This window comes from Aotus nancymaae, unplaced genomic scaffold (assembly GCF_030222135.1).
Source record: "Aotus nancymaae isolate 86718 unplaced genomic scaffold, 86718_ANA_hifiasm-v0.15.2.pri h1tg000001l, whole genome shotgun sequence".
Classification (NCBI taxonomy): domain Eukaryota; kingdom Metazoa; phylum Chordata; class Mammalia; order Primates; family Aotidae; genus Aotus; species Aotus nancymaae.
The window spans coordinates 7,874,418-7,936,317 of NW_026988412.1; the positions used below are offsets into that span (position 1 = coordinate 7,874,418).

Genomic DNA, 61,900 nt, shown 5'->3' on the forward strand with positions numbered 1-61,900 from the left:
AGCTCCATGTGCCTTCCAAGGGTCTCCCTGGAACCTTCAATGTTTGCAATCAACTCGGAGCGAAGAGCTCTGGTTGAGTACTCAAGGCCTGCCCACTTCGAGGACCTCTTGCTCTCCCACCCCTACAATTTGATAAACTGCCCATCATGGTGCCCCACCCCTTCACCACTACTGAGCCTGTCCTTACTCTCCCCTGGACTTTAAATACTGGAACAGGGGCAGGCCCTCTGTTTCTGGGAGGCTTCAGGGCTGGTGGCACCATGTTCCTTGCACTATGGAAGTGGCAGTCTGCAGCCACAGAGCACAAAAGCTGATGAGCAGAGGACAGACATGAGAAGTAAAGAGAGTAGTGGCTGAGTTGGATTGCAGATTCCAGCTGCCTGAGACCCAGGCTTGCTCCCGTCCTTCCCACACTGACTTAACATATCTCGGAAATGACTCTTTCTGACAAATTCCCTCTCTGGACCAGGCAAGCTCCAACTGGATTTCTGTGATATGCACACCAAGAATTCCAATTCTATCCACCAAATCCAAATATTTATGGTGTATCTACTATGTGCAATACAATGGGGTCAGCTTTTATGACTTTGAGAGGGGCTGTGGGAAAGGATGCCCAAGGAAGATATTGAAGGGATAACTGACAACTGAGCTAGGAGACTCTGTTTACCATCAGAAAATGGGGAATGACATAGAGAGAGAGAGAATAAATCTTATTCACAGGCTTCTGCTTAAGGACACCAGAAAGTCTTCCTGCTCCTTCTTCTCTCTCTCACCATCCTCACTAACCTAAGGGTGATTTAGACTCACAATCATCTCCTGAACCCTAAGGCAAAATGTCCTGACTGTGGCAGCCTCACTGGAAGAAGACGAGAGGCTACAAATGTGAAGGCTTGTAGGATACATGTCTATTAGAATTGTACATGTTGTTTTCCTTTACAAAAACAAAGCTCAGAAATGAACAGACCTTTAATCAAAGAGGATATAGAGATGGTAAATGAACACATGAAAAAAATGCTCAATATATTTAGCTATTAGACAAATGCAAATTAAAGGCATGAGAAAGTATCATTACACACCTATCAGAAAGGCTAAAACAGAAATCAGTGACAAACACCAGATGCTGGTGAAGATGCAAGAAACTGGATCACTCATTCATGCTTAGTGGTCTTTACAATGGTACAGCCACTCTGGAAAATAATTTGGCAGTTTCTTTATAACACCAAACATGCAACTACCATATGACTCAGCAACTGCACTCCTAGGTATTTATTCCAGAGCAATGAAAACTTAAGCTAACACAAAAACCTGGACACTAATGTTCATAGTAGCTTTATTTATAGTGCCCAAAAGCTGAAATCAGCCCAGGGGCCTTCATCCGGTGAATAAACTGTGGCACATCCACACCATGAAATAAAGGAAAGAATCATTGATACACACAACTTTAATGAATCTCCGGGAAATCATGATAAGAAAAAAGCAACAAAATTTCCCCAAAAGATTACATACTGTATGATTCCATTTATATAACATTTTTGAAATAATAAAATTTTAGAAATGGATAACAGATTAGTGGTTACAAGAAGTTAAAGGAAGTGTAACGTGCAAGGAAAGTGGGTGTGGCTGTATGAGGAAAGTGGGTGTGTCTGTATAAGGAAAGTGGGTGTGGCTGTATGAGGAAAGTGGGTGTGGCTGTATGAGGAAAGTGGGTGTGGCTGTATGAGGAAAGTGGGTGTGGCTGTATGAGGAAAGTGGGTGTGTCTGTATGAGGAAAGTGGGTGTGGCTGTATGAGGAAAGTGGGTGTGTCTGTATAAGGAAAGTGGGTGTGTCTGTATGAGGAAAGTGGGTGTGTCTGTATAAGGAAAGTGGGTGTGGCTGTATAAGGAAAGTGGGTGTGACTGAATGAGGAAAGTGGGTGTGGCTGTATGGGGGCAGCCTGAGGGGTCCATGTGGAGATGAAAGCGTTCTGTATCTTAACTGTGTCAGTGTCAATATCCTGTGGTGATGTTGTGTTATAGTTTGACAAGGTGTTACCACGGGACAAGACTGAGTAAAGAGCACAGGGGCTATCTCTGCATTATTTCTTACAATTACATGTGATTATGTAATTAATTACCTCAAAACAAAAATAACAACTGCCCAAAGGCATTACAGAGTGAAGAAAAGCAGGCAGAAACAGGAGGAGGCTCTGCATTTGGAGGAAAGGAATGGCATAGAAAGAGGTTGCTGGTTTTGACTTTATGACTTTTAGCCTAAAAGTGGTTCTATATTGGTTAAAATTCCAAAAGAAGACCTGTTGTCTGCCTGGCACAGTGGCTCACTTCTATAATCCCAGCACGTTGGGATGCTGAGGCTGGCAGATCACTTGAGGTCAGGAGTTCAAGACCAGCCTGGCCAACATGGCGAAACCCCATCTCTACTAAAAATACAAAAATTGCCAGATGTGGTGGTGGGCACTGTAATCCCAGCTACTTGGGAGGCTGAGGCAGGAGAATAGCTTGAACCCAGGAGGCGGAGATTGCAGTGAGCTGAGACCGCATCATTGCACTCCAACCTGAGCAACAAGAACAAAACTTCGTCTCAAAAAAAGAAAGGAAAGAAAAGAAGAAAGAACACCTGCCGTCTTTTGACTTGGAAAGCCAAAAGTTAGAGTCTGGGAAACCACAGCTGCTAGAAAGTGACAGGGGAGCCCCGGAAAGGTGAGGGCCAGTGAGGGAAAGCCCTGAATTCTGTGCGTTTCCCCTGTCCAAATCTCTGGCTGATCCCTCAACTGTGTATGTGTGTGGAAGACTTCCAACAGTCCAGCCAGGGCTAAGAGAACTGAGCTGAGATTCAACTTGCTGCCTGAGGCAGAGTTGGCAGCTGGAGTGGAGAAAGCCGAGTTTATGGCTTTATAAAACAAGTAAGCAGAAAAACAAGCATCAGTGCTCTTCAGAAATATAACAGAATCCAGAATACTGAAAAATAGCATCACAATGCTTAGAATACAACCCAAAATTATTAGACACAGGAAAACCTAGGACCTGTTCTTGATTCTTCTCCATCTCTTGCTTTCTACAGTCAGTCCATTAATGAGAGCTGTTAGCTCCACCTCAACACACGGCGTCACTTCATCTTCTTCCTGTCTCTACTATGATCTTGTCCCAGCCACCACTGTCTGTGACCTGGATTGCTACATGAGGCTCCTCACCAGTGTTCCTGCTTCCACCCTGACTCATCCCCTACACATCAGCCAGGGCCATCTCTTTAAAGTACAGGCCTCCTTGCCTGGCCCACAGGCCCTGCAGGGTATCCCGCCTACTTCTCTGGCTTTGTTTCATTCCACTCGGGTCCTTCCTCACCACTCTCCACTTTCCCCAACTGCTCTCTGCTCCTCCAGCATCCTTAGCACCTTTGTTCTTGCTGTTCTGTCTGATCCTCCTGCTCTCGTTCCGTTTTCAGCCCAAATATCACCTCCTAAGATAGATCTTCCTTGATTCTACCATTCCTCAAGTTTGTTCAACAGTCACTATCATGGTCGCTGGCTTTATTTTTCTAAAGCATTGAGTCACTGCTTCAGTGCTTATTTTCATTATCTGTCTTCCCAGGGAGAGTGTTAGCCGCACACAGGGAGAATGTGCTACCTTGCTTATTGCTCATCTGCAGGGCCTGGAGTAGCGTCTAATGACTGTAGGTTCTTATTTCAGCCATCTTTATGCATAACGGCCTTTTCAAACTTAGAGACCTAAAACAACAAGCATTTTATTAGGCCTGCAGATTCGCGCAGGGCGCAGGAGGAATAGCTGTTTCATGATGTCTGAGACCTCATGAAAACCGGACTGGCTGGAGGTGACTTGAAGAGCTGGGATGGGAGGGTCTACTACCAAGAGGTCTACCTCCCTTTCATGGCTGGGGCTGGGCTCAAATGGTTAAGACACCGGTCTCAGCTGGGAATGTGAACTGGAACCTGCAGGTGGCCCCAACCTGGCAACCTCAGGCTGGTGAGATGGCTTCCATGGTAGCATAACCTCTCAGGGAACTAGGCTAAAGCTGGGTAGCCCTGGGAACAAAGCGGAACTTCCGCCACCCTCTGTTGGCTGCAGTAGTTACTAGGGAATCTATACCTCAATTATTGATGGGAAGACTGTCACATAATTTGTAGCCACTGAAAAAAGTCTGCAGTAGATCTCAACAAAGATTTGTTGGCTGAATGAATGAATCTGTATCAAGCTATCCCTAGATAACTGATTTCAAGTATCAGCCACTGAAGAACTGACAACTATCCCAAAAGGATGGACTTAGATAAATTCACTTTCCCCTTATACCGGCCGGATTAGAGGGTCCCGCCTGTCGTTGGCTCTACTTCTTGTTTTTCCTGCATGCATGAACAAAGCAGCCAATGACAAGAGTCGCTGCATTACATTTTCTAATACCTTAGCTTCCTCCTCAAGCCAATGACAGCAGCTGCTAGGTCGGGCATGAGCAGCGCAGCAGGTGGCGGCCTCTCCCAGGCCGGATGCGGAGGTGTCCTGTTGGTCTTGTGACAGTCTTCGATGGAGGATGGCAGGCCTCCATGACTTGATGATCCCTGCACATGTGCCACTCTAGATTACTTACCTGAAGGGAGAAGCAGAAAGATATGGGTCCTCCCCACTCCTCTCACCTCTAATGAAGGTTTAAAATCATCTAAGGACTCAAAGGGATCAAGAGCGGACACTCACTTCCTGAGCAGCTGTAAGCACTTTCCAAGAGGGTAGGAAAAGAAGGAGAGAAGGTGTTCTCCCAAAACTTAGCCAAGCAGGGAAGTTGCTGACACACAGACACATTTTCTTTTCCTTCCTTCCTTCCTTCCTTCTTTCTTTCTTTCCTTCTTTCTTCCTTTTTACCTGCTGGAATTAGAAAGCAGAAACACACATGTTTCTAAATACTCATTGCACATGTGGCATTGCACAAGTGAACTGAAGGCTGAACAGCCTCTCACCTCGGAGCCTGCCTAGGTCCCTCCCTGGGTGAGGTGGCTCACCATCTCCATCTCCCACCCCACCTCCTGTTCACTCCTTAGCCTACCCCAGTCTGTCTCTGTCCCTGCTGAATAACCCTTGCTGAGGTCACCAATGGCATCCTTGTTGCCAGATCTTGTGGACACTTTCAGCCATTTTCTTACTTGACTTCAGAAGAATTTGATGCTTCCTTTCGGGAACTCCCCTCTTTCAGTGGCTCATAGAACTGCTCTCTTCTGGTCCCCCTCTGCTTCTCTGGCTGTTACTTCCTGGTGTTCTTTGTGCATTTTTCTACACCCTTTCACCCTGAAACCTTACAGCTCCCCAGCATTCTGTTTCAGTGACTTTCCGCTTCCCACTTCTTTCGATGGAAACATCACCCATAGCCATGTCTTCTGCCTGTATCCTAATGACTCCAAGTCTCTTCCTGCCTTCCAGACCCAAAGAACCACCTGCTTACAGAACGTTGACCCTTAGATGCTGCTCGATGGGTCCAAAATAGAACATATTAGCGTCCCCTACACCTGAATCTCTCTCCTTGATTTCATGCCCCAACACTGACTTAGCTGAGACCCCACCATTTCTGACCTTGATTCATGCAATCGCCCCCCGCCCACTTCTGCCTCCCGCCCTCTGTCTTCCCCCTGCTGTGGTCATAGTGACATTACCCTCCCTGCTTACGTTCTCCAGAGTCTCCTCACCATCGTTGGAATAAAATGTAAAGATCTGAGAGTAACATGTGAGGTGTTGAATGATCTGGCCCCATTCCACCTAAGCATAAGAAGGCTCTGACCCAGCCCAGGTTCCTCCATTGACTGACTGTGTGACCATGAGCAAATAACCTCTCTATGCCTCAGTTTCTCCATATGTAAAGTGAACAATCGTAATTCCAACTGCTGTTAGGAAGATGCAGTGAAAAATGCACATAAGTGCTGAATACCATGCCTGGCATCTAGTGGACTGTGACTCATGTGTCATCCTTCTGGACAATCCACAGTCTCTCTCCCCATCCCCCAGAGCTCCGAACCCCTTTTTTATTCTCTTCTCTGCCTGATGTTCCCTTCCTGCTCTTTCCCATCTTCTTCCCCTAGCTGTCTCCTTCTAAAGACCCCACTCAAAAATCGCGCCTTTCAGGAAGCTTCCCCTACTCTCTGGCTGGGCAAGGCTGGGTTGGAGTCACATGACCCCTCTAGACATCTCTATCGAGCTCACCGGGGGCAGCGAATTTATGATCTGCATGGCAGATTATAGCTGCTGATGTGCTTTGTTAGCCTGTATGGCAGTTAAAATTTTTTGAATTTATTATGACATTAAAAAGTTGGGAGACATCACATGAAAATCTGGATGCAACTCTTGAAAAACTGGAGGAGATGGCAACCTGGCCACCACCAGCCAGGAGCTGGGTGCCAACTGCTGCATTTCAGGGAGCACGGAAGCGCCTCACAGTCCGCGCCACTCACTATTGTATGACACCAAGCTGCTTCACACCGCCTTAGCGTGAATTCCTCCCCAACCAGACCCTGAGATGAGAACTTGGGCGTAAGTAGTTTGGGAGGTGAATCCAGGAAGCACATGGGAGGGGTTGGAGAAGTGAGACAGGGAGGAGAGAAAGCCCGTAAACGGGGTGCTAATGGAGCAGTTATCCCATAGCCAAGTGGGGTTCAATGTACTGGGCACCTCTGAGAAACATCATAGAACATGCCTCAGGGCGGTCCAGGGGTGGGGCGGCTGGGGTGTTTATCACCAGCTGCCATCTCTTGTTGGCTGCAGGCCACCCCTGGGGTGATCCATCCCTGATAATCTCAGCCATTTGTGCAAGCACGGCAAGCCCTTAGAGAAGCGGAGAGCTGCAGTGCGTCTGAGGGTGTCCACTGCATCGCTGCCGAGCCCCGAGGTGGGCGAGGGGACACGGCACCTGCCTGACCTCCGCAGACACTCAGTTTGCAACCTCTGAACCCAGTAGCATCTCACTCGTCTGGTTATTTTCTTTCCTAACCCTAAAGTGTGAGCGTCTTCAGGACAGGGATTGTGAACTTTTTGTCTTTAACTCTGGTACCTAGCGCTGTGCCTGGCACACATAATGACTCAAGTCTCATTAAATGTCTCAATTTTTTAAAAAAGTGTGTGTGCCCCAGTAAAAAAAGTGTGTGTGCTTATATCAACCACCGAGGCAGTTCCAGCTCCGCGACAGACCCAGACGCACTCTGCAGGAGTGGAGCAGCTCCTCGCAATTTGCTGCCCAAATATGTGAGCAGGGATAGCTCACCTTCCTGGTACTGCTATAGCTGAGGTAGGAAAAGCCACGCACGCACGTGGTGGCCTGTGAGCCATGGATTCAGCCACAGGTTGCTGGAACCAGAGAAAAAAGGACGAGGCCCATAGGATCAGCCCTTGCTGCTACTGGAAGCATGTTAGAATTCACCGAGCAAATACCTATGGGTTTCTTGCAGAATGCTGGCCACACTTACAGGTGCTGGGGATATACCACCTTACATTCTGGAGATGGGGAGACAGACTTTAGAAGCAAATCGAGATCTTTTTAGAGGGTGATAAACAAGAAGAAAATAATGAGGGTAATATGACAGAGTAACCAGAGGACGAGATGACAGGAGCCTGAGTGGTCAGGAAATGCCTTTTTGAAGAGGCGACATTTGAACTTTATGCAGATGCCAGTGGAAAAGTCCTTGCAGGTAGAGAGAACAGAAGGAGCAAAGACCCCGAGGCAGGAACTAACTGGTCTACCTCAAGGATCAGAAAGATGTCTTGATGAAGACCAGGGGAGAGACGTACAAGACAAGGTCTGAGAAAGAGACAGGCGCAGGTCACACGGGACCCGGGGAAGCCCCAGAGAGGCTGGATTTTACTCCAAGTACAATGAAAGGGCATTGCAGTTTTAAAGATGTGACTGCATCATCTAATTCGGTTTTTTAAGAATCCTTCTGGCTGCTGGGCAGTGGATCAAAGGTCTGGGGCAGGGAGGGATCTAGAAGGGAAGGCGCGGCAACAGGGTGGTGGAGAAGCAGGTGTCATCTTCCAGCTAGGAGAAGTAGGGTGTGGCATGAGCTAAGGAAGCGGGAAGATGGTCTGTGCCTTCTGGAGTTGGAGTGGATAGGACTAACGTTGAACAGGACATGGGTGGGAGAGGAGGGGAGACTACACCTTTATGGTTGACAAACATGATCACTTCTGGGCTGAGCCATTGGCAATTCCCCGAAAAGGGGCTGTCAGCTGTCACCCCTCACCCTCCATGGCCTGCCTGGGATGTTAGGACAGTGTCTTGAGACCCTCCTGAGGGAGGCAGCTCCCTCGCATCAGACAGACTTTCTGGACCAGGGGCCAAGCTTCCCTCTACCGGCACTGCAGATTCTTGAGGTTGAGGGAGAGCTAGGGAGTGTGAGAGGCTATTTCTAGGGATTCTGAGTGCCTGCATGAGCACAGTACTCCATGGTCCTTCCCAGCCCCCAGGCCCTGGAGAAGCACTTGCATTCTGCGCCCCAAGTGTCTGCAAATCCTGGGAAAGGGAACTTCAACATACCTCAGAATTGTCCTTTCCTTGTAAGTCTCTGAACGTCCCCTGGATGGTTAGAAGTTTTGAAGCAAACCTAGATGGTATAGGACTGATACATTAGTGGTGATATCATATCTTTTGCTCCCAGGTGAGTGGACCCCTTGGGCACTTACCACCATAGTGCTGCCCCGATTCCAGGTACTGTGGCTGTCTTCAGAGCCCCATTACAAACCTGACATCATAAGCAAGTACCCCCATTTTTATAAGAGATTGCTGAAGTTTTTTTTTTCCTGTGTCTTCTTTCTCATTCCCCTGGTTCCCTATTTCCTACTTAGCCCTTTAGAAATGCAAATATGTCCTTTTTCCTCCCGTTCACCAGACTCCCTACAGGGCAAATTCATCTACAAGCTCCCAGACAGAACCCTTGAGAGTTAACAATCAATTTACAAACCAAAGCATGCCCCTTAGGGAACTCTCACCCTTCAGGGGGTTGCCTCAAAGGACAGCAGCCTGCCCAGTAGGGCACCAGCAGTCACCAGCTCAACCACCTGGTACTACCACCACTTCAACCACCTAGACACCAAGCTAACACTCAGACCCCTCACCTTGCCTGCTCCCTCCTCTACCTTAAAGAATTTGTTTTTAATTATTATTTTTTGGAGACGGGTCTCAGTCTGTCACCCAGGCTGGAGTGCCGTGGTGCGATCTCCGCTTACTGCAGCCTCCACCTCCTAGGCTCAAGCAGTCTTCCAACCTCAGCCTTGCAAGTAGCTGAGACTGCATGTACGTGCCACCACACCTGGCTAATTTTTTGTAGAGATGGGGTTTCATCATGTTGCCCAGGCTGGTCTCAAACTCCTGAGCTCAAGCAATCCGCCTGCCTCAGCATCTGAAGTGCTAGGATTACAGGTGTGAGCCACCACGCTCAACCCCTCCCCTGCCTTTTCAGTGCCCACTTTCTGTTCCAAAAGTGAAGTGATAAATTCAAAGGCAAGGTGGACACCTGTGCTTCTTCCCGTAAGCTAGCTTTGAAAATAAATCAATTTCTTTATAGCAGAACTCCCTCTTGTTCCCTGGACTCTGCAAGCAGCAAGCGACTTAACCCACCAGTCGTATGGCTACAATGTGGGTGTCCCTTTCCTTCCTTTACAGCCACGTTAAGATTTTTACAATGAAGGCCATATTTCTAAATGCAAATCAAAACTCAAAAATGTAGGTGTGGTGGCACACACCTATAATCCCAGCTACTACGGGAGGCTGAGGCGGGAGGATCACTTGAGCCCAGGAGTTTGAAGCTGCAGTGAACCATGAATGCATCGTTGAACTTCAGCCTGGGTGACAGAGCAAGACTCTGTCTCTAAAAAAATTAAGTTGTAACTTTAAAAACCCTGAAAAATTTGATGCTACTCCACCTTGCTAAGAATTGATAAAACTAAAAAGACTGACCCATCAAGTGTCGGTAAGAATCTGGGGCAAGCAGACTTCTTGTACGTGACTGGCAGGAGTATAAATTGGTCCAACCATTTTGGGCAACTGTTTGGCGTGTCAAATAAAATTAACATACATATGCTTTGTTACCCAACAATTCCACTTTGACGTACGCCCAAGAGAAATGAGAGCATACGTTTACCAAAAGACACATATAAGAATATGCTTACAGCACTATCTGTCATAGCCAATAAGCAGTCTACTCATACAGTGGAATACTATACAGCCATGAGAAAGAATAAATTATGACTGCACACAGTATCCGGATGAATCACACCAACATAACAGTGAAAGGAGCCAGACACAGAAGGGCACATATTTTACACACCCATTTATATAAAGTTCAAAAATAGACTAAATGATCTCTGCTGCGAGATGTCAGCTGTGGGAAGGTGGACCTGTCTGAGAGGGGGCCCGAGGGGACTGCCAGTAACATCCTCTTCTTGACCTGGATGGTAGTGATGTGACTGTGTTCACTTCTGAAAATTCATCACACTGTTCACCGATAATTTGTGCACCTTGCTGTGGGTATATTACACTTCAACAGAGTTTTGTAAGAGACCACATTCCATAACTTAGTCACTCAAATGGATCTTCAGAAGATAGAGATTCACCGTGTTGAGAATAGTACAGAGAACAATTTGGGGCTCTAGTGGCCATTCCAAAGGAGGAATTCCAGAATGTTCTGAGCCAGGAGTGGGTAGCCTCAGCAGTGGCTGTGTCCCCCAGGGACCTGGGTGGACAATATCCTTATAGGGAATGGGAGGAAGGCTCTTTGGCTCTAAGGAGGGGCCTGATTGCTTGTGGGTGACCCAGAGCAGCTCTGAATTTGCTTCTTTTGCTGAGGACCCAACCCTGAGGCCATTAATTATGGGGCATTGTTTGTCCGTTGACTTATGGACACTTTAAAAACATGACTGTATTAGGTTTGGGAATTTTGACCCTGTGCCTGCCCTGGAAGCTCAGGGAGCCTGGCCGGAAGTGTTACACAATGGGGAGGTTCCCAAGAGTTCCCCTCGGCTTTGGTGGACTCAGCCAGCCAAGGGATTTCCCTGCTTCCCGTGGGTTCTTCCTCTCCCGCCCCGTTGCCTGGGTCACATTGTGGTTGTTCAGGAAACTGCCTGCTTTCAGGAGTACCAGGGGGCTGCTGTCCTTGTTTGGGCGTGGGACCTTGATCCCCGGCAGGTCCTGGTGAGGTCACAGCACCTGAGTCTGCCCCATGGGACAGTCAGGGTCCAGAAGCTGGGTGGGCCGCTGGGGGTCCCTGGGGGGCTCCGCTCTGTGTGAGCCCTGGGAAGCCTTGCACGCCTCCCGGAAACAAACCTTTGCTCTCCCCAGTCACACGCTGGTTTATCTGTCAGAGCCAACCTCTTCCAGGTTTCACCACAAGGCAGAACAAACAGCCCTTGAGGCAGCTGCCTTTCTGGTTCGCTCCAGAGCAGAGTCAAGAAACAACAGCTGACCAGGATTTGGTAGAAGACCAGAGCTCCCACTGACGGCCGGGGGAGAGGGTTGGATGGCCAGGCAGTAGAGGCCCCCGGCTCTCAGTGCTGGCCATTGGCTTCATCCAACCCTTACTTACTGCATGCCTACTCATACTAGGCATGGGGTCAGGCCCTAGTGATCAATTTGAATGGGTTGAAATAATAAAATAAGTAAAATTTTAAATTATGTTAGAAGATGATAAGGGCTACTATGGAGAGAAATAAAACATCAAGCCGGGAGAGGAGGAAGGGGTGGTGTTTTTAATGAGAAGGCCTCCTGAGAAAGTGTAAGCAGAGTCTTAAAGAGGTGAGTGGGTGGAGGCTGGGGAAGGCTGTTCCAGGCACAGGAGCAGCTGTGCAGAGGCTGGGAGGCCCCCCTGCCAACGAGCGGGTCTGGTGTATTTAAGGGGCCGGTATGGCTGGGGTGGAGAGGAGATGAGAGAAGGAATTGGGCCAGATTGTGCAGGGTCTTCTGGGCCATCTTAAGGAACTTGGTTTTACTCTGAGATGGTGTAAGATGTCACCAGACTACCATGAGGCCAGTCAACAGGTTGGGGTAAACTTTCTAAAAAACCAGCTGTAGTAAGATAAGAATCAAAAACCTTAAAAATGTCTCTGCTTTTTTATCCAGTGAAAGCCATTCTTAGGCATCTTCCTTAAAAGAAGAATGGGAAATATTGCAAAGGTTTCTATTTAAGGCTTCATTCATTCATTTTTAAAAAAACACATATATAGCTGCTCATAAAAGCTTTGATTATAATGATGAAAAAACTGAAAGCTTAAAAGTCAAAAACAGAAGGCACAAATCAACACATTATTGCACACAGATTTGATGGATTGTTATACATAGCTGTTAAAAACCATTTTTCAGGCTGGGTGCAGTGGCTCATGCCTGTAATCTCAGCACTTTGGGAGGCCGAGGAGGGCGGATCACCTGAGGGCAGGAGTTCGAGACCAGCCTGACTAACATGGTGAAACCCTGTCTCTACTAAAAAATATAAAAATAAGCCGGGTGTGGTGGTGCGTACCTGTCGTCACAGCTACTTTGGAGGCTGAGGCAGGAAACTTGAACCTGGGAGGTGGAAGTTGCAGTGAGCAGGAGATTGGGCCACTGCACTCCAGCCTGGATAACAGAACGAGACTCTGTCTTAAAAAAAAAAAAACAAAACCATTTTTCCAAAAATATTTAATGATGAGGGAAAATGTTTAAAACATACAAATGAGGCAAGATAACTTATGTTTGATATGATCATTTAAAAAATTTTTAATTTTCATTTATTTATTTATTTATGGGACATCTCTCTGTCCCCCAGGCTGGGGTGCAGTGGTACGATCTTGGCTCATCTCTGCCTCCTGGGTTCAAGTGATTCTCCTGCCTCAGCCTCCTAAGTAGCTGGGACTACAGGCAGACGCCACCATGCCTGGATAATTTTTTTGCATTTTTAGTAGAAACGGGGTTTCACCATGTCGGCCAGGCTAGTTTTGAACTCCCAGCCTCAAGTGATCCGCCTGCCTTGGCCTCCCAAAGTATTGAGATTACAGGCATGAGCTACCACGCCTGGCCTCTCAATTTGTTTTTGAAAATAGACAACATACATGTGACATTGATTTGCCTTGAAAACATGATGCTAAGTGAAAGAAGTCAGTCACAAAAGACTCCACAGTGTGTGATTCCATTTACATGAAAGGTCCAGAACAGGCAAATCCACAGGAACAGAAACAGGCCGTTTGTGATTGCCAGGGGATGGGCTGGGCTGGGCTGGGGGAGGGGAGCAACTGCTAGGGGGATATCTTTTGGGGTGATGAAAATATTCTGAAATTAAACAGTGATGAGGGTTGTACCAACTCTGTGAACATACTAAAAACCAGCAAGTTATACACTTTAAAAGGATAGATTTTATGGTATGCACATTTTACTGAAATAAACCTGTTATTTTAAAATCTATATGCTTGGGAGGCCGAGGCGGGTGGATCATGAGGTCAAGAGATCGAGACCATCCTGGTCAACAAGGTGAAACCCCGTCTCTACTAAAAATACAAAAAATTAGCTGGGCATGGTGGCGCATGCCTGTAATCCCAGCTACTCGGGAGGCTGAGGCAGGAGAATTGCCTGAACCCAGGAGGCAGAGGTTGCGGTGAGCCGAGATCGCGCCATTGCACTCCAGCCTGGATAACAAGAGCGAAACTCTGTCTCAAAAAAAAAAAAAAAAAAAAAATCTATATGCAATTGAAAAAAGACTGAAAAGAAATCCAATAAAATATTAGATGGTAGGGTTTTTTCCTAACTTATTCATTTTTTTTCTATACATTCCTCTATGTTTTCAAAAGTTTTCACAATGTAAATCCACTATTTTTTCATCATACCAACATACGTTGGTGAAGAAACTCAGTCATTGTTGTAAATGTATAAAAGACAAAAGGGGCAATCATTGCCTATAACAGAGCCTTCTCGGGGACTTCCTGTGACTCTCACCCCCACTGCCAAGATAGATTGGCATGCTAGTGATTTGTGATGTTCACCCCAGTTTTCCATTCTCTCCTCTCCCAGCAGACAGCACTACCTGGTCCCTTGGGGTTGGGTGGGGCCATGTAACTGGTGCTGACCAGTCATTTGTTAGTGGAAGTGACACGTCACTTCTGAGCCAGAGCATTTAAAGCATCCTGCATACATTCAAGATGCGGCTGCTGTGTCAGCTCAGGTCCTGGAGGCAGGACAACCCAGAGCTGCCCCAGGAGACCTGAGATGGGCACGGAATGGGCATGAGATAGAAAGCTTTGCTGTGCTAAGCCACTGAGCTCCTGCGGGTGGTTGTTCTTATCACAGCACAGCGTAGCCTGCACTGACTCACGCACGCAGGCAGTGAGGTCTGAGGAGCCGCCACCAACGTTAGTCATCTGTAGCTGCTGGTCAAAGTAAAATATATCAATAACTGTGTGTTCCATTGCTGCACCGCAGCTTGCTTACTTCTTTTCTTTTCTTTTTTTTGAGACAGAGTCTTGCTCTGTCACCCAGGCTGGAGTGCAGTGGTGTGATCTTGGCTCAGTGCAAACTCTGCCTCCTGGGTTCAAGCAATTCTCCTGCCTCAGCCTCCTGAATAGCTGGGATTGCAGGTGTGCACCACCACACCCAGGTAATTTTTGTATTTTTAGTAGAGATGGGATTTCACCATGTTGGCCAGGCTGGTTTTGAACTCCTAACCTTATGATCTGCCCACCTCAGCCTTCCAAAGTGCTGGAATTACAGGCGTGAGCCACCACACCCAGCCATCTCACCTCCTTTTCTATTTAAAATGCCTTCATGTCAGCCGGGCGTGGTGGCTCACGCCTGTAATTCCAGTACTTTGGGAGGCCGAGGCGGGCGGATCATGAGGTCAAGAGATCGAGACCATCCTGGCCAACATGGTGAAACCCTGTCTCTACTAAAAATACAAAAAATAGCCAGGCATGGTGGCATATGCCTGTGGTCCCAGCTACTCGGGAGGCTGAGACGGAAAAATCGCTTGAACCCAGAAGGCGGAGGTTGCAGTGAGCCGAGATTGCGCCACTGCACTCCAGCCTGGTGACAGAGCAAGACTCTGTCTCAAAAAAAAAAAAAAAAAAAAAAAAAAAAAGCCTTCATGTCTACTTTTGAGCTTTCTTCAAAACAAAGCTAGAAGGTAAGAAAATCAGATTTTTTTCTCATTTCACAGTCTAAGAAACAGCAACTCAGACAAATTAAGTGTTTTGTTAGTGATCCCACACCCACTTAGTGGCATTATCTGGCCCTCTTTCTGCCCAGTGGCCTGGCTACAGTGGCTTCTCAATCTGGTCCAAGAAGAATCAATCACCAGGCCAAGCACTAAAGCATCATAGTTTGTACAACTGAAGATTATCCTTAAAGTAAACCAGAGACTTTATGATCGAGGGGGCACCAATGCACAGCTATGAAGAATCTGCTAGAAACAGGCACGAAGAAATGAGTCAGGAAAGACAACGACCCTGCGTTTCTCCAAGGTTGACCTTGGCTTCGGGAAAGTAAGCAGAGAGTTAAAATTGGGATGTGTAAGGAGATCCAAAAGTCGCCAAGACAGAGAATTGTTGGAGGAGTTCTCTGCTTAGATGGAGAGCTCCGGATGCGGAACAGCGACACAGAGCGAGAAGGATGGGCGTGCGCCCACAGAAGACTGTCCCAGGGCCTTGTCCCCTTGCTCGCTACAGCTCTAATGCTTTGTGTTCCAAAATGGAAATGCCTCTCTTGCTTTTTTCTGATTTGCAAAAGTAATACTTATTGCAAAAATTTAAATGCTGGACTACCGTATAAAGTGGAGCGTGAAAGGGCCTTTTAATCACATCCCTCGAGGATAACCACTGCTGAGAGTTCAGCATCTCTCTTTCCACACTTTCTTCCATGCATGCATCATAGAACGGCCAGGATCTATGCTATGGATAATGGATATCTATCTATCCATCCGTCTATCATCCAATCCATCTGTATCTATCATTCATCTATCAATCAATCAATCAATCAATCTATCTATCTATCTACTTTGCTAATTTATATTGTTTATACTATATTGTTATAATATATATATGTCTATACGGTTATACTCTCTCTACAAAATGCATCCACCTTTTCCTTGTCCTAGACAACTGGCTCACACTTCTTTACCCCACATTCGCATTCATAGCCTGCCATCTCACTTCCTGTTGACTGAGGAAACAGAAGCCACCAGAAGAGAAATTCCTTAAACTCCCGCTACCACAACGCCGCCTTCTCTGCATCAGGGCTGCCTCTGCCTTCCCTCCTCTGGCCACTGTGGGTGCCCTCCTCGCCAAGGCCAGTCTTTCCTTTTGCGTCCTGAATCCCAAAACCTATTGTCTACTCAAGGACATGCTACAGCAGCTCTTCCCTCTCTCTCCTGCATCACCCTAGATTTCCCCCACCCCAGGATCTTTTGCTCAGCATGCAAAAACACCATCCTTTGTCAATTCCCAGTCCTCACCTCATCTGACCTATCAGCAGCATTTGACACAGTTGCTCACTCCCTCCTCCTGAAAACACCTTCTTCGCACGGCATTTAGAAGCCCGCGCTCCTCCTCGGTCATCTCTTTGCCTTCTACACATTGGCAAGTCCGGGGCTCAGGCCTTGACCTCTACTTGTTTCTTCCCACACGCACTCCAGGGGCTCTACCTTCAAAACAGTTGCAGAATCTCATCGCTTTCACGAGGGCATCACTCCCATCCAGGTCTGACCCACCATCACCTCTCCCCTGGGTTCATGCCATAGCCTCCTAAGCGGTCTCTCTTCTCATGCTTGCTCCTCCAGAGTGTTCTAAACACCATAGAGTTATCCTTCAAAAATGCATGTCTGATCTGTGGCCCTCCAGTGAATTTCGGTCTCAAATGGAATAAAAGCCAGTGTCTTGTCAATAACCCTTAAGGCCCCATGCAATGTGATCCCACCCATTTTCTCTCCGACTGGCTCGCTCCACTTCTTGGGCCCATCCTACCCCAGAGCCTTTGCGTGGGCTGTTCCCTCGGCCTGGAATGGTCTTCTCCCAGCTACCCGACTGCTCTCAGCCTCACTGCCTACCTGACTAACCTTTACAGTGAGGTCTTCTGTGACTGCCCTACTTAAAATCCCCACTCTCCTCAGCCTTCCCGACCTCCTTGCTTTGCTTTATTTTCCTCATAGCACCCATCATGAAACTAACACAGTATCATTTTGAACCATATGAAATTGCCTATATTCAGCTACTTTCAACCAAAAAAGTGACAATTTCATGATTTATATTAATATCTATTTTATTTAACCTTTCTTTTCTGCCTCATCCGTAGAATGTCAGCTCCTAAGGAATGGTGGTTTTGTCTGCCTTATTCTCTGTTGCCCCTAGAACTGTGCCAGGCACATGGTAGGTGCTCAGCAAACATGTGTGGAATGATGTTTAGTAAACTGCTTCCCCATTAATGCATCATGGTCCTCCTTCCACGAGCACTCCAACGAGTCTTTCTCCCTTGCGATGCTTGACTGTCCTTGGTCAGCGCTGCCTTTGAGATCCCGAGAGCATCTCAAAATCACCAGATCCGCTCCCGCAGAGGGGGCTCTGCAGACAGCAGGCACAGCTTTAATGCCAAGCAGTCCTAGAGTGAAATCACCAGCCAAATCATCGTGGCTGTGTTACTTAACCTCTTCAAGTTTCTCTGTCTTCGAGACAGAGAAAATACCCCTCATCTCAGCCCTGGGAGGCGTTGGGGTGTTAGTAAAGTGCTAGCACTCCCAAAACCTCCCAGGATTAAGGTGAATAAACCGTGGAGCTGAATAAAGCATTCACATTTCTGCTTGTAATCATGTAGAACACCAAACATTTAAAACTTATATATATATTTCCAGACACACTTGCTAAAGGTTTATCTCCATGAGTCAGCTTTCTTTCCAAGGTTTCCAGGAATAAATCACCCAGGCCACCCACAGCTGGTCACACCATCAATAACTCTTGTTTCACCCTCTGAGATTCAGTCACGGTTTTGTCCTACCTCCTTCTTCTCGGAGTTGCGCTTTTAAAAACTGACTCTGTTCAGTGCTTAGCTTCCATTGCTCCCCCAACTCCATGCTCACCACAGTTGCTTGGTTTCTGCATGTGAGTGGTGGTGATCCTTCTATTGTCACATACCTGGATACCACTCAGGGTGCTCTCTAAAATATAAAATAGGAGGTTCCCATTGGTTCCAGGAGATACACCACACTCTAAGGCTTCACATGGGACTTGTATCAGTTAGCTCTAGCTGCATAAAAAAACACCCCCAAAATGTAGTGGCTTAAAGCATTGGTTCATGTATATGAGGGTGTGGGTTAGTTAGATGATTTTTCTGATCTGTGCCAGGTATGGCTGATCTTGGCTGGGTTCTCTCATGGATCTGAGGTCAGCTGATGTGTTGGCTGTTCTAGAATGTCCTTGCTCACATATCTGGAGGTTGGCTAACTGCCGGCCTAGGCCATGGAAACAACTGGGCTACGTGTCCCCCATCCTCCAGCAAGGTGGCCTCGGCTTGATGGTGGTCACAGGGGTATAAGAGCACGAGCAGGAGCCCAGGCTGACACTGGCATAGCATCTCACCCACCATATTCTTTCTACTAAAATAAGTTGCAAGATTAGTCCAGATTCAATAATAGGGAGTTAGACTCCACTTGTTGGCTCGAGGAGCTGTATAGTTGGGTGAAGGGTGTGGATACAAGGAGAAGTGAAGGATCGTGGGTATTTTTAGGATCTGTTACTACAGGATCTTTCTCAGGCACAGGGGACATGTCTGCCATATTCTGGGTTGTCAGCACAGATGGAGTCCTGGTCCCCACTGACAGCTGCAGAACATGAACTTTTCCCAGGATGTCAATCCTGCAATGACTGGCTTCTCAGACTGGGGCAGCTACCAGCTCACTTGCCACTTCTGTCTGGGGGAAATGGGAGAAAGCCTTTTGGTCCTACAGGATTCAGCCCCAACCCTAACCTGCTCCTCGGTTCCCACAACTCACTCCCTCTAGGCCAATTGGATTTATCTTCCCTGTCACAGACCCTTCTCTGTCCTTTCTCCCCCTCTCTATTCTCCATCCTCAGCTTATTTAACCCTGACCTCCCCGTGCTATGTTGCCTAGGCTAGTCTTGCTATATTGCCTAGGCTGGTCTCAAACCCCTGGCCTTAAGCAATAACCCTGCCTTGGTCTCCCAAAGTGCTGGGATTACAGGCATGAGGCAGCACCCAGCCCCTGAACTCCCCTTTTAGCAGCAAGCTTAAATGTCATTTCCAACAAGGAGCCTCCCCTGACCACTCAGGTCTGCACCAAACTCTCTTTTCTTTAAGTAACAATCAGTGCCGCACATTTTTAAGGCCTTTTTTCTTATTGACACATAATAGACATACATATTTTCAGGGCATGTGTGATATTTTGATACATTCATATAATGTATAATAATCAAATCCCCTGGTTGATTATCCTTAATTGCAATATTCATCATCTTAAACATTTGTCTTTTTTTTTTTTTGAGAAAAAGTCTCGCTCTGTCGCCAGGCCGGAGTGCAGTGGCGCAATCTCGGCTCACTGCAACCTCCACCTCCTGGGTTTGAGCAATTCTGCTGTCTCAGCCTCCAGAATATCTGGGATTACAGGCATCTGCCACCACGCCTGGCTAAGTTTTGCATTTTTAGTAGAGACGGGGTTTCATCATGTTGGCCGGGATGGTCTCGATCTTCTGACCTTGTGATCCGCCCACCTTGGCCTCCCAATGTGAGGGGATTACAGGCGTGAGCCACCGCGCCCGGCCACATTTGTCTTTTTTTATTCTGGGAACATTTGAATTATTCACTACAAGCTACTTTGAAATATACAGCAGATTATTGTTTACTGCATTCACTCTACCAACTTAGGTCTCATTCCTTTTAACCGTATTTCAGTTCCCATGCATCAGCCTCTTTTCATCCCCACCATCCCCATCCCCTTCCCAGCCTCTGGTAACCATCGTTCTACCCCACCCCCACCTCCATGAGATCCGTGTTCTTAGCTCCCACATAGGAGTGAGAATGTGCAATATTTGTCATTCTGTGCTGGGTTTATTTTACTTAACGTAATGACCTGTGTTTCCATCCATGTTGCTGCAGTGACAGGATTTCATTTTTTTGATGGCTGAATAATATTTCATTGTGTATCTGCACCATGTTGTCCATATTCATCCATCCACTAGTGGGCATGAAGGTTGAGCCCATAAGCTGGCTATTGTGAATAGTAGTGCTGCACCTTTTAAAACGTAGGTTTTTAGAGATACTGTGCAAACAGCTTTTACTGGGTCAAGGATTTTAATCTTCATAACAATTGAGCAGATACTATAATCACCGTCCTACAGCTGGACAGCTAGGCCGACAGGGTGGCTTTCCAGAGGCCTTATAATGGGAGTGAAGGGGTGGATTCTGTTTTCAAAGCCAGGCCTGTCCTATTCCAAAGCCCACCTGTGGCAGGGGCTGGCAGTGCCTGCCCTGTCCCTCAGAGCCCCTTGCTACTTCAGGACAGGGGCCAGCCCACTTCCACAGCTAGGGCCTGCATTTCTTTGCCTGAGCACTTGCTCACAGGTTCATTTCCCGGGTGGCAGGCTCAGGAGCTGAGGAATGAACTTCCCGCAGGAGCAGCCTTCCACAAACAACCGATGAGAGTGGTGCTTAGACACCCGAGGCGGGGTAGCTTCAAATGCTGGTTCTACACTGGTTCCCAGGACGGCTGGCAGGACTGGGCGCCAGTTGCCTCCCGTGATGAGCGGTGACAGCACCTTTCTTGGCTGCCTTCCCCCTCTGCACGCTCCCCTGCCTGCCCTTTCCTAGGAGCACCTCCCAAATCAACCACCTTCACTCAGACCTTTGTCTCAGGGTCTGCTTCTGGGAGAGCCCAAAAGAAGACACACCTCTCAACACCTTTGCCATGTGGGCGTGCCTTCTCACAGTCAATCACCCCTGCAGGCCAGAGACTCGTACTTACTACCCCTCCCTCTCCCACAGCACCCATGGATCCTTACCCACTCCATAAATCCTAATCAAAATCATTTACTGATTCACGGATACCTCCAAACAAACTACAGGTATCAGGCCAGGAGGAGGCGTCCAACCCCTCTTCCTTGCAGACATTTCAACTGTAGTTTAAGAAGCTGGTCAAATCTGTGACAACCGAGAAATGTTCTCAGCACTAACCCTTTCCCAAATAATCAATGGCCCTGAGAAGCAGAAGAGGCACCAGCGGCAGAACTCGGGGTGTACGTGCCAGGCCATTCCTGTTGTGCACACTTCAAAATGTATTTGGGGATCAGTGAGCTAATGGGACCCTATGAGACCATAGTCAAATCTGAAATAACTTGATTTTCATCTGTTGTTCTTTCTTACCCACCCATTAAAGAGTGTGTAGTCTCTAAGTTACACAGTGTCCAGTACTCACATGGTGGGACAAAATTGGACTCGTTTGGATAAGTTGGTATCTGGGCTTCCTTTCAACTCCCAGCTATGAATTCTCTCCCAAGGGCCATGAGAGGACCAAGAGTGCAGGAGGCAAGGACTGGAAGGAGAGCTCTAAGAAAACAGCCATCAGTGGCCATTCATCATGCTCCTATTCACCGCATCCTTTACACGTAATTTTTTTTTTTTTTTTGAGACAGAGTCTCACTCCCAAAGTGCTAGGATTACAGATGTGAGCCACTGTGCCCGGCCTACATGTGCCTTTTCAATAATCCACCTTACCTTCTTGACCCATTTTACAGATGAGGAGACAGAGGCTCAGCAAGGTTGAAGTAGTATCACCTGGGATAAGGTAGGGGTTCACAGAGTTGGAATTCACACCCACGCCTGGCTGGCTCCAGAAGCAAAGTTTCTTACCCCACCCTAGGCTACTTCTCCATCTAAAGGTGGGGTGGACTTCAATGTGGCACACTTTGGCAGGGTAAGGACATTTTAGACTACAAAGAATGTATCAGTTACATAGTGCTGCATAGACAACTGTCCCAAACATCAGTGGCTTTAAATAGCAATTCTTTTTTCTGCATCACAAACCTATGAGTTGGCTGAGGGTTGGCTGATTTAGGCTGGACTCAGTGGGTCGGCTTTGCATCAAGCTGCAGGGTGGGCTGGCTTTGGGTCCTGGCAGCAGGTTGGCTCAGGCCAGTTTCACCTGGTTTCATTCTGGAGCCCAGGCTGAAGGGGCAGCAGTTCTACAAGGGAGTAGCTCTCCTCTTGGAGGCACAGGAGAGCAAGTAGAAATGAGTGATGGGGCTCAGAACTGACACACTTTCACTTTGGCCGTGTATCATTGGCCGAAGCAAATTAGGTAGCCAAGTCTAAGTCAAGGAGCTGGGAATTACACTCTGCCTCTAGTGGGAGGAACCACAAAGCCACATGACAAACTTGGGGAATGCAGGGAGAAGGGAAGAATCTAGGCCAATAAATTATCTACAAGGATGACAAAAATCAACACAAGGGAATGAATGACTGATGGGGAAAGTTCCTAGTGTCTTTGGGAAGATTTTTACACTAAATAGGGAACAGCTACTCCTGTCTTCAGTATCTGTGCTAGGGTCCCTCTTATAAAGGCTTTTCAGTCCTGGGGGCCCCATCTCTTCCAGGTTTCTCAGCTCCCTGGCCCTCCCACATGATCCTGGACATCAACCTGGCTAGAGGGATGAATTTCAGTAATGTTGGAGGCATGTGGAAATAGACTGAGAGATGAAGGAAACGTTCTCTTTCCTTCCCCTAGAACCATCCAGCTCCTGTCTTAGAAAAGTAGTGACCTCTAAGTATTATGACTATTTTAGTGAAAAATTAGTCCAAGGGTGGGCCATGCAAGAGGGAGCAAGGGAAAGCCTCTGGCTGGTGAGACCTGGAGCTCTCAGGAGATGGAGCTATTTAAATCTTTGGGCAAACACACTGGCTCTCCTGGAATTCTTGATTCTTTGGTTTCTCCTTGGAGAGAGCAAGAAAATCAGAGCTAGAAAGAGCTAACAGACTCCAGCAGAAATATTCCAATCACTTTATGAATTTAGGAAATATTCATCGCCTTAAACATAATACCTGCAAGGCTTTCAGGGGAAAATAATAAACTTTGATTGGTTTCTGTTTTTTTCAAGAAAACATTAGCAAGTAAAAAAGTAATAAACTCAATTGATTACAATGATCTTGATTAGTGCTGTCACTAAATGTTCCCACTTCTGTATTCAAGAGACCTTGCCCTTTGGAGTTAGGTGTGGCCATGTGATTTCCTTTGGCCAATGAAATACGAATGCAAATAGAATGTATCACTTCTAGACAGAGGCTTTTAGAGACAGTGTGTAATTCAGCATGGCTCCTTCCCACCACTGTGGGCATAATCATGGAAGTGTGTATTGAGAGGATATCTCCATTAACCAAAGTTTCAGAGTGACTATGACAGGCAGAGCTCCCTGATGACAAGTATTGGACATGTAGCATGACAGAGAAGTTAACCTGTGTTGGGTAAATCACCGAGATGTGGGGGGATGCTTGTTACAGCAGCAGAACCTGGCCTATTCTGACTGATAGATAGCTACACTGATGCAAGTCAGCCAACAAAGACATTATCAAAATAAATAATTTAGGAATGGCAAAGCTATGATCTTTAAAATAATGATACTAACAAGGATTGGTGATAAGCTCTTAGATATAACTAAGACTAAATAATTGTGGGAAGAATTTAAATGCCATAAACCTTGACAAATTAGAAGTAATAATAACGCCAATAAAAGTGGGAGGGAAGTAGAGAAGAAGCATGAATATCAATTTCTTTTTACTTTTATAGCAGGAATTCATACCATCTGTATTAATCAGTGTTCTCTAGAGTGACAGAACTAACAGGATATATATGACATATAATATATATGATCTATGTATATATGAGTTTATTAAGTATTAACTCATACCATCACAAGGTCCCAAAATAGGCCATCTGCAAGCTGAGGAGCAAGGAGAGCCAGTCAGAGTCCCAAATTTGAAGAACTTGGAGTCTGATGTTTGAGGGTAGGAAGCCAGTATGGGAGAACAATGTAGGCTGGGAGTCTAGGCCAGTCTAGTCTTTTCACATTTTTCTACCTGCTTTATATTCTGGTCATGCTGGCAGCTGATGAGATGGTGCTCACCCAGACTGAGGATGGGTCTGCCTCCCCAGCCCACTGACTCAACTGTTAATCTCATTTGGCAGCATCCCCACAGACACACCCAGGATCAATACTTTGCATCCTTCAATCCAATCATGTAGACACTCAGTATTATCCATCACACCATCTTGCACTGAAAACCCGAGTTTAAAATAAACCTAATGATATTAACCTCTTACTGTTTTCCTCTATATTATTCCTAACCTCAGAGGAAATTGATTGAATAATTTATGACTATATCCAGAGATGAAGAAAACATTCATCAAATTTCAGCAATTCTTTCAGTTTCAATTTTTTCTTTTATTAAGATAAAACTAAATTCCAACACTTTTGTCTTAGGTTGAAAAATTGAAGCCATAAGGCTGGAAAACAGATTCGTGGTTGCCAGGGGCTGGGAAGGGAGAAGTGATGACTACAGTGAGGTGCAAGGGACCTCCTTGGGGTGATGAAGGTATCTTACATCTTGATGGTGGTGAATTTGTCAAAATTTATAGAATGCACACCTGAACAAGTTAAGTTTTATTATATGTAAATCATGCCTCAAGAACCTGACTTATCTTTTAAAATATGTATGCATATTAGTTCTCCCAGAAGCAGAACCTGAATCTAAAATTTGAGTATTTTCTAGGGAGTAGGACTAAGGCATGATCCCAGGAAACACTGGTAGTGGAGTGGGGAAACAAGACAAGGAAGGGAAGAGGTGTGAGCTGTCCAAGAGCAGGTAACCACTGTGGCAACTGCGGCTCAGCACCACGGGGAGCTCAGACAGACTGTCTCAGAGTTCGTCTGATCTGCAGGGTAAGCAAGCTAGGGCGTTTATCCATCACTGTTCACCCATCACTGTGGGCTCTCCTGGGTGTTAACTGCTTGCCACTTTCCCTCCGCCCTGTGTGTGGGCTGACCCCGCTCTTGTAGCCTGAGAGACTTGCAGGCAGAGGACATGCAGGTGTTTGTTAGGGGAAGTCACTGGACTCTACTAGAACAGCAAATACAGAAAGGTTGTGGACTGGGCTCCGATAGTATCTAATAAACATTTTTTGAGTCTAAAAAGCCTGTATAATAGACTAATCTCAGATGAATTATGCTAAGTGAAAGAAGCCCACCGGAAATGGCTACATATTATACGATTCCACTTATATAGCTTTCTGGAAAAATCGAAGCCATAAGGATGGAAAACAGATTCGTGGTTGCCAGGGGCTGGGAAGGGAGAAGTGATGACTACAGAGAGGCACAAGGGACCTCCTTGGGGTGGTGAAAGTGTCTTACATCTTGAAGATGGTGGTGAATTTGTCAAAATTTATAGAATGCACACCTGAACAAGGTAAGTTTTATTATATGTAAATCATGCCTCAAGAACCTGACTGTGATCTTTTAAAATATGTATGCATATTATTTCAAGAATGTTTCATTATCGTCCCTTGAGGACTTAGTGACTTGCTTCTAACAAGTAGAATAAGGCAGAAGTGATATTGCATGTGTCAGAGAGGATTTCATAAAAGGCACATGGCTTCCTGCTTGCTCTCTCACTCTCTCTTGGGTCACCAGCTTTGGGGGAAGCCAGATGCCATGCCACAAGCAGCCCTATGGGAAGGCCCACATGGTGAGGAGCTGAGGTGTCTTGCCAGCAGCCATGTGAGGGAGTCATCTTGGAGGTGGGTCCTCCAGCCCCAGGCCAGCCTTCAGATGACTGCTGCTGGGCCAACAGTGAGTAACCTCATGAGAGAGCCTGAGACAGAATCAGCCCGCTAAACTGGTTCTCTTTGCTCCTCAGCAAGGAAAGCCAGTCAGAGTCCCAAATTTGAAGAACTTGGAGTGAGACAGCATCACTGTTTGTTTTGAGAAGCTGCTACATGTTGGGATTATTCGTTATGCAGCAGTAGATCACTAATACACTGACTTAAAATTCAATTCCTGTTTTTACATAGTTATCCATTCTTTCATATAAACTTTTTGCTAAGAGATATTTGACATGATCTTCCTCTAAGGGGAGTGACTGTAGTTTCTGGGTGGTGGGTTTGGGAGTCATTTTTCTTGTGTTTGTCCTTTTTCATGTTCTTCAACTACTGTGTATAATGGGTGTGTATCATTAAAATTAAAACCACAAATGAGGACTCAAAGCCTGGGCATAGGTGGAGAGGGTGTCATTTTCTCCTGAGGGTGGGGGACAGCGGCGAGGTTTGTGTCTACAGGAAGCAGGCACACCACTCCTTGAGGCAGTTAGAACTCTGCTGGGCCTCACACTCAGTGGCACCACAACAGCAAATGAGCCACCTCTGAAACTCGGCTTCATTCTTGTGCATCAGAAGGAATTGTCCCAACAGGATGTAAGCCTGGGGGGGAGATGAGGCAGGGAGGAAAGCAGGAAAGGTCATTATAAGCCAGCTCAGATGCGCTCTTCCTTCCCAATCACTGGGGCTCATATGACAATCAAAGGAGGGGGAACAGGGCAGATTCAGGGGAGACTGTCAGTCCCGGAAGCCCTGACATGTCCCTGGTGAGAGCTAAGGCCAAGTTAAATGCCCATCTCTCAGGGCTGGTTTGCAGGCCGTCCAGCATGGAATGAATCAGACCCTGCCCTCCTCGAACTTTAACAAGCACATGAATCACTTGGGAGCTTATTAATATGCAGGTTCTGAAAGTTTAAGTCCAGGGTGAGGTCTGCGTCTCTAACAGGCTCCCAGCTGCTGCTGATCCTGGGACAACATTTTGAGTAGCCAGGGCCTAGTACACTCCTGAAGCGCCCTTCAGACCTCCAATGAAGCCATTTCTCTTGAAAACATACACATAGCCCAGGATAAGAGATGTTCCCGCCCCACTACTTCTGCAATTGTTGTAGCATGGTTTTTTTTTGTTTTTTTTTTTTTTTGAGACGGAGTCTTGCTCTGTCTCTTAGGCTGGAGTGCAGTGGTGCCATCTCGGCTCACTGCAACCACTGCCTTCCGGGTTCAAGTGATTCTCCTGCCTCAGCCTCCCAGGTAGCTGGGATTACAGGTATCTGCCACCACACCCAGCTAATTTTTGTATTTTTAGTAGAGACAGGGTTTTGCCATGTTGACCAGGCTAGTCTTGAACTCCTGACCTCCAGTGATCCACCCGCCTCAGCCTCTCAACGTGCTGGGATTACAGGCGTGAGCCACTGTGCACATAGCACGCATGGGGTTTCTAAACCTCGGCACTATTGATATTTTGGACAATGCTCAAAATGTTCTGGGGGTCTGTCCTGTGCATTGCAGGATATTCAGCAGCACCCCGATCTCTACCCACGCCAGTGGCACCCTCCCTCCCCCACCCAAGCAGTAACAGTCATAACCATCTCCAAACATTGCCAAAGTGTTCACTTGGGGCAAAATCTCCCTGGGCTGAGAACCACTGCACGTGGGGCTGACAGGTGAATGGCATCTTAGCATCGATTTGTTTTTGCAAACCACCTGTGTGATCTCAGGCAACTCATGTAACCTGAAGTAAGAACCCGCAGAACCTGGATCTCAGTTTCTGCACCTTTCTAAGGCACATGGTGTGCTCTGCAAATTCAATTAAGTGAATTAAATGGGAAGGCATTCGAAAAATGTAAATTCCTCTCTCATACTGGGAGCTGTAGCCCTGTGGGAGGAGCATAGAAGGTTGAAAACATGCTAAACTTTGCCCACCTTCCCCTTCCTGAGTCTCTGTGGATAAAAAATACATGGAAGATAAACACTCAGTACACCATGATTCCTGTTTCTACGGCATTCCCGAGCTTTCTAGCTATTAATACTTGCCCCCGAGGCTTCTAATTCATCTTTCACAGTTTTATTACACCATTATTGACAAGACGCAAGGACCACATGGAGGAAGGGAATTCCCAAGGCCACGTGGCCAGAAACTAGCCAAGCCACTAAGTGGTGGCGGCTGGAGACCTCAGGTCACATTAAACACCCATCTCTCAGGGCTGACTTGGGGGCTCTCCAGCCTGGAACCAACGAGAACCAGCGTCCGCCCATGCCTCAAGTTCTGGGCCCTTTCCCACTGGTGTCTGTTTACTTTCAGTTATGTAAAATAAAGCAAACTTCATCTTAACCAAAGCGAGCATATTTTTTGAGAAGAGAAATCAAATAAAAGCTGAATCCCAGTCATAAAGTATACCCAGGCATTGAATTTTGGAGGTTTTATTTTTAGTCATGGTCCAGTTATTCATAAGAGAAAAAAGCCAGGATTTTATGGGGAGTTTGAACTGCTACTTTAATCTTTACAAAAAGCAATTTAGTTGCTTGGCATGATATCATTTTATTTTATCAGTATCCTCCCATTTTTGAGTGGTGGATTTTACTGAGATGTATTTAAATTAATGTTTTTGAAAAATAACATTTATTAAGTGTTCATTGAGCCAGTTGCTGTAGGTGTGGGACATGTCAAGGTGAAGGTAACAGAAAAAAGAGACACAGAGCTATGTCCAAGGAGAGAGAACATTAATAATAATTAACAAAAATTAATAGTAAGTGGCTTACACAAACCTTTCTCCATAGAGAGAAATGTTCATGATAATAATAATAACGATTATGCTAAGTACACTTTTTAGCACTTCTGTGGGCCACGTGCTGCTAGAGACACCTGACACGTTTTAGCCCACCTGATCCTCACACGTACCCGCTCCTCCCATTCCCCAGGCAGAGGCGCTAAGGCTCCTGCTTTCCTCTGCACTATTCCTGCACATCCCAACTCTGCAGTCTGGCCTGGAGGCTAACACATCCCCTGCCCATTTCAGAAGTGGCACTGCCGGCATCAGCTGGCCTGGTAGTGACAGCCTCCACGGACCCACAGGCTCAGCAGCCACGATGCCTGGGAACGCGTGGACCCCGTGCAAACTTTCTAGGAATGCCACAGGAAGAAGGACCCTGTCTTGCAGCCTTGGGAGCCAAGTGGCAACCTGACACTCCCTCCTTGGTTTTCCGTCCTGTCTCCCTGTGGCATCTTCCAGGAGGGAAAGTTAGCTTCCCTTCTCCCTTCATCCCTGAGCACTTCACCCTGCCCCCCAGGGAAGCTGGAGTCGTGGGCGCCCATTATGGCTCTGCCAGATGCCCATGTGGTTTCTTCCCCAGCTCCAGAAAGCCCCCAGCCAAGGAGAAAAGATGCTGCCCCTTTCCCTCCTTGAACCAAAGCTCCCCAGAATTCAGCCGGGGTGGGAGGGGTGACACAGAAACACAGAAACCCTGAGAAGATGTCCCTGTTCTACCACCGTGAACAGTGGCCATGGCCGAACCAGGGCATTACATTCCTTTCTGCACCAATAAGATAGGGAGCTCAGCCAGGAGCAGTGGCTCAGCACTTTGGGAGGCTGAGCGGGCAGATCACCTGAGGTCAGGAGTTCGAGACCAGCCTGGCCAACGTGGTGAAACTCCGTCCCTACTAAAAATACAAAAGTTAGCCAGGTATGGTGGTGGGCACCTGTAATCCCAGCTATTCGGGAGGCTGAGGCAGGAGAACCCAGGAGGTGGAGATTGCAGTGAGCCGAGAATGTGCCACTGCACTCCAGCCTGGGCGACAGTGAGACTGTCTCAAAAAAAAAAAAAAAAAATGAAAAAGGAATAGGGGATAGAGTGCAGAATCTCCCTCAATTCCAAGTGCAAACAGTGAGGCTCTTCCAGAGGACGGCCCCCAAGCAGGGGGGGAACGGCCCTCCGGTTTGCCGTGCCCACTGCTTGCTAAATTTACAGCAGCAGTTTGAGCCTATGCCAGCGTTGGGTTCCCTTGCATCTGAGCCGTGTTTTCACACAGGGCCTGGTGCCAAAAGTCCCCCCTCCCCAGCTGGTGTGACACTCTGCTCTTGTCATCTTTAAATTCTTAATACATTTCTTTTTTTTAATTAATTGCTTTTTTTCCTTAGAGACAGGATCTCATCCTGTCACCTAGTCTAGAGTGCAGTAGCTCTTCGCAACCATAAATTCCTGGGCTCAAATGATCCTCCCACCTCGGCCTCCTGAGTAGCTGGGACTACAAGCACGCACCACCACACACCTAATAGATTTGAACTAGAGGCTTCACATTTTCACTTTACAGTGGGCCCTGAAAATTAGACAACTGGCCGAGGTCCACCCTCATTAAAATGTTCAGTCCTCTCCATATGCTGGGCTTTGTCAAGCAGAGATAAGCTGTCTCGGGTCTCTCCTGCTCTCCAGCTGCTTACAATGCCCTCTGCCCAAGTCCACAGGTCCTGCGCACCTGAGCTGAACGGACTTCAATCACCACAAGACTCCGTGGTGCAGTGACACAACTTTCTCTGATTCTTTTTCACAGGTCACTTAAGTCTTCATGTCATTTCAGGTTTAAACTCTTGTGTCTTTTTTTTTTTTTTCGAGACAGAGTCTCGCTCTGTTGCCCAAGCTGGAGTGCAGTGGCACAATCACCGCTCACTGAAACCTCTGCTTCCCGGGTTTAAGCGATTCTCCTGCCTCAGCCTCCCGAGTAGCTGGGATTACAGGCACACGACACCATGCCTGGCTAATTTTTGTATAATTTGTAGAGACAGGGTTTCACCATGTTGGCCAGGCTGGTCTCGAACTCCTGACCTCAAGTGATCCTCCCAAAGTGCTGGGATTACAGGCATGAGACACCACGCCAGGCTTAAACTTTGTGTCTTTAGTGTGAATGCTCACTCCCAGGAATGCTTACCCCTTCTTCCTCCTCCCTTTTAATTTTACACTAAAAAAGTATTTGCTTATCTGAAATTTAAATTTAACTGCACCGCTTGTATTTGATCTGGCAACCCTAGGGAGAAAAACTCCAAACTTATGGGACTGGCTCCTTGTGGGGCTCAGACATCAGGCAGTGGAGTGCAGCACCTCCCGCCCTCCCAGCAGAGTGGACAGGAAGGAGCTGGGGCCTTCAGAGGCTTTGCTGTGGGGACCTGGGGACATGATCTCCATCATGTCAGGCAGGGTCTGGCCACAGTGGGGCCTTCTGGTCCTGAACTCAGTCTCACTTTGAAGTAACGGAGGAAGGAGATGGGAAGCCCCCGAACATGGAGAGTCTAGAGATGGGGCTGTGGGTGGCTGCAGGCTGACATGCGAGAGAGAGCAGAGCCTCACAGGTAAGGACGTAAGAGCAGCCGCGCGAGAAGCACCTTCCTCCCAGCTTCAGTTTTAGGGGCAGAAGGCACAATGGCTTAGTGTCAAGACCCTGCAGCCTATGCCTATCCGCCCAGATTCAAATTTCATCTCTATCACCCCATGCGATCTTGAGCAAGCCACCTGTGGTCTCTGTATGCCTCCACTTTCCAATCAGGAAAATGGAAATGAAATAGTGTACTTTGTGGATTTTTTTTTTTTTTTTTACAATTAAATGAGATGAATATATGTAATACACTTTGAAGGGCTTGACATGATGCAAATGCCCATTGTTGCTTCTATTTCCTCCAGTCTCGTCCTCCAAGCAGCTCTCAAGAGGAAGATTTAGGCTCAAGGATATGGCTTTATAGCATCTGCAAAGAGCATTGAATCAAACCAGATTCTCTGCAATGCTAAACTTGCTTCTGCACTGTGGGATAAGTCAAACCACCCGCCCCACAGGCCCTGCCCCACACAGCTCTGCATTCGGTGGACGTCTGGAAATTCACCTTCCCCTAGGCGGGGTTTTCACAAGAAGAAGAGATAGAGAAGTACAAAGAACACAGACCCGTCCCCTGCCTCCGAGGAGCTTAGGGAGAAAAACCAAGGCAAGCTGTGCCTCTAACATTGTCAGTGTGGGCTCTTGGGCTACGTGCAGAAACCTAGAGTTGACCTTTTTTTTTTTTTTTTAGACAGAGTCTCCCTCTTTGCCCAGGCTGGAGTGCAATCTCAGCTCATTGCAACCTCTGCCTCCTGGGTTCAAGTGATACTCCCACCTTCGCCTCCCAAGTTGCTGGAACTACAGGCGAGTACCACGACGCTGGGTTAATTTTTGTATTTTTAGTAGAGACGGGGTCGGAGACATGGGGTAGGCTAGTAGAGATGGGCCAGGCTAGTCTCAAATTCCTAACCTCAAGTGATCTGCCTAACTTGGCCTCCCAAAGAGCTAGGATTACAGGCATGAACCACCATGCCTAGCTAGCTAACCTTTTGTGAGATGCCACAGCAAGGGGCTCCCACCAAAAACCCAAACTGCTCAGAAAAAGGAGCCTGTTGGTGGTGTGGCAGAAAGAAAACTTCCTAGGGGAGGTGGACTGTGAGCTGGGTCTTGAAGGGGCTCAAAGCCCATTTCAAAAGAGGCTCCAAGTTGGCAGGAGAGTGGGTGACGGACAGTCTGGCTGTAGTATAGGGGTCAGGGATGGGGCGGGAGACAGAATACAAGACAGAACTAGAGCCAAGCACAGTGAGCCTCACTGCCATGTACACGATGGATTTTCTTTTTTTTCTTTCCAGAGTCTTGCTCTGTCGCCAGGTGCCAGGCTGGAGTATAGTGGCGCGATCTTGGCTCACTGCAAACTCCGCCTCCCGGGTTCAAGCAATTCTCCTGCCTCAGCCTCCCAAGTAGCTGGGACTACAGATGCGCGCCACCATACCCAGCTAATTTTTATATTTTAGTAGAGACAGGGTTTCACCATGTTGGCCAGGATGGTCTCGATCTCTTGACCTCGTGATCCGCCTGCCTCAGCCACCCAAAGTGCTGCGCCCGGCCTACCATGGATTTCCTGTTTCCATAGTTCCTTTCTCCCTTAAAACTCTTTCTCCCTTACATCTAGAGCAGTGCTGCCCAGCAGAAATAAGTGAGCCAGCCACATATGTGATGTTGATTTTCCTAGTAGCCACAGTAAAAGGGGGAAGGAAACAGGTGAAATTCATTCCAATAATATATTTTCTCCCATGTTTCCAAAATATTATCATTTCATCATGTAATCATAAAAAAAATTACGGATGAGCTGTTTTACGTTCTTTTTTGGGCTAAGTCTTTAACATGGCAGGGTGTGTTTTATATTTCCAGTACACCTCAGTTCGGACAAGGGCACAGGCACCTGCGGCTGCTGTCTGAATCTAGATGCTCAGGCCACAAATGGCTGCCCCCCGGAAGGGCAGATACAAAAAAAAAAAAAAAAACAGAAAAAGGCCAACACATATGGCTTTTAAGCTTCTGAAGAGGCTTAGATAGATCCGTGGCAGAATCAATAGTTTTGAAAGTCATGACTTAAACTGGGAGCCAGAGACCAGTTCATGCCATAAGCCAAAGCTCTGGGGAAAATGGGGACAGGCAGTAAGAACAGTCCCCTCCCAGTACCCCACGTCTTCTGTTAAAAAAAGGTGAAAGAGGCCGGACATGGTGGCTCACGCCTGTAATCCCAGCACTTTGGGAGGCCGAAGCAGGTGGGTTACAAGGTCAGGAGTTCAAGACCAGCCTGGCCAAGATGGTGAAACACCATCTCTACTAAAAACACAAAAATGAGCCAGGCAAGATGGCACGGGCCTGTGGTCCCAGCTACTCAGGAGGCTGAGGCAGGAGAATTGCTTGAACCCAGGAGGCGGAGGTTGCAGTGAGCCAAGATTGCACCACTGCATTCCAGCCTGGCGACAGAGTGAGACTCCATCTCAAAAAACAAAAACAAAACAATACAAAACAAAACAAAACAAAAAACACTGAAAGACCTGTGCAAGAGGAGGAATGGAGGAGAAGGTACCCAATGCAGGGGCTGGTAAGAGTTTGAGAAGGGGCCTCCCGGAGAAGTAATAGGACACCCAGATAAATCAGAGAGGGGAGGGCGCTGGTGTCTCATCTCCCCCAGGGCGTCCAGCACACTGGGGTATTTGGAGAGAGCAGAAGGCTGAGTGAGGAGCCCAGGGAGGTAGGTGTGAGGGTGGCCCATGGGCCTGCATCCCAGCAGGTGCTCAGAGAGGGTGCAGAAAGGGCTGAAAGAATGGAGCCCATAAAACCAGGCCAGGTATGCTGTCACAAGCAAGGGTGGAACCCAAGGTGGCTTTGTGCACGGCAAGGAAACTGAGGCTAGGCCCCAGCCTGGGGTGGGACGGGGAGCAGGGGAGGGTGATGGCTGCACTTTGGCAGAAGCCAGCAAGGCAGGAGGTCGCTTGAGCCCCAGAAGGATGTCCCTCCCTCTGCCAGGATTAGGTCCCCTGGAGGCAAAGTATGAAAATATAAGAGGCTGGGTGTGGTGGCTCATGCCTGTAATCCCAGCACTTTGTTTTGGGAGGATCACTTGAGCCCAGGAGCTGTGACCAGCCTGGACAATGTGGCAAAACCCTGTCTCTACGAAACCACACAAAATTAACTGGGCATGGTAGTGCGTGCCTCTTGTCCTAGCTACTTGGGAGGCTGAGGTTGGAGGCTGAGCTCAGGATGGGGAGGTTGCAGTGAGCTGAGATCATATCACTGCACTCCAGCCTGGATGATACACTGAGACTGTGTCTCAAAACAAAACCAAAACCAAAACAAAATGAAAACCACCAAGAGCCAGCATCTTTATCTAAATCTGAGACCCCTGTCCTGCCACGATCTCCCTGCCTGGGATACTGTCATTGCTGGCCCTGACTTCAGATGGGTCCTCACCCTGAAGCATTTGCCCATCTTGGAGGAGCCACAGCTGGGTCTCCTCCTGGGTCTTACTACAGACCCTGATGCGGGGTCTCACCACCAAATTTACTCTAAGCCTCCTCCCTGCCGGGCGTAACCACCTGACCATGGATCTTCGTGTGCAATTTGTGACAGTCCAATCCACAGCTGCTCCAGTCCTCACCTGGGACTGGACAAGGCACTACTCCCCGGAGCCCTTGTCTCCTCATTGGTAAAGTGGAGAGAGCGACCCTCATCTTAATCACAGGTGTGGGTGGCTCAAAGCGAAGGATACAGGTGAGAGCCCCAGTGCCAGTGCCTGGAATTAGCAGCTCTAGGAAGTGCTCATTGCACAGGAGGTCATGGACACAAGAGTGGTACATCTCCAGGGACCTGGCTGCACACAGACAAACTGTCCCCACAGCCCTGACTCCACAGACAAGTTCTCAGATGCCTGACATTTTCCCATTATTCATTCATTTTTTCTTCTAAAACCCACCCACCTATAATCCTCATTTAAAACACAGTTAAGCTATTCACACACACACAGACTTAAACTGGAAAAGGCAACACCACAGAGACAAAAAATAAATCAGTGGTTGCCAGGGACTGAGGCTGGTGAATATGAAGAGCACAAGGAAATGCGTATTTTGAGTAATGGGATTGCTCTGTGTCTTGACTATGGTAGCAGCTGCATGACTGCATGCATTTGTCAAAACTCATAGAACGATGTACTAAAAAGGGTGAAATTTACAGTATGTATGTCAATTATATCTTAATACAAATATTTTTAAAATAATGAGTAGAGCTGAGCAACAACACAACCCCACAATTAGGGACACATTTAATCAATGGTGTTCTACATCAGAAGAGTGTTTCGGTCTAAGGATAGGGAATGGCCTCGGCCAAGAAGAGGCACGAGAGAATCATCTGGAATTTTGGAGACATCTGATCACTGGATCTGGGTAGTGGGTACATGGGTGTACACATATGTGTAAAAATTCATTGATCTGAGCCCTTTATATCAACACATATTCCCCTAGGTATGTTACATCACAATAGAAAAGTAAAAGGAGCAATGATTTCTTTTTTAAAAAGAATTTTTCGCCAGGCGTGGTGGTTCTCGGCACTTTGGGAGGTCGAGGTAGGTGGATCACTTGAGTCCAGGAGTTTGAGACCAGCCTGAGCAACATGCCAAAACCCTGTCTCTACAAAAAAAATTGAAAAAAACTAGCCAAGCGTGGTGGCACACACCTGTAGTCCCAGCTACTCGGGAGGCTGAGGTGAAAGGATCGCTTGAGCCTGGGAGGCGGAGGTTGCAGTGAACTGAGATGGCACCACTGCACTCAGCCTGAGCAACAGAGTGAGACCCTGTCTCAAATAAATTAATTATAATAAAAGCAAACATTTTTTTCTCTTAAAATTTGTTCCCTAGGGAATGATTCTGCCTCCTTCATCTGGGAAGAAAGAATCCAATCTACCCCATAGGGGAGCTTCCGTTTCTGATGATACCATCTACTGGACATTAAACTGGCTCTCAGATTGGGGTGTTATTCTGAATATTTAGTGCACAGCAGTGGGGTAATCAGAAAACCACAGGTCCCATGGTTCAGATTTAGATGCAAACCAAACTAGTCATCAGCCACACGTGCAGCAGTTCCCAGCCTCTCTGGGTGTTTCTGTAGCACTGTCCTGCCTGGTGGAGTGAGCTGACTTGGGGCACCGAGGGGCACAGCTCTAGTTGGTGCCTCTGCTGAGCAAGCGTGCCATGCTCTGACAGTTCACAGCCTGCCTTGTCTGTGCTCACTGCCTTCGCGTTGTCTTTGGGACCATCTCGTCTGAGGCTTCCAGTCGCTTTTCAAAAGCCCCATAAAAACAAACAATGACATAGAAAAGAATATTCGAATTCCATTGGATATCCTTGAGGTCATTTTTGGGCTGGGAATGACATGATAGATGAACTCACTCTGGTGTAGACCCCAGGCTGCTGTTTCTCCACCTGCCATTGCCAGGCTGGTGCCCTGGCAGGGGCGAGCGAGACACCATGGGTCCCTTTAGGAGGGTGTGGAGTGCACCTAAATAACGCATCCGGACAGCTCTGTCTCAGACCCTGGCGGCTGACCTGCTTCTGTTGACCCCTGAGTGTTTGAACACCAAGTGAATCATGCCCAGCCCAGCTGCTCTGAGCTGAAGCCATTCTACGGTATGTGCCCATCATCTGCAGGCCCTTGAGGCTGCTCAAGCATGTGGGGTCAGTAGCATGAAAGAATGTGGCATCCCGCCAAGTGGCAGCTTTGCTCTCTGATGGCCCTTCACAGGGACACATGGCAGGAACTGCCATCTCTCAGGACTAGGGGAAAAGAGGTGGGGAAGAGAAGTCGGAGAAGTAAGAAAAAATGAATTACCTTGTTGATACCTTTGGCGACCAAATTGGTTGCGAGCTCATGGCTGATGCCATCCACCCAGCAGACATCCTTTTCTCCAATGGGTTTGGAGAGGAAGGCTCTCCGCCTGGGAGACGTGTGGTCCATCTCCTGTGACAGCAGCGAGGAGAGAATAGGATTAGCAGATACCTGACTGCTCCCAGTGTGTGTGGACACTGGGGAACCCCCTCAGCCCACCAAAGGACTGGGGCAGCAGATGGCAGAATTCCTTCCATCATCCAGCATTTCCCGGGGTCTGCTAAATGCAGGTGCACCGGGCTTCACTAAGGCCTTCACACATCCATCCCTACCTGGATGGACAGAGAAAAGCATAATGATGGCCACAAATGAATCGAATACATTTCCACGAAAAGGGTGTGCTTCATATTAAGAACTGCAGCGGGATCTTTCCAACTCACCTACCCTAAATACCTAAAGCAACAACTTGCCTCTCTTAGCTAATTAATCCACCTTCTCTCTTAACCACCCAACACTTGCGTCATACTTTTATTTCAGTGTTCATCACATTCTATATAGCGTAAACTCTCTAGAAACTTCAAACTGGCTCGAATCATAAAGAACACATTCTAGAAATCCAAAGCCCAGAGATGGGAATGGGTCGCGGCTCCACTCCTCGGGGATTCTCCGGCTTTTCCTCCTCGTGTGGGCTTTATTCCTGCTTGGCTCCCCTCATAGTGGTGAAAGGGCTGCTCCTGCACTTGTCGGCCTCACCAACTCCACCTCAAAAGAAGGAAGAGAAGGTGGCTTTTGCTTACGTCACCTCCTTTGCTGCTTGTGCTCCAACTTTAGCCAGATAAAGCAGCTTTCCCAACCAGCAGGAGCTGCTCATCCATTTCCTGCAACTTTGGATTGCAGGACCCAGGCAAAAAGACTCTCTTAGCAAAACTATTTTCATCCCTCTCCACTTTCAAATGGACCACTATCTCCCAGGAGTGGAGTCTCCTAGGATCTTAATGAAGACTGCCAGAGGTAGCCAACATCCTGAATATTTCCTGGAAGATCTCGAAATATTATGGGCTCCATAAGTATTAGGTCTGCATCCCAGCACGACTGGCCATCCATCTTGTTAAATGAGGGTTGCCGTCTTCCTAGTTGTGTTTTGTTTGTTTGTTTGTTTGTTTTGTTTTGTTTTGTTTTTGAGATGAAGTTTCGCTCTTGTTCCCGAAGCTGGAATACAATGGCATGATCTCGGCTCACTGCAACCTCTGCCTCCTGGGTTCAAGCTATTCTCCTTTTTCAGCCTCACAAGTAGCTGAGATTACAGGTACGGGCCACCACACCCAGCTAATGTTTGTATTTTTAATAGAGATGAGGTTTCACCATGTTGACCAGGCTGGTCTCGAACTCCTGCCCTCAAATGATCTGCCCACCTCGGTCTCCCAAAGTGCTGGGATCACAGGCGTGATCCATCGCGCCCACTGCCATCTTCCCAGTTTGACAGAGCCATCTTTGCTGCTGTCCGCCTGAACATCGCTTCTCAACCAACCCACATTTAAGGTTTGTTCCTCGTAGCATTCCCTTCCTGGCACAAAATTCTGTGTCAATTTGGACAGTTTACGATGAAAGTAACAGAAAACCCGGTGTAAATCAGTTTACACAATAAGGAGGTGTTATTAGCACATGCTGCTGAAAAGTCCAGAGGTAGATCAGACGTGACTTCAGCAAGGCTCCAGCCTGATTTCCCAGCAGCTCTCTCGACTCAGCCTCCTCTGTGAATCGGCTCAGTCCTCAGCTTAACTCCTTTGTGGAAGTAACTGGGCTGCAACATCGCTTTTGCAAGGCACACCCCTTTCCCCCAAAGAAACACAAAGCTGTCTTTTCCTAGAGGCCCCCAACAAATGCCCTCTCTGGTTCAAATTGTAATGTGCCAATCCCTAAAACAAAAATTATGGTCTGATATGTGTGTTCTACCTCTGGGTTCAGCAAGGGAGTCAGTGTCCCTAAAAGCTCATGGGCTGCAGGTGTGGGGATGGGGGAACCAAAATGGAGACAGTTATCCTGTTCTTGGGGACAGGTACCCCATACCATAATACGGGACTATGTTGCAGGAATGACCCAAAGTCCTCCACACGTTCCCCAGTAGATCATGAGGCCCCCAAGGGCTGTAGCAGCCTCCTAATGGCCTTTGTTCCTACCTCTCACGCCAGCCCCACTGCCGAGCACACGGCAAGCATTCGATGACATAAACAATTGGGTGCATCGGCCGCCTTTCACAGCCCTGTCCCCTCTCCAGTCCCACTCTCCCAATTCTCCTCCATCTTTCTATAAAGTTGAGCTCCTTGTGTACGCCTTCTTGCTGCGAAGGACCTTTTGTAACCCTTCAGAAGACACTGAACTCTCCCAGAAGAGATAGATCCGAAGGCACTGATTTTGGAAATCAGGGGTCTCCTGAGAAAAGTGGCCTTGGGCCAGATGCAGTGGCTCACGTCTGTAATCCCAGCACTTTGGAAGGCCCAGGTGGGCAGATCATGAGGTCAGGAGATTGACACCATCCTAGCTAACATGGTGAAACCCTGTCTCTACTAAAAATACGAAAAATTAGCCAGGCGTGGTGGCACACACCTGTAATCCCAGCTACTCAGGAGGCTGAGGCAGGAGAATCACTTGAACCCAGGAGGCAGAGATTGCAGTGATCTGAGATCACTCCATTATACTCCAGCCTGGGTGACAGAGTGAGACCCTGTCTCAAAAAAAAAGAAAAGAAAAGTGGCCTAGGAAGGGGAGCAAAAGACATGAGAGGTTGTTCAGGGTCCCCTGACTCTGTGGGTCTTAAATCCACAGATGTGTGAGCTAAGGGCATCAACCTCTCTTCAGCAGCTAAATAGGAAGCTCTCTCTTCATCTGTGAAAATGTGTTTCATAAATACAGTGTTTCATACAGACGGTGTGTATCTCAGCTGTGAACAGGGGAACGCCTCAGCATCCATGGCTTTATGGGACGATGAATTTGGGATTGAGAATTAGCATTGATGAAATGGGTGAGAATCCAGAATTTCTGGGCAAGGAAAAGCCTGAAAGTCTCATGAGCTGCTCCGCCTTTGCTGAGGGAAAATTCCATTCACTATCCATGCTGGCCATCTGTTAAGTTAAACATCTCTGCCTATGAAATCTTCTAAGAATAAATGGAAACTACAACATTGCTATCAATGCACCAGCAGCATCAAAGACGGGTAATGGTTAGTAACACCTTGAGGGTGTTTGCTTTTCTCACACACCTGATCTCACTTTGATCCTTGCAACGTGTCTGGGGCGGGGACATAGGCAGCAATTTTTGCCTTCCTGAGGCTCCCCAGCAACATCAGGGGTCAGAATAAAAAGGTCTTCACATTCTTTACAACACCTTTGGCTGCAACAGTGGTGCTTAACTGGGGCCATTGCCCCCACCTCCCCAGGCAACACTGGCAATGCCCAGAGGCACTTGAGTTGTCACACCTGGGAGAGGCGGAAGGACTATTGGCTCTAGTGTGCAGAGGCTGAGGACACGGCTAAGCATTCTGCCATGCACACAACTGCCCCACAACAAAGAATTATCTGGCCCTGGATGTCAATAGCATGGACCCCGGGTTAATAGCACAGAAACCCTGGGCTATAAGTAATGGAAAATCCTGCCTCACGTGGTCTGAAACAGTAAATACATTTCTAATCTCACATAACAAGAAATCCTTTGATGAGGTGGACCCAGGATCTTATCAGTCAATGACTCTGTGTGAACAAGGGCCAGGCTAGCTGCTCCCAAGGTCCCAAGATTTTGCTGGGGTCCCATTCCAATGTGCAGACTTCCAAAGGGGTCGGGTGTGGTGTTTCACGCTTGTAATCCCAGCACTTTGGGAGGCCGAGGCGGTTGGATCACTGGAGGTCAGGAGTTCAAGACCAGCCTGGCCAACATGGTAAAACCCTATCTCCACTAAAAACACAAAACTTAGCTGGGCGTGGTGGCGTGCACCTGTAATCCTAGCTACTTGAAAGGCTGAGGCAGGAAAATCACTTGAACCTGGGAGGTGGAGGTTGCAGTGAGCCAAGATCATGCCGCTGCACTCCAGCCTGGGCAACAGAGAGAGCTTCCATCTCAAAAAAAAAAAAAAAAAGTAAGAAAAAGAAAAAGAAAAAAACTTCCAAAGGAAGGAGAAGCCTTTTTCTTCTTGGGTGTCCTTAAGGGGAGGCAACCTCTCCCAGGAACTCTCCAGCAGAACTTCCTTCAGTTTCATTGGCCAGAACCGGGCAACACGCCCACCTGTAAAGCAATCACCGGCCAGGGGAGTGGGACTGCTATAGGGTTATGGGGGTGTGGATGAGGTGAGCCCCCTCTGAAACACGAGGCTACTCACAGAATGTGTTTCTCTAAGAAGGAAGGAAGAAGAGAAGAAATGAATGCTGGGTAGGCAAACAATAATGTCTGCTCTGTCTTCTAATCTTCTAAGCCTTAGTCTAATATTTGGTTTATTACAACTAGTGCTTCTCAAAATTGAGTGAGTACACGAACCACTGGGGGTTTTTTGTTAAAAAAATGCAGGTGCTGACTCAGCGGGTCTGGGCCAGGCCTCAGATGCTGCGTGTGTGACCATCTCCAAGCAGATGTGACGCTGCTGGCCCACAGACCTCAGTTTCCCCAGCAAGACATTCATGATGCCACTTACTCTTTTCAGGTTATATAAAATGTCCCATTTCAACCATTTTTAAGTGCACGCTTCAGTCGTGGTAAGTGTGTTCACATTGTTGTGCAACCAATCTCCAGAACTCTTTTCAACTTGCAAAATTGAAACTCCATACCCATTGAACAGCAAGTCTCCATTCTCCCCTGGCAGCCGCTGGCAACCACTATTCTGGCTTTCTGTTTCTATGAAGTTGACTACTCTAGATACCTCATCTAAGTGGAACTGTGTACAACTTGCCCTGCGGAGAATTTAAAAAGAAAAATTGTTTAAGTGGTATTTTACAGTATCTGTCCTTCTGCGTCTGGCTTATTTCACAAATCCTTTGTCTCAGTGCTACTTTTTCTTTGCAGCACCGAGCATTCATCTCCAACACATAATGCTCTCGAGGTTCATCCATGCTGCAGCATGTCTCAGAATGTCCTGCCTTTTTAAGGCTGAACAATATTCTATTGTATGTACACGACACATTTTTGTCTATTCTTCATCTATTGATAGGCGTTTGGGTTGCTCCCACCTTATGGCTGTTGTGAATAATACTGCTATGAACATGGATACACAAATATCTCTTTGAGAACCTGCATTCAATTCTTTTGGGTGTATAACCAGAAGTGAAATTGTTGGATCTTATGGTAATTCCATTTTTAACTGTTTGAGGGATTGCCATACTGTTTTCCAAGCGGCTGTACCAGTGGCACTTATTCTTAAACTTGACAGCACGTTAGGCCTCACATGGGGAGAGTTACAAATTATTCATGCTTGGATCCCACCTCCAGAGTTTGATTTGATTAGCATAGGGTATGGCCTGGACATCAGAAGTCTTAAAAACTCCCCACGTGACTCAATTATGTTGCAACGTTGGAGAACCATGTCTTGTCCTTCGCTTCTATCTGATAAAATTCCAGGCAGCTTTGCCTGTATGAGGGGCTTCCAGCTAAACGGCCCTTCATGGTGGGATCTGCAGCGTCTGCGCTGCCATATGGCGCAGCTCACAGCTCCCAGGCAGCATCTACCCCCAAATCACCAGGAGCATCATGTCCTCATTAGCCATCAATAGGAAGACAACTATGACCCCAATGGCTTTGAAGTCAGGGAACTTCAGAGCATGCAGACCTCAATAACAACCTGCTCCTCTTTTTTTTTTTTAATTAAAAAAAGGGATCTTTACTTCAAAGGAAATGTTACCTGGAATTTCTTTATATAAAGTAGATCAAAGCAGAATTATATTCTGTTGACTTGGGAATGAGAAGAGGGCACTAGAGCACACCTAATACATGATGCCATCCCCATGCCCCTGTTGTGCTCCCCAAAATCCTTCTCTAATTTAGCCTAAACCCCTCATTTCTCCTATAAGAAAACCAAGGCCCAAGGAAGTAAATAACCTATTCAAGACCATGCACCTGGGCCGGGCGCGGTGGCTCACACCGGTAATCCCAGCACCTTGGGAGCCCAAGGCAGCCGCATCACCTGAGGTCAGGAGTTCAAGACCAGCCTGGCCAACATGGAGAAACCCTGTCTCTACTAAAAATACAAAGATTAGCTGGACATGGTGGTGCCTGTAATCTCAGCTACCTGGGAGGCTGAGGCAAGAGAATCGCTTGAACCAGGAAGGCAGAGATTGCAATGAGCCAAGATCGTGCCATTGCACTCCAACCTGGGTGACAAGAATGAAACTCCATCTCAAAAAAAAAAAAAAAAAAGAATAGACCATGTACCTGGCAAAGCACACTCAGCTCTCTGTCCCCCCAGGGGAGCACCCCTCTTCTAAGGCATCCCTTTTCTAACCTGGGTGAGCTGCAGGATTGGGTTCATTATGGACAGCTTAAGCACTTGGCCATCATACAACAGAACTAAGCAGATGCCCCAACATAATCCTGCCCTATAAAAGTTCTTGTGTTACAGGGTGTTCTGTCAATGACTGTACTGTATTTTGAACCACAAAGTCTTGTTTGGGGAGGACACATGGGCAGGGAATGACCACAATCAATTCTGGTTTTAGATGCTTAGTTACTTGTTTAAATAAGGCATAAAGGAATCAGTGGAATTTAATCTCAATTCCCAAAGGAATGACCTCCCAGTTCCAAATGTTTGACATCCGTTTAAGTTTTTTTTTCTTTTTGAGACAGAGTCTCGCTCTTGTCCCCCACCCAGGCTGGAGTGCAATGGCGCAATCTTGGCCCACTGCAACCTCCACCTCCCGGGTTCAAGCAATTCTCCTGCCTCAGCCTCCCAGGTAGCTGGGATTACAGGCACAACGTAATCCTGCCCTGTAAAAGTTCTTGTGTTACAGGGTGTTCTGTCAAGACTGTACTGTATTTTGAACCACAAAGTCCTGTTTGCGGAGGACACACCGGCAGGGAATGACCCCGGGGCTGGCCTAAGTTTATTTTTAAAAGCCGTATGGCAGGTCTTCATAAGGAGGTGATCACAAATGTGCCCCCTCTATCAGATAAATGGGGTGAGGAGGGGGAACTGCTCTAATGCCATACAAATGAGTATTTGGGGCTTGGGATACAATTTCCAGTGGGGACATTATACATGGATTCAAAAAAGGACATCTCTTCCACCATTGGCTGGAAGTGAAGTTGTTATGCTCTAAAAATTCTACAACACAGGCAGGGCGCGGTGGCTCATGCCTGTAATCCCAGCACTTTGGGATTACAAAGTGACCCAGATGGTAAGACCCCATCTCTACTAAAAATACAAAATTAGCCAGGTGTGGTGGTGTGCACCTATAATCCCAGCTACTCAGCAGGCTGAAGCAGGATAATCGCTTGAACCTGGGAGGTGGAGGTTGCAGTGAGCTGAGATCACGCCATTGCACTCTAGCCTGGGCAACAGAGCGAGACTCCATCTCAAACAAACAGCAATAACAAAAAAAAAAACCACCTCGACAACATAAAAAATGACTCCCATTAGAATATTACTGTTTTTGCAAAGGGTCAATGGGAAAAGTGCAATATTTTTATGTATTATTTTGCCATTAACAAATAACTGTATGAACATTTCTAAATATTATTTTATACAATATGTGACTTCAAGTGTGTGTAATTAAATTATGAAATCAAATGGTACATGTAAGACTATTTTATCTATATCCCTAAAAGTTTATGTATTCAAGTGGCCAAAAAGCATTTTTGGGGATGTTCTTGCTGAGAAACTGTGAGATTACCTTATTTTCATGGTTTGCTTTATATTTAGACACATATGGTATTGCCTACCCCAGGGAAGTGGGATGTTAATACTTAAAATTAGTGTTTTTCCCTCACCTATTATAGAGGGTAGTCACAAGGTATATTACGGGGCTTGGCCAGGGGAATCTGCATCTGTGGGAACATGGTTGAGAATGTTGCTACTCACATTTTGTCTTATAAATTATCCCACATGATATATTTCTTTCAGAACTTAATGCCAAGAAAAAAGTATGCTTTTCAAAATTGGTATATTTCTACCTTTATGATGCAAAGAATTTGTAAAGATCTTATTTCCTTTTGTACTCGGCCTACTAGGAAGCTCTGAGCTAACCCTAATGACCATACAGGGAAACTAGTATAGATGAACAGCTCTTCCACTTTGTAGTTAAATTTGCTTCTTTTGCTCAGTGCCTTCATTTTCTGTTTCTACTTTTTTACAAAATGTAGAGTCATGTATTCAAAGCACTGATATCCTTTATTAAAAGCTACTTTATTATATAGTTAATGCCTCAAAGATATGGAGAATGTAAGTATCTCCCAAACCAAGCAGATTTACAGGAAAACGGAGGATCCACCCCTATTCCACAAGAACACTCCAGTCTTGTAGCACCAAGGAGAGGGGAGAGCATGAGTGTGAGAATGAACCCAGGGTCATCCCTTGGAGGCCTGCTGTGCCCTCGGTCTGCAGTGAGAGGATGATGGGACCTCTGCACTGATGGAGTAGAGACTGAGGGAGCCCAAATGCTCACCCCTCAGGATCTCAGAGAACGCTGTCTGTCAATGCACTGCCTGGCTCCCTGTACCTCTGCCCACACTCCCCAAAGTTGCAGCTTCTCCCTTCACATGACCAGTGTTTCATAGAGAAAGAATGAAAATGAGGGTAGCTGGCCTGCTGCCGTCACTCACTCCTATAATCCCAACACTTTGGGAGGCCAAGGCAGGAAGATGATCACTTGAGCCTAGGAGTTCAAGACCAACCTGGGCAAGACAGTGAGACCCCACCTCTCTTTTCTTTCTTTCCTTTTCCTTCTTTCTTCCCTCCTTCCTTCCTTCCTTTCTTTCCTTTCTTTCTTTCCTTTTCTTCCTTCCTTCCTTTTTTCTTTCTTTCTCTTTCTCTCTTTCTCTCTCTCTCTCTTTCTCTCTCTCTCTCTTTCTCTCTTTCTTTCAGTGTCTTGCTCTGTCTTCCAGGCTGAAGTGCAGTGGAGCAATTTGGCTCACTGCAACCTCTGCCTCCTGGGCTTCAAAGATTCTCCTGCCTCAGCCTCTCGAGTAGCTGGAATCACAGATGTGCGCCACCACGCCTGGCTAATTTTTGGTAGAGACAGGGTTTCACCATGTTGCCCAGGCTGGTCTTGACCTCCTGAGCTCAAGCGATCCACCTGCTTCGGCCTCCCAAAGTGCTGGGACTACAGGTGTGAGCTGCTGCATCCGGCCTGTCTCTATCTTTAAAAAAATAAGAAAAAGACAGGAAAGAATGGTGAGCCTGGACAACATGCCACACCTCGTCTTTACAAAAATAAGCCACTCATGGTGGCACACACTTGTGGTGCCAGCTACTTGGGAGGCTGAGGTGGGAGAATTGCTTGAGCCTGGGAAGGTCGAGGCTGCAGTGAGCCATGGTGGAGCCACTGCACTCCAGCCTGGGCGAAAGAGGGAGACCCCGTCTCAAAAAGGAAAAAAAAAGGAAAGGAAAGAAGAGTGGTAACCTTCCCATAACGCTGAGGTCGGACTGTGAGGAGCCCTCTCCCACCTGAGCTGTTAAGGGTCTGTGGAGGCCCTGCAGGCTGCACTCATACGTTGGAGGGAGAAATGGTCCCCACTTTGGATGGAAGCTCATGCCCTCAAGAGCTTCCAAAGGGCTCCACATCATACAGTCCACCCAGGAACTACCTTTCAGGGTGCACCACGCTCACCACAGTATCCGGGCGTGGGCATGTGACCACCTGTCACCTTCTTAGGCTATATGAGTTACTTTCTCTTGAGGGCTGCTCAGCTGGGGGGTCCTGAGCCTGCTGCGGCCACGGTCGCCACACCTGCGGAGCTCACCTCGGAAAGAAGCCAGCGTGGAGGAGAGCAGCTCTGAGAGAAGGGAAGGGACAGACTCCCCAGTAACCATCTGCAAACCTGGATTTAGACGTGCCTCAAGGCATCTACCCTTGGACTTTTCAATTGTATCAGGCAAAATAAGCCAAATAGGCATTTTTGCTTACTTCAGTTTCAGCTGGGATTGCGCCTTTTATAACAGAGTTCTAACGAATGACTCCTAATACTCATGGACTCACTCATCCAACAAGTACCGAGAGGGCTGGGGCGGGGTCAGGCCACGGCTTAGGCATCATTTTCCAATGACCATTAATGCTCATTGTTCAGAAATAAAGTAGCATTTGCCTTCCTTGCCATTAGCCCAGATTCTGCAACGGGGAGCAAGATCTTTTCTTTCTCTGCTCCTCGTGGTTGTCTTACATAAAGCCCTTCGATTACCATCCTTACCTTGATGGGTCTACAGGTGATAAATAACCAAATACATTTAGCAGTTCCTCGAACATTCGCCAAGCGCCATCTGTATGCAAGGCCTTGAGCTAAGTGCATGAACCCTTGGGACAATATCTTCCGCAGACGCCTCTCCCAGGGACAATGGAACCAGCCCATCGCAGGGCACACCACACAGTGTACTAGCCATAAGGCGGCATTCCCAAAGGCAGGGCTCACTTTTTCAGGGAACCAGGAAGGAAAGCGCAGTTCAACTTCATGGACTCTGGGTCTGGAGGTTCCTGCTACCTCCTGCTGGGGGAGCTGGGCCGAGGGTAGGAGACCCTGCCTGACCTTAGCTCCACCAATGATCAGCAGAGCGACCGTGGGCCAGTCACCTCCATTTTTTTAAAAAATAAAATCGGCGTTGAATTAGTTGACCTCATCCTTCTGGTTCCTTCCTACATTCTGTCTCTGTTCATTTACAGTCTCTAGATGGCACAAAATTCATACAGGTCCACAATCCCTAAGCTACCATTTTCATTTCCAGAAGACTCTGAAATCCAGAAATTCTTTTTGGGGGCGCAGGGCGGGGAGACTTACTTGGCAGCAAACCCTGGCCGGAACTGACATGATGCTATTTATAGTCTTTATTATCTCAGTTAGTGTGAATATTTATACACTCCACCACAGGAATATTAATGGGTTTACAGGGTGCTGAGCCAGGCCCCACTAGGAATGTTCTGTAATATACAAAAGAGGCATCACATTGCCCATTAAAAAATTTTTTTTTAATTCCCTAGGACTTCTGGCTTCAGCAATTCTAAGTAAGCTTTATGGATGAGTACAAAGATCACCATGCCTACAACCAAGACAAACTGCAACCATCGTGAAGAAGCCAGCTTGTCCAACCTCCACCTTTCTTGCCCCATGACTCTGTCTCCCAACCTTTGTGAACAGAATTGTCCCCTGTCTATAAAATCCTATCTAGGCTGGACATACTTGTCTGATAGTGGTTCTAGCTGGGACTATTTCTGGTTGCATTTTTCCTTCATGAAAATATTCTCTTCCCTTTTGGGGTCCTGTTCTCTGCAAAGGAACAGGAGCTGACGAAATAGAATAATTCATATAAAGAATGGACAAATGTATTAGTTCACCCTCCATAAACCAGACATCTGCATTTGTAACAGATGAATTTTTTTTTTCACTTTTTTTTTCTTTTGAGATGGAGTCTTTCTCTGTCACCCAGGCTGGAGAGAAGTGGTATGATCTCGGCTCACTGCAACCTCTGCCTCTCGGGTTCAAGCAATTCTCATGCCTAAGCCTCCCGAGTAGCTGGGATTATAGGCGCCTGCCACCATGCCGGCTAATTTTTCTATGTTTAGTAGAGGCCAGGCTTATCTCGAATTCCTGACCTCAGGTGATCTGCCCGCCTCAGCCTCCCAAAGTGCTAGGATTATAAGCGTGAGCCACTGTACCCAGCCCACTTTTTATTTTTAATTGTGGTAAAATACACGACTTAAATTTTTGCCACCTTAACTTTTTTTATTTTTATGTTTATTTTAGTGACAGGGTCTCACTTTGTCACCTTGGCTGGAGTGCAGTGGCCTGATTATAGCTCACTGCAGTCTCGAACTCCCGGGTTCAAGTAATCCTCATGCTTCAGCCTCATGAGTAGCTGGGACTACAGGCATGAGCCACCATGCTGGTTAATTTTTTAATTTTTTTGTAAGGATGGGGTCTTGCTATATTGCCCAGGCTGGTCTCAAACTCCTGGCCTCAAGTAATCCTCCTGCCTCTGCCTCCCAAAGCGTTGGGATTATAGGCATGAGCCACTGTCCCTGGACTATCTCCGTCATCTTTAAGTGTACAGTGCAGTCGTGTTCAATATATTCACGTTGTTGTGCCAATCTTCAGAACATTCTCATACCCAATAAACAACAAATCCCCATCTTCCCTCCTCCTAGCCCCTGACAAACATCATTCTGCTTTCTGTCTTTATGAAGCTGACTACTCTAGACGCCTCCTGGAAGTGGAATCACACAGGAGTTGCCTTTTGGTGACTGGCCTATTATACTAGGTGTGGTGTCCTCAAGGTGCATCCATGCGACAGGATTTCTCGCTCTCTCTCTCTCTCTGTCTCTCTTTTTAAAATGGACTTTTGCTCTGCCACCATGCTGGAATGCAATCACAGCTCACTGCAGATTTGAACTCCAGGGTCAAGTGATCCTCCATCCTCCTGCCTCAGCCTCCCGAGTAGCTGGGACTACAGATGTGCACCACCACGCTCAGCTAATTTTTAAAATTTTTTGTAGAGATCTGGTCTCCCTAAGCTGCCCTGGCTGGTCTTGAACTCCTGGCCTGAAGCAATCCTCCCTCCTTGATCTCTCAAAATATTTAGGATTACAGGCGTGAACCACTATGCCTGGCCAGGATTTTTCCTCTTTCCAAGGCTAAACAACATTCCGCTGTAAATACCATGTGTTGCTCCTCCATTCATCCGTCACGGGCACCTGGGTTGCTGCTACCTTTGGCTTTCCTGACTAATGCCACTGTAACTGTAGGGGCACGGTAACTACCTCTCGATGTACACCCCCTTGTGAGTTAAGCATTTTCATCCCACCTCTCTCTGCCATTATAACCCCACAGAGAAGGTGAAAGCAATGTCGTCTAGGGAGGGAGGAGTTTCCCCAGAAGAGAGGAAGGGAGAGTCTACCTTTTGCGCCCCATGGATTCTAGAAAGAGGAAGAAGGCTCACCTCAGTATCCACACCACCTTCCCAGGGAAGGTGGAAGAGAAAAGAAAGATGAATGTTCATGGGCACGGGGCTTGAACTTTCCTACCTGAACAAAAACCCAGAAGTGGGCAGACTCTTTAGATTCCAGAGCGTAGAGTCGGGAAGGTTGTTGGGCTGTGGGAATGGTGCACGGGACTTGGTGGCTTGCCTTCTGGGACGTGGCAGGAGATGACAACAATGGTCACTTCGGAAGTGTCGTGGGCAACAGGGTAGCAGCAGTAAACAGTGTCTGGGAAGATAAGCTTGAGGCAGTGCCCTTGGCTTTTGGCGACAAGAAGCCCAGGGCAAGATAGGGCAGAAGATGCTTTAAGGTCTGATGGGTGAACTGAAGCCTAGAGTCAGGATGAAGAACTCCCATGCATGGGCAACTATGGGCAAATGACCCAACCATGGGCAAATGACCAGGCCACAGGCTGCAGCAGTGGGTACTAAAGATAGCCCTAAAAAACAAAAAGGGCTGCTCACCCCTCCATGGCAGGGAGCAGATTCCAGAGGCCATATAAGCTCAGGCCATCGTCATCCTGCAGATTCCATGGGTATTCAAAATCCCCTCTTCCGCTGCCTTGAAGACACAACACCTGTCCCCACACACCCACCTGGCAGCCATCACCCTTTAAGAAGGACGGACAAGGGACAGAACAGTCCTAAGGAGAGCGCACCTCCCAGTGGGGACCCTTGAACACAGCCCAGAGAGAATCTGACTATTACATTGCAAGGGGACAGAGCGTAGTGGGTGCTGCTGGTGCCATGCCCCGGTCTCCTTGACCAGCGGGTGCACCCAGCTGCTACAGGTGTTTCAGGGAACCTCAACGCATGGTTGTGGCTTTCTCTGGACCGTCGCCTCTGCCGTGGAAGCTGCCACACCTGGAGACACCTCGGAGGTTGCAAGGCCCAGCCCTCTGCCTGAAGGCAGCTAATGGCCTGCAGATGTGGAAGCACAAAACCCTAACCCCCTTGTCTCAAGGTGGAGCCGACTCCCTGGTACCATCCCGGCTCCCGAGCCCCCAGGCGGTCAAGCAGAAGCTGAGTGCCCCTGGTCTGCACCTCTCAGCCCCTCCCCTGCTCTCTCCTGCTTCCTTCACCAGGTCAGGGGCACTGGAGCCCAGGTCTCAGGCTCTGCTTCCAGGGAACCCGACCTAACACGTGCACGGTTTGCTGCTGCTCTGTTCTTACCACGTTGTGTGGAGGTGCTTAAGAATAAAGAATTGTGTTTTCTTTACACAGGTGAGTGTGGTGAGAGTGAATCTGTAACTGACCCCGCTGTGTAGTTAAACAATCTTTTCAGGCAAAAATGACTCCCATGAGGGCTTTAACGGACCCTGGAGGGGGACCCCAGGGGAGGCCATGTCGGGGCAGGCGGTGGCTCCACACTGGCCTTTGCCTGCCGGCGAGTGGGAGGGTGCTGTGCTGATCTGTAACCCAGACCTCCCAGGAGGTTTTTTCTCTGTTCCCACCAGAGTAGGGTTGCCAGATTTAGGTAATAAAAATGTCAGCGGCCCAGTGAAATTTGAATTTCAGATAAACACTATATAACTTTTTAGTTTAAGCATGGCCCAAGTATTTCACAGACTGTACAGAAGAGGTTTTTTTATGTTTATTTGAAATGTAAATTTCACTGGGCATCCTGATGTCATCTGGTGCCCCCCGCCCCTGCCCCAGCTCCAACACTCCCACATAGCCTGACTCAGCAGAAGCCCCCAGATCTGCCCACACGCTACTGCCTGCCGGGGACGCTGCAAGGGTCCGAAGTTCTTCCCGCTGGGATTCCACTCCCGGCTGGCTCCGCCACCGTTAGGCCAGGCAGTTATTCTACCCTGCCTGGATCTGATGAAAGCCACAGACTGACGAGGTTTGAAGCTAAAGGGGAAACAGGATGATAATACACAGCATGGGAGATCACTGCAGCAGCCTGTCACTCAGAAGTCACCTCGGAGGCAAGCACTAGCGTGGATGTCAGCTTGTCCCTGCTCACGCGGAAAGAAGGTCTGGTGCCCGCCTGGGCTCACCCTGGGACTAGAAACAGAGTAAGCAAACGGGAGAACCAGAACCGAGTCGAGCTGGCAAGTGAGGTGGCTCACGGTGGCCGAGCACCTACTACGCGCCTGCTTCTGTATGGCCACTGCCACACATAGTCCTCAAAACGAATTCTGCAGCATTAGAGAATTGTTTCTATTTCAAGAGATGTGGAAACAGAGGCCCACAGAGGCAAAGGGGCCACCTAGCTATAAAAGGCAGTGATGAGCTATAGGCTAAGATCTGGGTGGTTCCAAAGCCCAGCTCTTCTCTCTCCAGGACAGGAGTCAGAAAAACAAGGACAGTTTTAGCAGATGCTGTCCCTGTCCTGCCCATGTCCCCCAAAGGCTCACGGTTCCCATGGTGGCTCTTTGCCCTGCAAGTGGGCAGAGCTGGAGACGGGACACCCTGGGAGCAGCCCCTGGCCAGGATGTGAGCAGGTGGGTAAGTAGCCAACCCCACACCCCTCAGGTGGGACAGCTCTGGGGCCTGTCCCACATTAGGTGACATCCAGACATCCCCAGTGGGAGGGAGCCCCCAGTGCTCATGGTGGTAACTGCTCAAGGCCACTTTCCCTTCCCTGCCTCACTTCCTCACTCTCTTCGTCATGGGACCAGCATCCCTTTCCATATCAACTACTTGCACTGCAATTAGATTCTCAGGTCAGTGACTGGGAAACCCAATCTAAGAGAGCAGCTCGTGCTTATCCAGGCTTACCAAGGCACAGTGCTAAGCTCCGCACCAAGATCATGTCATTTCATCCACCCACCCACCCTTGGGATGAGATAGGTTCTATGATTACCCCATTTCACAGATAAGATAAATTAACTGACCTATGGCATTGCCAGACCTCAAACTGAGTGGGCCTCAGCCTAATATCTGTGTTCTCAACCACTGAGGCATTAAGAAAGGCTTCCATTGAACTTCTGGGCAATCATTTTCTCTCCTTCTAGCTTTGGGGTGACTTCCTCTGCTTGGGTGCAAATATAAGCAGGGGATGCAGCAGTTGGCTGCCCAGCAACAAGGGGGCATCTTGTGTACAGGCGGAGCTGCGCAGCGGTGCGGCATTTTAAGTGTTGCCTTCATTCCACTCATAGGTTACTGAAGGCCGACATGTCTTGTATTTACCTCCTGTTCTTTGCCGGACAGAATGCCCCGCCCAAGATTTAACTTTCCTTGAATCCTCTGCTCTCACATTTTGTGTGTGTGTGTGTGTGTGTGTGTGTGTGTGTGTGTGTGTCCTGCCCTCGCCGGCTGGGCCTCAGCACGGGGGTTCTGAAGCCTCCTAAGAACCAAGGCAGCTGAGTCCCTCCAGCCCTCCAGGTCCACATGTCTCTGGCTGTGAGGGTGTGACTATGTGCATCTGTGAGTCTCCATTCAGAAATCGGCTCTAAGAGACTTGCCTGATCTTCCCAAATGCAAAGACCTACTTAAGACCCTTTCCAAAGAAAATCACTAGCCTTGCTGGCTCTGGCTTCAGAAAAGGGGTCTGAGCAAGAGTTCCATCTGTCGTATTTGTCTCCATTCAAAGCCAAATTATCAAGGTTGTAAAGAAAGGATTTCCCAGATTGTCATTGCTTTCAGTGATTGCATTATCACCTGAGCAGTATCTTGCAGAGACTTCAGATAGGAGTTTCAGTAATTTCTACACAGCTTTTGGTGTTTTATGGCATCAGAAGATAAGCTTGCCATTTGTAAATGTGCCCTTGGACAAAAGCATACACACATTCCTTTGGAGGGAAAGCATCTGTGCTTCCAGGCCTGAGCAGGATGGTGTTCTGCCTCTACTAAGGGTCAGTTTCAACTCTGGATTGTTGGGAAAGAGTTTAAGCTGGAAAAAAAGATCTCAGTTTCAATGACCTTCTTGAAATCAGCCACCCTTTGAGCATCAATTAAAAGTTCAAATCATGGGTTGCAAATGAAAAAGCCAGAGGGACCAGGCAAATTTAAAAAATAAAACAGTGAAGAAAACAGTGCAAGGCTGTGGATAAATAAGGACTAACATTGGACATCCACCAGGGAGGTCACAAAAATGCTGTGGACCATGTAGCTGACTGGGCTCCCACACCCCATCTAAAGGAGGTCCCCTGTTTCTGGAATGTGGGTCCCATGTGACCAGATCTTGTGAGTCTTTTCAAGAGAAGCCCAACATTTAGATTTGTCCGTACCAGTAGCCAATTTTTAAATGTTGGGAAGTCATTCAAATATTTATAATGCTATGTGGACCCAACAAAACAAAGCCATACCACAGTTTGCCTCTCCTGCCATAGACCTTCCTTCAAGAAAAATGCCCCCTTGCACATATAAATACAATTTGACATCATATTTCAGGCTTTTGTGGATCAGAGATCTCAGGTTACCAGCCTCTGTAGTCAAGGGTTTGTTTGTTGGTTTGTTTTTGTTTTGAGATGCATCACTCTGTCACCCAGGCTGGAGGGCAGTGGCATGATCTCAGTTCACTGCAACCTCCACGTCCTGGGTTCAAATGAGTCTCCTGACTCAGCCTCCTGAGTAGCTGGGATTACAGGCATGTACCACAGCACCTGCCTAATGCTTTTCATTATTATTATTATTATTTTTAGTAGAGACAGGGTTTTGCCATGTTGACCAAGCTGGTCTCAAACTCCTGACCTCAAGTCATCTACCTGCCTCAGCCTCCCAAAGTGCTGGGATTACAGGTGTGAGCCACCATACTCAGCCGTAGTCCAGTTTTGATTCTTAGGAAACAATCTTGGCTGGGGTGGGCTCAGTGGTACACGCCAGTAATCCCAGCACTTTGGGAGGCCAAAGTGGGCAGATCAGCTGAGGTCAGGAGTTTGAGACCAGCCTGACTAACATGATGAAACCCCATCTCTACTAAATACAAAAAAAACAGCTGGGCGTGGTGGCACATGCCTGTAATCCCAGCTTCTCGGGAAGCTGAGTCAGGAGAATAGCTTGAACCTGGGAGGCAGAAGTTGCAGTGAGCCAAGATCATGCCATTGCACTCCAGCCTGGACAACAAGAGCAAAACTCAGACTCAAAAAAAAAAAAAAAAATGAGTCAGGTGGTTCTCATCTTGAACCTTGGATGTGGTTTCCCTGGGACATGTTCTGACCTGCCCCGTGAAGAACGTCTACAAACAGGGACTGCCATTCTGCTGTACTTCCACCTTCCTACTCAGGGGCCACACGCTACTCCCAGCATCTTCCCTGAGATCCCTGCTGGGATTTTCATCTCAAAGGCATCTCCTGGTGAAGGTTTGATTTCCAGTGCTTGCAAACCCATCTGAAAGTGCCAAAATGTAGTCCCTGGTCTCTTCCCACTGCATGGCCCTTGAGTGTTGGTGGCATTTAGATGTTGGTCAGTTACGTCTGGGGTCCTGGCTCTTCTCTAGACCTTTCGATATGCATATTCCACCCTGCCCACAGCATCTACTTTCCTGCATGGACTTTGGATAGTCACCTGGAAATGACCAAAGACACACGTATGCCATCCCTTCTCCTTTGCAGAGAAGACTTGAGAGAGCCCTTTGCACTGATCTGCACTCTGAGCCACTGCCATCTGCTCATTGAATGCTACCCCTCTCTTAGTGGCAGTGAGGAGGCAGGAGGAACCGCTGTGCAGCCGGCTGGACCTGCGTTTGATCATGGCTTTGTCCTTTACTTGGTGGATCGTTCCCACCTCTCCATTCCCACCATCACATAAGGATCCACTACCACGGATGGGCTGGGTGTCTTGTTAATTCACAGACACCTTATTTAATCCTCGTAACAAAGCTATGCTGTGGGAACATATCTGAGCCCCATTTGCCAGATGAGGAAATGGAGACTTAGACAGTTTAGTAGCATGCCCAAGATTATATACTTGGCCAGGATAAGAGCCAGAGCTTAAATCCTTCGTGTTTAGCTCATACCTGTGACTTCAGCCAACTAACCAACAGCTACTTTTCTCTTCTTGATCTATATGGATCATGATCATCCCTGAGCTGGATCACTGAGTGGCTTAGAATGAGCTCATATGAAATGCCCAGACTAATGAGGGTCTCAAAGGTAATGTCGCTTTAACTATCACCCTCACATCAGCACGCCCCAGCTCTGACCCACCATTTCTCCCTGGATTTAAAGTGTGTACTTGGCTCCAGGGACCTTCCTTTCCCTTCACCCTTCAGCCTGTCACTCTTGGTGTCCGTCTGTGCTGACTCTGGATTTGATCAACCTTCGAGCCCCTTCAACCTCATCAATGCCACCACTTGCCAGTTGGGTGGCTTTTTCCTAAGTACAGACCCATGTGGCTTTCTGCACCTCTCAATAGTTCCCTCAGGCATGCAGCAGTGAGGGGCATGTCCCAGGCAGGACTCGGGCACTCTGGGTGCCCATGGGCCCTCACAGGAGTAGTGCCACAGAGGACCACAAACCCTTATCCAGGGATACATGGGAGAAAGGAAAACACACCCTGTCCAGCCCAGCCCCCAGCCGAGTAACCCTCACTGACACAATGTGGAACTGAGTTCTGCTCACATTCCAGACCCAGAGAATTGGGACAAATCACAAATCTTTGCTGTTCTAGGCCGCTGTACTCATGTTATTTTGTCAAACAGCAGAAATTCCTGGGGCCGTGACTGCCTTTCCTCCTCACTGAAGTGGGGGCTGTTCTGCAGGGTGTTCACGTGCCCTGGGCACCGTGCTGAGCACTTTCTGTCTGTCAGGTGCTGTTCCAGACACAGAGCTGGAATGGGAGAGGACAGATCGCATCCCTGCTCTGGTGAAACTGGTATTCTTACCCAGGGAGAGGGCAGTAGACAAGAAAACCCACAAACATGATAACTTCAGAGACATAAGGAGAAATTGGAGTGGGGCTGGGGGCACTATTCGATAAAATAGGGACGGTCTTTCTAAAGACATGCACTTGATCCAAGGCCCTCCTGTTGAACAAGGGCAAACCATAAAATGATCAGAGGAAAAAGTGATACCAGCAGAGAGAACAGCAAATGCAAAAATCGAGAAGTGCAGGAGGTCTGGGAGTGAAGGCAGAGGGAAGGAGAAAGCCAGGGGAGGGGAATGAGATCAGAGATGAAGTCACAAAAGTCAGCAGGGCCCAGAGTGGCAGCGTCCAGCACACCAGCCACCGGCCACCCACGGCTGTGTAATCTAAGCTGCCATTTAAACAAGTGCAGCTCCTCAGTCCCACTGGCTGCATTCCAAGTGCCCAGTGGCCTTGTGTGGCTCGTGGCTATCATATTGTACAACACAGAGATAGAATATTCCCATGACAGAAGAAAGTTCTGTTGGCTGAGATGGCTATAGAATAAATCAGAAGCAGGTCAGAACCAGAGTTCAAGGTCAGACCATGTGCTCTTGGGCTTAGTACTCCATTAAGTTTCTGGAGGTTCTAGTTCTCCCTGGGGTTAAATGAGGCTCTTCCAGCCCAACAGTGAGTCCAAATTATCCACAGCAAGAAGCCAAGTCCACAGACAGTTGCATACAGGTCTTATCCAAGGAGCATCAGCAAGGCCTCACCCATGGAAACTGGCAGCAGAGGTCTGTGTAACTGACTTCTTTGCAACCTCATTTAAATTGCCAATTGGGGCTCCCTGTTGTGAAAAAAGAACAGAGCGTGGCTACTATTTCAGGGCACCACGCAGAAGGGAGAGTACCACAATTAGCCGAAGCTGCTTTCGATTAGCAGATTTTCTTCCTCTGTGCATAACATCTGCTGTGTATAGACGTTGCTCCATCTCGTCCCGTCAGAGCGAGGGGCAAGGCCAGCAAACCAAGCAGGCCCACAGGGAGTTCAGCATCTGTCAGGACAGTGTCCAGGAGGAGCTGGAAATAGCCACCGTGGAGCTTGGCACATCGATGGCAGTTTGTCTTACGGAAAAGATAAGAAAGGAAAGTGCTTCCTCGCACAAGCTGGGAGGCGGCAGATGGAGACATAAGTTTTCCTTGGGATTAGCAAGACCTGCTTTGTCATTTAGTATTTGTGGCATCTCTACAAGTACCTGAACCTCTGGGGCGGTTACCTAACCATGCTTATCTGAGAAACATGGCGATGGCACCCACCTCGTGGAGTTGGGGAGGAGTAAGTGAAATCATCTCTAGAAACACTCGGCATGCAGTAGGCACTCCATAAATGGTGGCTGAATCATAACCTTGATGGGAGAGAGCCAGGTGAACAAGAGAGATGGGCACAGAGACGTCTGATCAGCACTCAGGCCTGGCTCCTCCATTTGTTCAGTCAACACAGGTTAACTCTGCAAATTGGCTCTGGAGCCTCGGAAAACTCCCTCAACCAGCCTGGGTTTCTCTTTCCTACCTGGGGCCAGCAGCTGATCTCTATGGTTCCTTCTAGCTCTCCCTGCCTAATAGAAAGTTTGCAGCCCCTTTAAAGGCGTGACCATCTGGGTTCAATCGCAGATGGTGGGCAAACTATTAAGACCCAGAATCCTACAATCATGGATTTGGGAACAGCCTGTAAAGATCTCTTGGTCCAGCTCCCAACTGATCACAAGAATCCTGTTCCTTTCTATGCTGACCGAAGAGCCCTGGCCTGCATACTCTCGCTGCCTTGCAAAGCAGCCCATTCTCTTTTCAGAGAGCTCTAATTTTGGAGACGGTCGATAGCGAGTGAATGCATGTTCCAGGTTAATGTCTCTCTTTAATGTGGAGCCCAGCATAGAACAGTCTTCAGTTTCCATGTCTGTAGAATGAACCTGAGAACACCTACTTCACAGAGGTCAGAATTAAGAGCAATAACGGCCAGGCGCAGTGGCTCACGCCTGTAATCCCAGCACTTTGGGAAGCCGAGGTGGTAGGATCATGAGGCTAAGAGATCAAGACCATCCTGACCAACATGGCAAAACCCCGTCACTAGTAAAAATACAAAAATTAGCAGGGTGTGGCGGCGCACACCTGTAGTACCACCTACTCAGGAGGCTGAGGCAGGAGAATCGCTTGAACCCCAGAGGCGGAGGTTGCAGTGAGCCTAGATTGCACCACTGCACTCCAGCCTGGCAACAGAGTGAGATTCTGTCTCAAAAAAAAAAAAGAGAGAAAAAAGAAAAATAAAAGCCAGCAATCACGCAGGTGGAGGGTCTGGCACAGAAAGTGCAGCGTTTGCTCCCTTTCTTCTCTCCAAATTGAACCTGCTGCAGGTCGGGGACCACAGGTTGCTCTCACGCTGTCCCCTCTACTGTTTTTTTTTTTTCCTTTTCCAGTGACGCCTAAGATGGGCTAAAATGTTCTTACCATGCTTGGTGAACCACTGGCATCTTGGACTTGTGTGTGAAGCAGAGGTTAGCTTCAGCCCATCACATTTAAGACTAAGGAGGGCTGGCAAAGCCTAAGGGTAAGAGATTTCTCTTATCACCCACCCCCACCTCTCTTTCTACCTTACAGTCAGGGTGAGCCAGGAGCCTTCTCAAAATCAAAGGGTCCCTACAGAAGCCACTCCTGTGTGAGAGAAGGGATGTTGCTACAGTTGTGTGGACGTGTTGGCACTCAGAGATGGTGAATGGACCATGGACAGACCGCGGGGAAACAGGAATGAGCTGTGGTGGGGAGGTGGCTGTGCCTCCTGGGGCCCAGAGTGGGTCCCCACTATTTGATGTAGAAGGCCTTGGGCCTCAAAGCACCCTCGACCGAGTGCGGGTGGCCCAGCATCCTCTTTGAGAGCTGGCTGTAGCCTCTGTCCCCGCCCCCTCCATCTTAGATTTTGCCCACTTTCCTGGTGTCCTAATCCATCTACTCATTTCCCGTCACCATCCCAAAGCTCTCTTACTGTCCCAAAGGAAAGGAACCAATTATATATATACCGGAGGGTCACCAGGAGGTAGATTTAAAAACACCCAAAGTAGGAAGGCCTTTTACAGAAAGCAAGGGCCATCGTACACATTCTGGATGGGAGGTGGCTGCACAGTGGCTGCGCCAGCTACCTCTGCTCTTGCTGCTATGTGGTGTGTCATTTGGCCAATGGCTGTCCCTACCTCAATTAGGGCTAGAAGTGATGCTCCAGTGAATTTGCTATCTGAGAGCCTGGCCTCTCTGCCCTGTCTATTAAGAACACAGGTGACCTTTGCTCAGGGAGCTGGTGCAGGTGGTAAGCCGAGTCTTAGGGGAAACTAGAGTACCACCTCCCGCAGATGGTGACCCAGCAGGACGCTTGGAATGGGTGTGTCCATCAGGTGAGTCAGCTTTCCTAGGAAGAGTCTGGGGCTTGTCCCGGCAAACCCCCGGCCACCAGTTTGGCCCATCTAAACCTGTGTGAGAATGAGATCCCAAAGTGCTAAGCCAGCCAGCTATTGGCTGTATCTCCTTCCATGCTGCTTGGGGCAGTTCTGAATACTCACCAGGTGCTCCTGATAAGCCAGTGGCGGCCGGCAGTTCGTCCTAGTTACCTTGGCTCTGGAACTGCAGGCCAGAGGCTGAACTTATGTCCTAGGCCCATGGGGCAAATCAGTCTCAAGATCCTGAATGGACTACATTGTGATGTCACGCCACAGGTTGGGGGTGGGAACAAGAAGGGCTGCTGTGGCTGCTGGCATCAGGGCACAGGGCAGAGCAGGAGCAAGAAGAGCCTCTCCAGAAGAAATGAGCCTGTCTAGGTGCTGTTCTCAGCTGGGGTTGCTGGAAGGAGTGAGGGGTGTCTGCTGTACGGAGCACATCAGCCTGGAAGACTGCTTATGGATCCATCTGCTGCCACTTGCTGCCATATTCCTATTCTCACCTGGCCTGGGTCAGTTCAGTTAAACCAAGCACATCCTTCATAGTTTTCCCCCACACAGTGACTTTCGCGGGTACCCCCAGCTCCTTGTACATCTTCTGTGATAGACTTAAAATCCCAGGGAAGGTTTTTCCTCTACTGATACACCCGTGACTTCCCCCCTACTGCCCATCTGGTAGGGACTCAAGGCAAAAGAATTAACTTAAATATTAGTTCAGGAAAACAAGCAGAAACATAAATCCTCCCACCTTCAAGTTAAATTCAACACAGGTGTCTTTTGGGTTATCTTTTATAGTATATATGCCCGGGCTACTTTCCATTGTTGGTAATTGATAACTTGGTACAATGTATATTTACTAAGCCTAAAAAGAAAAGAAAAACTCAAAAAAGGGGGCAAAGTATCACATGCTTCTGGAGGCCCCATCCACTTTTGCTGTTGGTGCTTGGGATTGGGGGCGGAGGAGTTCTAACCAAGAGCAAATGGCTTTGCTTTGGAAACTGTTGGGTTGCCCTAAATTTTAGAGTCCAAGACAGTGGCTCTTAAACTTCAGGTTGCATTAGAATGACCTGGAAGACTTGTTAAAATACAGATTCCTAGGCCCCACTGCCAGACTTTCTGATTCAGTAGGTGTCAGGTAGAACCCAATAATTCACATTTCTTACAAGTTCCTAGGTGACGTTGGGGCTGCTTGCTCTGGGACTACACACTTTAAGAACATGTAAGGGTGCTGGTCTCTTAGGTTTGATCCTGCAATAGTATTGCCAGCTGATGGCAGTATTCAGGGGTTGCTGGAGAATAAACAGGAGCTGTAGCTTTGGGGCCAAAGCTGGCTGAGCTCTCTGGGCTGACATTGTCAGTGCCCTGCCCATACCCTCTTAGCCTTGCAACTTCATTGTACAAAGGTAGCCTGACTCCCAGCTGTCAGTACCTGCATATCTTTGCTTGGGGGCTTTCTCCAGCTGCTGGAGTCCACCCTGCCTACAGGAAGGGCAGCTGCAAGTTCCAGAA

At 47.8% G+C, this 61,900-nt stretch overlaps 1 protein-coding gene across 1 annotated transcript; it reads right to left on the bottom strand.

Annotated features, from left to right (window-relative positions):
- Positions 1 to 26,246: 26,246 nt before the first annotated feature.
- BANF2 (BANF family member 2) lies at positions 26,247 to 60,605 on the bottom strand. The gene is made up of 3 exons (XM_012475206.2): positions 60,518 to 60,605; positions 37,032 to 37,160; positions 26,247 to 26,450 (listed from the first exon to the last, which is right to left on the bottom strand). The coding sequence occupies exons 2-3, from the start codon at positions 37,155 to 37,157 to the stop codon at positions 26,304 to 26,306; spliced, it is 273 nt and encodes a 90-aa protein (XP_012330629.1). The 5' UTR covers positions 37,158 to 37,160; positions 60,518 to 60,605; the 3' UTR covers positions 26,247 to 26,303.
- Between the last annotated feature and the right edge of the window lie 1,295 nt (positions 60,606 to 61,900).

Bases quoted from the DNA above. Each gene is read 5' to 3' on its own strand.
- BANF2 (XM_012475206.2), bottom strand. From the start codon at position 37,157: ATGGACCACACGTCTCCCAGGCGGAGAGCCTTCCTCTCCAAACCCATT. The intron at 26,451-37,031 runs GTAATTCATTTT...TCTCCCCCCCAG, and splicing joins TCGCCAAAGGTATCAACAAG to GCTTACATCCTGTTGGGACA.